Here is a 60,000-nt window from a genome sequence, read left to right as displayed (position 1 = left end):
CTTATTCATTACAGGTTATAACTTATTCATTACAGTACAGAACTTATTCATTACAGTACAGAACTTATTCATTACAGGACAGAACTTATTCATTAGAGGACAGAACTTATTCATTATAGTACAGAACTTATTCATTACAGGACAGAACTTATTCATTATAGTACAGAACTTATTCATTACAGGACAGAACTTATTCATTACAGGACAGAACTTATTCATTACAGTACAGAACTTATTCATTACAGGACAGAACTTATTCATTACAGGACAGAACTTATTCATTATAGTACAGAACTTATTCATTACAGGACAGAACTTATTCATTATAGGACAGAACTTATTCATTACAGGACAGAACTTATTCATTATAGGACAGAACTTAGTCATTACAGGACAGAACTTATTCATTATAGGACAGAACTTATTCATTACAGGACAGAACTTATTCATTATAGGACAGAACTTAGTCATTACAGGACAGAACTTATTCATTACAGGACAGAACTTATTCATTATAGTACAGAACTTATTCATTATAGGACAGAACTTATTCATTACAGGACAGAACTTATTCATTACAGGACAGAACTTATTCATTACAGTACAGAACTTAGTCATTATAGTACAGAACTTATTCATTACAGGTTATAACTTATTCATTACAGTACAGAACTTATTCATTACAGGACAGAACTTATTCATTAGAGGACAGAACTTATTCATTAGAGGACAGAACTTATTCATTATAGTACAGAACTTATTCATTACAGGACAGAACTTATTCATTATAGGACAGAACTTATTCATTATAGTACAGAACTTATTCATTATAGTACAGAACTTATTCATTAGAGGACAGAACTTATTCATTAGAGGACAGAACTTATTCATTATAGTACAGAACTTATTCATTACAGGTTATAACGTATTCATTATAGTACAGAACTTGTTCATTATAGGACAGAACTTATTCATTAGAGGACAGAACTTATTCATTAGAGGACAGAACTTAGTCATTATAGTACAGAACTTATTCATTACAGGTTATAACTTATTCATTATAGGACAGAACTTATTCATTACGGTACAGAACTTATTCATTATAGTACAGAACTTATTCATTACAGTACATAACTTGTTCATTACAGGACAGAACTTATTAATGGGTTCCATGTTTCATCACAATATTGTTTAGAACGTTTGTTTTGGACCGATGCCTGACTGAGCATTCTACTCAATGCATCGTCAATGAGCGCTGATGAAGATTTTCATCAAAAGTCCATTACAGTGGCTTGGAAATACAATGACATTCAACAGGAGGCAAGTAATTAGTAGGAAAACCTTTTGTTATCATTTTGATATCACCAGATTGACTTTAGATGTAGTTAGCATTTAGTGGCCGCTGCCAACATACTGACTCAACTCCAGCCACTTTAATAATGGGAATTGATGGAAATTATGTAAAAATGTATCACTAGCCACTTTAAACAATGCCACTTAATATAATGTTTACATACCCTACATTACTCATCTCATATGTATATGTATATACTGTACTGTATATCATCCACTGCATCTTGCCATCTTTATGTAATACATGTATCACTAGCCACTTTAAACTATGCCACTTTATGTTTACATACCCTACATTACTGATCTCATATGTATAGACTGTACACTATACCATCTACTGCATCTTGCCTATGCTGTTCTGTACCATCACTCATTCATATATCTTTATGTACATATTCTTTATCCCTTTACACTTGTGTGTATAAGGTAGTAGTTGTGGGATTGTTAGGTTAGATTACTTGTTGGTTATTACTGCATTGTCGGAACTAGAAGCACAAGCATTTCGCTACACTCGCATTAACATCTGCTAACCATGTGTATGTGACAAATAAAATTTGATTTTATTTGATTTGAGCTAGCTAGATAAGATTGAGGGGAGGCCACCGGATTTCAGCTAGCTAACGTTAGTATTGCTAGCTATTTTTGGACAGAAACTTTGTTAGCTAATGACAACATTGCCGTCTGTTTAAAGTAAATCTGACAACATGATAATTCTGGGAAAGTTGTTTCCTACTAAATATTTGACTACTTTAGCAATGTCATGGTATTTCCAGGTCACTTTAGTGTAATTTAGACTAAACAGTAGTTAGCCTCCGTCCAGAATGATTGGGCTTCTCACCACTTTAGGGCTCCACTATGGCTCCTCCGATAGAGGACGGCTTGAGAACGTTCTTAACAATGAATCCAGAATTCGAAATAATGTCACGGGTCTGGCTCGGATCTGATTGTCAGGGGTATGTGTCATTTTAACTGACTTGTCTGGAAGGGCCCATAGAGATCCGAACGCGACTGCTGAGAGAGAGAGAGAGAGAGAGAGAGAGAGAGAGAGAGAGAGAGAGAGAGAGAGAGAGAGAGAGAGAGAGAGAGAGAGAGAGAGAGAGAGAGAGAGAGAGAGAGAGAGAGAGAGAGAGAGAGAGAGAGAGAGAGAGAGAGAGAGAGAGAGAGAGAGAGAGAGAGAGAGAGAGAGAGAGAGAGAGAGAGAGAGAGAGAGAGAGAGAGAGAGAGAGAGAGAGAGAGAGAGAGAGATTGTATAATTTATGCCGCTGCTCTTGCTTTTCATGAGAGTGGCGCGTGCAGCTTGTTATTGGCCAATCATAAGTCATCAAAGTTCCATGTGTTAGGAGATATCTAATGAGAAGTTAGGAGATATCTAATCAAAGGAAGATGGTGAAGGATAGGCTACAATGACCAAGAGCCAACAGGCAGGCAGGCTGCTACTTAATATTATGAATGGAGTTGTTATTTGTAAGTGTAGGATGAGAAAGTGCATGCACTGCAGCATAGTTAGCATAGCTAGCTAACGGTAGCTAGCTTAACTAGCTTCTCTTCTCGGTTTGATCCAGTCCAAGACAGGTACTATGTAATCATATTTGATCCAGTGTCACGTTCGTTGAAATGAGCGGACCAAGGCGCAGCGTGCATAGAGTTCCACATGTTTATTTAAATTAAACTTACCAACAAAACAATAAACATCAAACGAAACGTGACGACTGGAGTGCTCCCAGGCACTACACAAAAACAAGATCCCACAAACTAAAGGTGGGCAAAAGGCTGCCTAAGTATGATCCCCAATCAGAGACAACGATAGACAGCTGCCTCTGATTGGGAACCATAACCGGCCAACAAAGAAATAGAAAAACTAGAATGCCCACCCAAATCACATCCGACCTAACCAAATAGAGAAATAAAAAGGCTCTCTAAGGTCAGGGCGTGACACCCAGTCCAAGACAGGTACAATGTAATCATATTTGATCCAGTCCAAGACAGGTACTATGTAATCATATGTGATCCAGTCCAAGACAGGTACTATGTAATCATATTGGATGCAGGTCAAGACAGGTACTATGTAATCATATTTGATCCAGTCCAAGACAGGTACAATGTAATCATATTTGATCCAGTCCAAGACAGGTTCTTTGCAGAATAATATAAAATGGTCTGAGACCAGGCTGGGGAGCAGGGAGGAGTATTTGATGATAAATAACCTAGCTATGGCAGCTATTATAGCAGGAGTCTGCTTGGTTAATTGATGTCTCTCCATCACTCCTCCCTGGTCTCAGACTATTTCATGTTATTCTGTATGTAAATCTGATAGACTTCATTTAGTATGATAGGTTACGTTTGGTATGGTTACATAAGACAGGTGGTTAATGAAGGCAAAAACGAGAGGGCAAGAGTTTCTACTGTTAGACACCACCAGAGTTTCTACTGTTAAACACTACCAGAGTTTCTACTGTTAAGTCAAAGATTTGTCTAATTAATCCAAGATGGACCACAGCCTGTTGTTTCCAATGGAAGCATATTAATCTTAGTGGGCAGAACATCATAGTGAGCAGAGCCAAACACGAGCTTGAGATCAAACGTTTAATCGATAAGAGAAATGAGCAGAATGTCGTCCAAAATCCATCTCGCTCCATCTTCTCCCACTGCTGGGCACTGGCCTTCCTCTCACTACCATATTTGGTAGTGAGTGGAAACGTCAACCCGGATGCTTCACATTTATACATCCTGTGAAATATCTGTCTCATTGTTCAATCTGTGGTTTAGTTAGACACCACCATGGAAAATGTACAACGATTTCCAAACTGTGGCGTGGTAGCATTTCACAGCGTCTGAACACGCAACAGTGAAACATATTTTTTTTATTAAATCGTAAGACCAAGAAACAACAACAAATACATCTAAAACAGAAAAATAGCAAACATTAAAAACTGTAGCCTACATTCAAACAAAGACATGAGGCAAACACAAGGATAGCAGAAAATAACACGGAAAATGTTCGCTTTCAAATACAACTGATCAAATGTGGATGTACATATTCTTTTGTAACATTTAAAATATAAGCATTATTTTAATAAAAAAAAAAAAGATGTGTTCCCTGACCGGGAATCGAACCCGGGCCGCGGCGGTGAGAGCGCCGAATCCTAACCACTAGACCACCAGGGAAAGCTACTTACATGCAGGACAGTTTGACTTTTCACTTGATTACTCAGCGCTGAGTTACAGCTGGAAGTTCAACTTGTCGCTCTTTCTTTGAAAGAAACAATAACCACAGATAAAAGTTATCAGTATCTTTGCAATGACACATCCAAAAGCTGTGTGCACGGTTTCCACCGTTCAGCACTGTACGCTTTCTGTCTGGTAAACAAGCAAACTTTAGTGGAAGTTCAGTGATGCTTGTGAAGACTTTAACGTTAGCTATATGGTTTACAGCTAGCCAGCTAGCTAACGTTAGCTATATGGTTTACAGCTAGCCAGCTAGCTAACGTTAGCTATATGGTTTACAGCTAGCCAGCTAGCTAACGTTAGTTATATGGTTTACAGCTAGCCAGCTAGCTAACGTTAGTTATATGGTTTACAGCTAGCCAGCTAGCTAACGTTAGCTATATGGTTTACAGCTAGCCAGCTAGCTAACGTTAGCTATATGGTTTACAGCTAGCCAGCTAGCTAACGTTAGCTATATGGTTTACAGCTAGCCAGCTAGCTAACGTTAGCTATATGGTTTACAGCTAGCCAGCTAGCTAACGTTAGCTATATGGTTTACAGCTAGCCAGCTAGCTAACGTTAGCTATATGGTTTACAGCTAGCCAGCTAGCTAACGTTAGCTATATGGTTTACAGCTAGGTAACTAGCCTTGTGAAGAATTTAACGTTAGCTATATGGTTTCCAGCTAGCCATGTGAAGACTTTAACGTTAGCTATATGGTTTACAGCTAGGTAACTAGCCTTGTGAAGAATTTAACGTTAGCTATATGGTTTCCAGCTAGCCATGTGAAGACTTTAACGTTAGCTATATGGTTTACAGCTAGGTAACTATCATTGTGAAGACTTTAACGTTAGCTATATGGTTTACAGCTAGGTAGCTAGCCTTGTGAAGACTTTAACGTTAGCTATATGGTTTCCAGCTAGCCATGTGAAGACTTTAACGTTAGCTATATGGTTTACAGCTAGGTAACTATCATTGTGAAGACTTTAACGTTAGCTATATGGTTTACAGCTAGGTAGCTAGCCTTGTGAAGACTTTAACGTTAACTATATGGTGCCCAGCTAGCCATGTGAAGACTTTAACGTTAGCTATATGGTTTACAGCTAGTCAACTAGCTAGCTAGCTCTGGCCTTTAATCAAGCTGTTCCACTCTGATGTTGATGAAAGCCCGACTGTCTAGCAGAACCAGCGGCAGGAGAGACCCGGGCGGGTGGAACCACGGATAAAAGTCACTAAAACAGCAAACTCTGAAGGTGGGTCTTCGATGACGAGTAGGGTTGACAGGAGGAGCCAAGGACAACGTGTTGCATCAACAACCAGGTATGTACAGCAAACATGAACCAAACATTACAGACGCAACAGGCAGCGTAGTCTGTGTTGTATTACGTTCACTACGGTCATACAGAAGCCACATCTATATATATATCTATATATCTACAGTATCTATCTATATATCTAACTAACGTTATCTATCTTTCTATCTATATATATATACAGTATCTATCTACAGGATCTATCTAGTTAAATAAAGGTTAAATAAAAAAAATATATGTCTATCTCAGTCTGACTGTCTAATGAGCCAATGCCAATAGCTAAATGGAGTCGATCAGTTACAACTTTTACCTACCTATTTGTCCATCATCATAAATACTTTAATTCGTCTCTCTGTGACAAAGGCTATATCCTGGATGGAACCCTATTCCCTATATAGTGCACTCAGGGCTGCCAACTTTTGAAGAAAGCTTGGAGTGAGATTTTGTGGTGCTGCCCAAAGAAAATGTTACTGTTTTAAAGCGAATTTCCTGCAGTTCTACTTATTTTGACATGGAAACAAATCACAGGTCATGTGTATTCAGAATGTTTTGAATATTAAATTAACACTCAAAATTCGACAACTTTGTTACTTTGAGATTTTGGTGGGGATGAAATTTAAAGTATGTAAATATTTAAAAAAATAAAATGTGTAGGTGGTTTTACACTTTATTCAGACATTAAATGAAATCAGATTACAAGACAGGTGAATGGGGAAAACAGTAGGAAGGTCAATGGGTTGATTCCTGTTCTCTAGGAACAGTAGGAAGGTCAGTATGTTGATTCCTGTTCTCTAGAAACAGTAGGAAGGTCCGTGGATTGATTCCTGTTCTCTAGGAACAGTGGGAAGGTCAATGTATTGATTCATGTTCTCTAGGAACAGTAGGAAGGTCAATGGGATGATTCATGTTCTCTAGGAACAGTAGGAAGGTCAATGGGATGATTCATGTTCTCTAGAAACAGTAGGAAGGTCAATGGGTTGATTCCTGTTCTCTAGGAACAGTGGGAAGGTCAGTATGTTGATTCCTGTTCTCTAGGAACAGTAGGAAGGTCCGTGGATTGATTCCTGTTCTCTAGGAACAGTAGGAAGGTCAGTATATTGATTCCTGTTCTCTAGGAACAGTAGGAAGGTCCGTGGATTGATTCCTGTTCTCTAGGAACAGTGGGAAGGTCCGTGGATTGATTCCTGTTCTCTAGGAACAGTGGGAAGGTCCGTGGATTGATTCCTGTTCTCTAGGAACAGTGGGAAGGTCTGTGGATTGATTCCTGTTCTCTAGGAACATTGGGAAGGTCTGTGGATTGATTCCTGTTCTCTAGGAACATTGGGAAGGTCCGTGGGTTGATTCCTGTTCTCTAGAAACAGTAGGAAGGTCAATGGGAACGCTCTGCACAGGAAATACTTATATTAATGGTTGATGGCAGTGGGTGACCAAATCATAGATTGCAGTCTCCTTGTCCATAGACTGCTTTCAAGGTAAGGACACAAACATTTAGATTGTAGTACATTTTAGGTGAGCTATCTCTTTAAAATAGGTCTGGAACAAAATCCTGCTTGCTCTCCAGGAAATACCACGACGGACGCGGTGCAATTTAGAAGCAGCCCAAAAACCCCGCAACATGCGACCAAGAGTATGTGAGTGAACCAGAGCTGGAGTGGAGCCAGAAGCGGAGCAGTTTACTGCAGCTCGGAGCTCAGGGCGAAGAAGCATAGTAAGATAATCAGAAGCTGATAAGCTTCTATGTTGTTCACCACAGTCGTCATGTTAGGGATATCTAGGTGAAATGTCCAACGTTTTCCTGAAATTCGGGACATTCTTACTCTGGGAAATTACTATGTGAAATATCAATTTCTCTTTAAACCAGGACATGTTACTTTCAATTTTTTTTGTTTCCTTCGTTACAGGTTATGATAATCTACAGTCTGAAGCTGAGGCAATATCCCTTGACCCAAGGACTGTACCTGAAACGATACAAGATCACCGGTGAAGTGTTCATTAGAGACATCCTTATCAACTAGTGGAACTGAAGAAGAATTCCTCACTAACAGACAGACTGTCAGAACATCATGTCTAATAGTTATCTATGGGACTGATACCAGTGTAGAAGAGCTGGTCATGTCTATTAGTTATCTATGTGGGACTGATACCAGTGTGGAAGAGCTGGTCATGTCTAATAGTTATCTATGGGACTGATACCAGTGTAGAAGAGCTGGTCATGTCTAATAGTTATCTATGGGACTGATACCAGTGTAGAAGAGCTGGTCATGTCTAATAGTTATCTATGGGACTGATACCAGTGTAGAAGAGCTGGTCATGTCTAATAGTTATCTATGGGACTGATACCAGTGTAGAAGAGCTGGTCATGTCTAATAGTTATCTATGGGACTGATACCAGTGTAGAAGAGCTGGTCATGTCTAATAGTTATCTATGGGACTGATACCAGTGTAGAAGAGCTGGTCATGTCTAATAGTTATCTATGGGACTGATACCAGTGTAGAAGAGCTGGTCATGTCTAATAGTTATCTATGGGACTGATACCAGTGTAGAAGAGCTGGTCATGTCTAATAGTTATCTATGGGACTGATACCAGTGTAGAAGAGCTGGTCATGTCTAATAGTTATCTATGGGACTGATACCAGTGTAGAAGAGCTGGTCATGTCTAATAGTTATCTATGGGACTGATACCAGTGTAGAAGAGCTGGTCATGTCTAATAGTTATCTATGGGACTGATACCAGTGTAGAAGAGCTGGTCATGTCTAATAGTTATCTATGGGACTGATACCAGTGTAGAAGAGCTGGTCATGTCTAATAGTTATCTATGGGACTGATACCAGTGTAGAAGAGCTGGTCATGTCTAATAGTTATCTATGGGACTGATACCAGTGTAGAAGAGCTGGTCATGTCTAATAGTTATCTATGTGGGACTGATACCAGTATGAAGAGCTGGTCATGTCTAATAGTTATCTATGGGACTGATACCAGTATGAAGAGCTGGTCATGTCTAATAGTTATCTATGGGACTGATACCAGTGTGGAAGAGCTGGTCATGTCTAATAGTTATCTATGTGGGACTGATACCAGTGTAGAAGAGCTGGTCATGTCTAATAGTTATCTATGGGACTGATACCAGTGTAGAAGAGCTGGTCATGTCTAATAGTTATCTATGGGACTGATACCAGTGTAGAAGAGCTGGTCATGTCTAATAGTTATCTATGGGACTGATACCAGTGTAGAAGAGCTGGTCATGTCTAATAGTTATCTATGTGGGACTGATACCAGTATGAAGAGCTGGTCATGTCTAATAGTTATCTATGGGACTGATACCAGTGTAGAAGAGCTGGTCATGTCTAATAGTTATCTATGGGACTGATACCAGTGTAGAAGAGCTGGTCATGTCTAATAGTTATCTATGGGACTGATACCAGTGTGGAAGAGCTGGTCATGTCTAATAGTTATCTATGGGACTGATACCAGTGTGGAAGAGCTGGTCATGTCTAATAGTTATCTATGGGACTGATACCAGTGTAGAAGAGCTGGTCATGTCTAATAGTTATCTATGGGACTGATACCAGTATGAAGAGCTGGTCATGTCTAATAGTTATCTATGGGACTGATACCAGTGTAGAAGAGCTGGTCATGTCTAATAGTTATCTATGGGACTGATACCAGTGTAGAAGAGCTGGTCATGTCTAATAGTTATCTATGTGACTGATACCAGTGTAGAAGAGCTGGTCATGTCTAATAGTTATCTATGGGACTGATACCAGTGTGAAGAGCTGGTCATGTCTAATAGTTATCTATGGGACTGATACCAGTGTAGAAGAGCTGGTCATGTCTAATAGTTATCAATGGGACTGATACCAGTGTAGAAGAGCTGGTCATGTCTAATAGTTATCTATGGGACTGATACCAGTGTGAAGAGCTGGTCATGTCTAATAGTTATCTATGGGACTGATACCAGTATGAAGAGCTGGTCATGTCTAATAGTTATCTATGGGACTGATACCAGTGTAGAAGAGCTGGTCATGTCTAATAGTTATCTATGGGACTGATACCAGTGTAGAAGAGCTGGTCATGTCTAATAGTTATCTATGGGACTGATACCAGTGTGAAGAGCTGGTCATGTCTAATAGTTATCTATGGGACTGATACCAGTGTAGAAGAGCTGGTCATGTCTAATAGTTATCTATGGGACTGATACCAGTGTAGAAGAGCTGGTCATGTCTAATAGTTATCTATGGGACTGATACCAGTGTAGAAGAGCTGGTCATGTCTAATAGTTATCTATGGGACTGATACCAGTGTAGAAGAGCTGGTCATGTCTAATAGTTATCTATGGGACTGATACCAGTGTAGAAGAGCTGGTCATGTCTAATAGTTATCTATGGGACTGATACCAGTGTAGAAGAGCTGGTCATGTCTAATAGTTATCTATGGGACTGATACCAGTGTAGAAGAGCTGGTCATGTCTAATAGTTATCTATGGGACTGATACCAGTGTAGAAGAGCTGGTCATGTCTAATAGTTATCTATGGGACTGATACCAGTGTAGAAGAGCTGGTCATGTCTAATAGTTATCTATGGGACTGATACCAGTGTGAAGAGCTGGTCATGTCTAATAGTTATCTATGGGACTGATACCAGTGTGAAGAGCTGGTCATGTCTAATAGTTATCTATGGGACTGATACCAGTATGAAGAGCTGGTCATGTCTAATAGTTATCTATGGGACTGATACCAGTGTAGAAGAGCTGGTCATGTCTAATAGTTATCTATGGGACTGATACCAGTATGAAGAGCTGGTCATGTCTAATAGTTATCTATGGGACTGATACCAGTGTAGAAGAGCTGGTCATGTCTAATAGTTATCTATGGGACTGATACCAGTGTAGAAGAGCTGGTCATGTCTAATAGTTATCTATGGGACTGATACCAGTGTGAAGAGCTGGTCATGTCTAATAGTTATCTATGGGACTGATACCAGTGTAGAAGAGCTGGTCATGTCTAATAGTTATCTATGGGACTGATACCAGTATGGAAGAGCTGGTCATGTCTAATAGTTATCTATGGGACTGATACCAGTGTAGAAGAGCTGGTCATGTCTAATAGTTATCTATGGGACTGATACCAGTGTAGAAGAGCTGGTCATGTCTAATAGTTATCTATGGGACTGATACCAGTGTAGAAGAGCTGGTCATGTCTAATAGTTATCTATGGGACTGATACCAGTGTAGAAGAGCTGGTCATGTCTAATAGTTATCTATGGGACTGATACCAGTGTAGAAGAGCTGGTCTTGTCTAATAGTTATCTATGTGACTGATACCAGTGTAGAAGAGCTGGTCATGTCTAATAGTTATCTATGGGACTGATACCAGTGTAGAAGAGCTGGTCATGTCTAATAGTTATCTATGGGACTGATACCAGTGTAGAAGAGCTGGTCATGTCTAATAGTTATCTATGGGACTGATACCAGTGTAGAAGAGCTGGTCTTGTCTAATAGTTATCTATGGGACTGATACCAGTGTAGAAGAGCTGGTCATGTCTAATAGTTATCTATGGGACTGATACCAGTGTGGAAGAGCTGGTCATGTCTAATAGTTATCTATGGGACTGATACCAGTGTAGAAGAGCTGGTCATGTCTAATAGTTATCTATGGGACTGATACCAGTGTAGAAGAGCTGGTCATGTCTAATAGTTATCTATGGGACTGATACCAGTGTAGAAGAGCTGGTCATGTCTAATAGTTATCTATGGGACTGATACCAGTGTAGAAGAGCTGGTCATGTCTAATAGTTATCTATGGGACTGATACCAGTGTAGAAGAGCTGGTCATGTCTAATAGTTATCTATGGGACTGATACCAGTGTTGAAGAGCTGGTCATGTCTAATAGTTATCTATGGGACTGATACCAGTGTAGAAGAGCTGGTCATGTCTAATAGTTATCTATGGGACTGATACCAGTATGGAAGAGCTGGTCATGTCTAATAGTTATCTATGGGACTGATACCAGTGAAGAAGAGCTGGTCATGTCTAATAGTTATCTATGGGACTGATACCAGTGTGGAAGAGCTGGTCATGTCTAATAGTTATCTATGGGACTGATACCAGTGAAGAAGAGCTGGTCATGTCTAATAGTTATCTATGGGACTGATACCAGTATGGAAGAGCTGGTCATGTCTAATAGTTATCTATGGGACTGATACCAGTGTAGAAGAGCTGGTCATGTCTAATAGTTATCTATGGGACTGATACCAGTGTGGAAGAGCTGGTCATGTCTAATAGTTATCTATGGGACTGATACCAGTATGAAGAGCTGGTCATGTCTAATAGTTATCTATGGGACTGATACCAGTGTAGAAGAGCTGGTCATGTCTAATAGTTATCTATGGGACTGATACCAGTGTAGAAGAGCTGGTCATGTCTAATAGTTATCTATGGGACTGATACCAGTGTAGAAGAGCTGGTCATGTCTAATAGTTATCTATGGGACTGATACCAGTATGAAGAGCTGGTCATGTCTAATAGTTATCTATGGGACTGATACCAGTGTAGAAGAGCTGGTCACTTTTAAAGGACTTGGTGAATGATTACCTTGTCAATTGGACAATTGAATATTATTGTCTTGTAGACAATTATTAATTTATTTTTGTGTGAGTTTCCTCCTAATATAGGATGTGGTAGGAATCGTAAGACATCATCATTACACCTGTTAATAGTTATTTTCTATAACTTTGTGTGAAATCAATTTCTTATTGTAACAGCATGTACAATATGCCCTTTTGTGTTTTATAGAAATTCAAGGTGTTTCATTTTAATGATTTTATGCTTACTGCTAATGGTTTTTATAATGTCTATTTTTTCATGTTTTCTATTGTTTTCTAAAAATACATTTAGTAGATTTATTTTTTAATTGGTCTTAGGGGGGGGTGTAAGAATATTTAGAAGATAAATACACAATGCAGAGACAGAGTACAAGAGGTCAAATGATGAGAGTCAATAGAGGACTAACGATCAAGGGAAATTGTGTTTTTTCTGTAATAGGGAATTATTGATCAACGGTTCAGAGATATGGGAGGAATATGTCTTCTGAAATAGGATACTTGTTATTTGGCCATTGGCTAGTTTTATTGCAAGGAATTCTAATTGGTCAACCACAGGCCAGGGCTGGGTTATAAAACTACATGCTGTCCCTTTGTTCTGTGGAGAGAGAATCACTGGAAAGAATCACTGGAGAGAATCACTGGAGAGAATCACTGGAGAGAACCACTGGAGAGAATCACTGAGAGAATCACTGGAGAGAATCACTGGAGAGAACCACTGGAAAGAATCACTGAGAGAGAATCACTGAGGACAGGGGAGAATGACCATCTACCTCTCAGTATAACATCTATGATTTATCCTCTTTGAATAAACCTATTTTCCTACCCCTGATTTGCTTAGGGGTTTGTGCTATTAAAGAGTAAACATCAACTGCTAACAAGTTCATAAACCATGTGCCATGGAATCGGTAGAACATCGAAAATCTCTTCCCAACTAGTTTGCAATCTACAGTCTATATGTCACAGCTGTAAAGCTTTTTGTCCTTAAATGAAACTGGTATAATTTTGTATTTATCACAATTTTCTTTAACCATTTTTGGTCTTCAATTCCGACAGACAAGTTCCTTACTTTCGCACTTTCCTTTTCCATTTTTGCGGTAATTCTCCAATTAGTTGGTTGTAATTGTGGGTAGAGCAGAATTTTCTATATATTTTTGTTAGCTGCATGTGTGACATAACTCCACCAGTCCTATTTAGGATATCATTTACAAAGATTATACCATTCTTTCCATAAATATATATATATTTTTAATCAATTAGTATATTTGAGATTAACCATAATATTTGTTGTAATATTTGTTCTGTATTTTCTGGTGGATTAAAATGAAATTGCGAAACGACTTTCTATGGATTGTTTTAATAATAGCTATTTTTTGAGGGGAGATGAAAAGTTGTAATTTCAATAAAGGGAAAAGAGCCATTATTGAACATGGGGTGAGACATTCTTACTAATCTGCTGGAGAACCAGTTCTGGTTTAAGTATAACCTTTCTATGACTGAAACCTTCAGTACGGGGTTTTATGCTTTAATATTTAATAATTTCTGCCCTCCAAATTCATATTCATTATATGAATAGGCCCGTTTAATTTTGTCTGGCTTGCCATTCCAAATAAAATTGAATATTATTTGCTCATATGATTTAAAAAACAAGCAAATTGTGGTTCCCACTATGTGAAATCAGTTAGCAATAACAAGTAGTCATTCTGTATGGTTATCATGTATCATACATGTCATTTAGATGTTTATACTTTACAAACACACATTTTGTTTCTGTAGTTCTCAAAATCCATATATAGTAGACATAAATCTATAGGTTTACCAAACAGTTAAGTGGTTAACCATTAAGCGCAGTTGAATTAAGTGATGGTCAAATGTATTAAAACAGAATGAGAAGAGAATCATATGAAACGTGTTTGTGAGCATTGCTTTGTGAAAGATAATGACTTTTATATGAAAGGTATTTCTAGATTAAACTGATTAGGTTTTGGTGAAAAAGTTACTGTGTGATTTTGTGTCTTGTACTTTAGTCAATTGAAAAAAGCCTTTTTGATGATCTGTTGAGTTTAGTACTAAAGAGTTGTGGAATGTTACCACATACTTGTGAAAACAGTACCAAAGCGGTAAGAAAACTAAATATACAAGGTGTTTAGGATGTGGTTTGATGATATTTACTGTGTTAAATCATATTTAAATAAAGCTTTCTGAAATGTTACTGTTTCATCTACAAGTGACCAAGTGGTGCCTGGAGAAGTAGATAGTCTCTAATTTTACAAACGACCTGCGAAGGAAAGGAGCCCGGTGTGAAAAGTTCTGTTTTCCTATAGTTTTGTGTGGGTTTTCCTACATCTTTTGGGGGCGGTTTCACTCTCAAATCACACGTTGTTATAAAAAATGACCAAAATTGATTGATTGACCTAAGTCCTTAACAATGCTTAAACCACATCAGGAGACCGTTTTTATAGGTCTGGGAAAAAATCTAAAAAATATATTTTAATTAACTTTTTGTTGAAAACAAATATTTGAATGGGAAGAGACTGTCACGGGTAACCATGGTTACAAGGAGGGTATAATATAATATTGTTTGGTCTGTAACTTACCACCCTCCACATGGAGAAAATCACCTGAGATAATTATAACAAAGTAAGAAAAACTATTAAATGTATCATTCTAACATTGCCTAAAATGATGAATAAGACACTAATGAGATAGACCTCCACTATAACAATGTAGATGTACAGTTTATGGAATATATGACGATAAACGGTTGAGGAAAACCCTCATTTACTTTTCCCAACTTTACACAAATCACCAGCGGTGACCGCTGGGCGATGACCAATCATATCGAGTGGTTCCCGTGACGATGACCAATCATATCGAGTGGTTCCTGTGACGATGACCAATCATATCGAGTGGTTCCCATGACGAATCTGACGCGATGGGACCTACGGCAGCAAAGATGGCTGACAGAAATACCAGGACGGATGCAAATGTAATTAATGATAAAGTCGTAACGATTCATGCTAAAAATGTACAGTTGAGAGGAATGTGTTAGCTAGATAGTGTAGAGACAAACGATTAGGCATTTTTTTGTTGTCATAAAGTTACTTACGAAATTCGCTATTCAGCAAGATAGCTGACTAGCTAACATTAGCCAGCTAGCTGACTAGCTTTATTGGTGTTGTGACATGAGTATGAAATTGTAATTCTGGTTGTTTAATGTTTTAGGGACTCCTGAAACAACCAGCAAACCAGACTGACGTCTTGTGAAACAGTGGATGTAAATAATCAAGCTAGCTAAAGCGTTTACTACAAATTGAATGTACAATTTTGTAAGCTTGCCTTGCTGATATTTGCAATGCAGATGAAGTAACGTAGCTAGCTATTTTCTTGCTTATTGTGCAGTGCAGTGGAAGATAGAAATACCTGTATGCCTATAAATTAGATCTGTGTATGGACCCTAAAACGTGTTTGTATACATATTAATAGTTCAGAACCTCAGCTATGAACCTCAGCTATCATAGCCAGTTGTATCAACTTCAAAACAGTCTAAATGACATTAATGAAGCCTATGGATTGAGTAGAATATATAATAACTTTGTGCCAAGGATGCAAGTCGTATATACATGTAGTTATTGAGATCCCACATTGTAGCCTGTACATTTAGTATATTCACTGATCATGTACTCTACCTTGGCAAATAAAGGTACAGTTCAGGTATGAATGTCTTTGAGATTATTTTTCAGTCACATCAAATTACAGTCTTTGAATGATGCCGTGTCTGCAGGTATTAGAATTATATACTTCAACAGTGTTTACCAATCTTGGTCCTGGGACATCAATGGTTACACATTGTAACTAATAGACCAGAAACAGGATTTAACTAGTTTATTCATATATACAGAAATATATATATATTTTTAAACAGTACACTACACTTCCTATATGTAAATACATTAAAACCAGTTAATCTCAATATCTAATTTCCTTCATATGCATTGATCTGATAAACACAGGATAGTATTTCATCAAATGAGAGACTTAATGTCAACCAGTAGAGAATGTGAAACGCTTTATTGAAATAAGTTCATTATACAAGTGGTATAAATATTGTAATATTATAAATACAAGTTCAATCTGTACTTCAATGCACATCTGGTGTGCATTATAACAACAGAGGAAAGAGGTGGGGAGAAAGGTGTAGAAGACAGAAAGGGAAAGAGGTAAGAACAGAGGCAGATAGCATATGATTAATGAATCACAGTGCTAACCTAATATTCTCTCAGTTCATCACTATTACATCATAGTGTCTCCTAACCAGCCTTGGGCTCTCAGTCGGCCCAAAGGTTATTTTAAGAGCAGGTGAGGTGGCGATGACATCAAACCATACCCGTTTAACTCTGTGTTGTTGTTTGTGTCACACTGCTTTGCTTTATCTTGGCCAGGTCGCAGTTGTATATGAGAGCCGAATAAAAATAAATAACAGAAAACAAGGCTTAAACATGCTAACACTCTGTCATCATAATCATCAAGAGGTGAAATGCAAAACTGACCTGGGATCATTAACTCTGGGACTACTACATCTACTACATCTCTATTTGAATGTAAAGCATCTCTTTAATAATACTTCCTGTATAATATAAACTGACCTTGGATCATTAACTATGGGACTACTACATCTGTATTTCAATGTAAGAATCTCTTTAATAGTACTTCCTGTTGACCCAACCATGGGACCTCTCACCTCTGATCATGCTGTGCCCTCCATGTAGCCAGTTCAGATGCGGGAGGGGTTCACTGACACAGCTGATATAACCTAGAGGATTTAGGGAGAAGGGGGGGGAGAGGGATGAAGTGAAGGAGACTGTTATTGAGAAAATAATGTAGTTAAAGCGACAGTGTTCAACAGGAATCTGTGTGTGGCCTCACCTGGTGTCCACACCACACTAAGTGGCTGCAGAGTATTTCATGCTGAAAAACATGCAAAGACACACGAGGACAAACAATGTAGTTATAGAAATAATATAGTGTTTTACTATTCTCCATGGTTGGCCCTCTTGCCTATTCTTTGAAGGTGTAAGGAGCCACAGTTATACACCTGAGCCTGTTTACTGCACAACACAATCCATCAATACAGTATTGATACATGAGTGTGTAGGTGTGGGTTATAGGGTGTCTAATTGTTCTACATTTTTTTCAATATTAGTGAATTAAAATAGCCTGTTTTGTTTTTGTACAGACATCACACCCTTACGTAAACAGCACCCTCACCTGAGAAGTAGAAATCAAAACGGAGAGAAACTGGGCATTTTATCTAACTAGCCAAGTCAGTTAACAAATTCTTATTCACAATGATGGCCTATCAAAATGCAAAAGGCCTCCTGCGGGGGCAGGATTAAAATAAATTAAATAAAAATAGGACAAAACACACATCACGACAAGAGAGACAACAACACTACATAAAGAGACCTAAGACAACATGGCAGCAACATGACAACACAGCATGGTAGCAACTCAACATGACAACATGGCAGCAACTCAACATGACAACACAGCATGGTAGCAACTCAACATGACAACATGGCAGCAACATGACAACACAGCATGGTAGCAACACAACAGGACAACATGGCAGCAACACATGACAACACAGCATGGTAGCAACTCAACATGACAACATGGTAGTAACAATATGGCAGCAGCACAGGGTAAACATTATTGGACCCAGACAACAGCACGAAGGTCAAGAAGGTAGAGACAACAATACATCACGCACAGCTGACACAACTGTCAGTAAGAGTGTCCATGAGTCTGAATGAAGAGATGGAGATAAAACTGATATAACTGCAGTTAACATAGCTAAGTAAATGGAAGAATACTCTTATTGCAATGTGAATGGCTCTTAAGAGAGCCTTAGGTTGTGCATAGTGTAGTCTATGGTGTTGCCAGGGAACAGCACCCTCAAAAAAGTATGTGGTGAAGAAATCCCGCACACAGATCCCCCTTCTGGTCCTCGTGTCCATCCTCATGAAGGACACAGGTAGCCTTCACATACCTGAATTCCTCCAGGAGGCAGTCCCAGGTGGCCCTGGTCACCCAACCTTGCAGTGCCCTACATGTTAACTGTAGGCAATCGTTTTGAAGGTATCCGTAAGAATTTGGAAGATAATGTCAATATCAAACTTTTACATCACCAGTTCATTGTGGATTACTAACGTATATATCCCTTAAAACAAATCATGATAACATTGGATTGATAGATGTGCATGTGTAGCATGTGACAATAACAGGATCACATCAAGGATAACATTACAAATGAATATATAAATACCACTTGAAGCCTGAGGAGTTGATCATTTGTATCAGCTGTGCAGTGCTAAGGCAACAACGTGCACCCCTTTGAGTCCCCTTCCACAGCCCTCTGTATCTGAGGACAGAAAACCTCAAAAGAAACAGACTTCATTATAGTCCAATTACACCACACTGAATATTATGTTACTATTATCTCCGTCCTCACTTCTAGGGACTGGAACTACACAAGTACCTGCCCTATCCAGAATATCCTACTGTCTCACTTTGACAGTGCTTTCACCCTCCTCCATGGCTGTTAGCTAGCTACCTACAAATGCATTTGGAGTTTTACAGGGATAACTACATCAAGATAGCTAGCTAATATGATGTTAGGTAGCTGGTGACATTTAATTCACTTAGCTAGCCATCTATACAGTATGTAAAGTTGGCCAGATAGGTAACTAGCTAGCTCATTTCAGTTAGCCTGCACTGTAGCTAACGTTAGTTAGCTAATAATACATTTTTTTATTATTATATATATATTTTTTTAGACATGTATTGACTTACTTGAATAGGTTCTCCCAGCCATGTGGACGATTGGAAACAGGGCAGCAAACTGTGTTGTCACTAGAGCGTTTTAGAGCATATTACTATTGTAATGACCTGACTAGATCATAAAGGAACAATTGTCCAGACAGAGGTTTGAGTTTACAGTTTATTAACCCAACTCCACACAGGCTACTCTTTGGCCGTAGCCCACGACAAATAAATGAAAGATACCTGTATAAAACAACCGTGACCTTCTCTTGTGAAAAGAGAGAGACCAATGGCAAAACGTGGCCTTAAACTTGCAACGTAATGACACCGTAATGCATACATTTTAAATTACATTATGGGTGCTGAACATACAAATAAATAAAAAAAATATACCAAAATATTTTCCTTAAAGTATAATTTTTTGAGATTACAAATGATACTGTCCCCATTACAACAACACAAATACTTAAATACATGCAATTTTGTCCTTGAAACATTTAATTGAAATACTGTAGAATTCTATTCATTCATATGAAGGACTGTTCCTACTGTGGAGTGACAATATGGCCGACTGGAGGGTTCAAATCCGCTCAATTGCCAATACATAGCAACAACAACCCAGGGTTTATATACAGCTTTGAGACACCAAATAAGTTAAAAGTGAAAGTAAAAAGTACATATGTTGCTGCCATTTTGAAACAACTGCGCCATGAAGGTAACATTTTTGTTTTAATTTAAGATAGCAAATATCGTGGTTTATCACAGGTTTAGAGACCAACTGTTTTACATGAGCATTTTACATGAACAGGTTTACTTCTATGGACGTGTTTTAAGGACGTCGTAACGTTGGAAACAAAAGTCTGGGCGAGGCCGTGGTCTGCGGACTATATTGAATCAAGATAGTTAGGTAAAGTTGTGTATAGACTATCATATTATTAAAGTTATGACACTGAATATAGCTTGTAACTCACAAAAGCAGTAGGTATTTAAGTAGTCTACATTTCGGTAAACCACTGTAGCCGAGTTTAGTCTACTATCTAATCTGCGGATGGGATGCCAGCGCATGGTTTTAGAAATAAACAGCTATAAACGATATAGATTTCATGTAATGTTAATTATTAACTTCCCTTTAGTATGTGAAATAATGTCATGTTAGGTATTTGGTATCCTTTAGTCATGTATCCTATAGATTCATTGTTTTAGTTTTTTGTCCCACTGAATTACATTTAGGAAGCCACATCCGAACGTCAGCAACATCGTAGGATTCCTGCTATTTTATATTATTTTATTTAAATCGCTGTTTTTCCACAATAGGTCAACAATCTGTCTTTCTGTGAAATATGCTGAGCTACAGTAAACTGCCTTGGACTTTCATTAACGTCATTTCTGAGAAGGAGCGGATGGAAATCTCCGGACGGCTAAGGGGAGAGTGAAGAAAATATGAATGAAGACAGGTAAATTACTCTGTCATTAGTCTTATCTGTTTTTTATTGGTTTATTCATAATCTCAAAAGCAAATGTTGATGATATGTGTCCAATTCAAATGCAACTACGGGCTGTTGTTAATAATACATAATAAATATAAAAAAGCGCGAGGTGTGACACAACTGGGGTGTATTCACTAGGAAGGAAACGGGAAGAGATTTACATGAATTTGTCCAGTGAGAAACTGTCGTTTTCGTTGCAAGACGTTTTTCTACGGTGTGTTCTAATTAATACACCCCTGTCAGGTGACGTTTTAGCACACCTGCTGGTGATTACTAAAACACTGCCCCAATCAGTAGCCAAACGTTGCCTATAGAAATGCCACCAGTGGCATAGAGTCCACGCCATTCCACATGCCTATTGCGTTCCAAAACGTTGCGTCTTGCTGAACGCGCCCCAGTAATGTTTTTTTATACACGGAAGTATAAGTGAAATATATCTACACTCGAGCTAACGAGAGGGACCTACCTGTATTTGACCAATAGAAACTCTCGTTTTCGTTACAAAACGTTGTTCTGTTGCTACTGTGTGCACTTATGAATACACCCCTTTTCAGTGTCGTTGATGCGCAGCGAGCTCAGCCCGTGACTGGATGAGTTCAGACTAGAAAATTGCCTCAACTGTCGGGTCCTTTATTTTTGAAAAGTTAGCTAAGCTAGCCAACACATTTCATACATTTTGTCAACTTATTTTGTTCAGAAAAAAGATTCTGTATGTATACATCTACCTGGTTTAAGGGTTGTAGTAGGGTCAATATACTACCAGAGAGGTTGGTAATAGGTACAGTATATATCTACCTGGTTTATGGGTTGTAGGGTCAATATACTATCAGACAGGTTGGTAGTAGGTATATATCTACCTGGTTTATGGGTTGTAGTAGGGTCGATATACTGCCAGACAGGTTGGTAGTAGGTATATATCTACCTGGTTTATGGGTTGTAGTAGGGTCAATATACTACCAGAGAGGTTGGTAATAGGTACAGTATATATCTACCTGGTTTATGGGTTGTAGTATGGTCAATATACTGCCAGACAGGTTGGTAGTAGGTACAGTATATATCTACCTGGTTTATGGGTTGTAGTAGGGTCAATATACTACCAGACAGGTTGGTAGTAGGTATATATCTACCTGGTTTAAGGGTTGTAGTAGGGTCAATATACTGCCAGACAGGTTGGTAGTAGGTACAGTATATATCTACCTGGTTTATGGGTTGTAGTAGGGTCAATATACTGCCAGACAGGTTGGTAGTAGGTACAGTATATATCTACCTGGTTTATGGGTTGTAGTAGGGTCAATATACTGCCAGACAGGTTGGTAGTAGGTACAGTATATATCTACCTGGTTTATGGGTTGTAGTAGGGCCAATATACTGCCAGACAGGTTGGTAGTAGGTACAGTATATATCTACCTGGTTTATGGGTTGTAGTAGGGTCAATATACTGCCAGACAGGTTGGTAGTAGGTATATATCTACCTGGTTGACAGGTTGGTAATATGTCGAATGGCAATGGAAGAGTTGGTTAGATTATTCATTTAAGTTTATTTGAACAGGGACAATGTACAACAAAAACACAAGTCTCAATTCCACTTGAGAAATTATGGTTTGTAGCCTACCAGATTTAGCTAGCAGCTATTTCCATCTGCAGTCCCCAAGCAGGGGAACAACCAATGCTGGTCCTACAGGGCTGGTCCTACAGGGCTGGTCATACAAGGCTGGTCCTACAGGGCTACATGCGCCGAATACAACAGTGAAATGCTTACTTACAAGCCCTTAACCAACAATGCCGGTTTAAGAAAATACCAACAACAAAAAAAGTAAGAGATAAGAAAAACAAATGATTAAAGAGCAGCAGTAAATAACAATAGCGGGGCAATAAACAAAGGGTACTGGTACAGAGTCAATGTGGAGGCTATATACAGGGTATTACGGTACAGAGTCAATGTGGAGGCTATATACAGGGTGTTACGGTACAGAGTCAATGTGGAGGCTATATACAGGGGGTACCGGTACAGAGTCAGTGTGGAGGCTATATACAGGGGGTACCGGTACAGAGTCAATGTGGAGGCTATATACAGGGGGTACCGGTACAGAGTCAATGTGGAGGCTATATACAGGGGGTACCGGTACAGAGTCAATGTGGAGGCTATATACAGGGGGTACCGGTACAGAGTCAATGTGGAGGCTATATACAGGGGGTACCGGTACAGAGTCAATGTGGAGGCTATATACAGGGGGTACCGGTACAGAGTCAATGTGGAGGCTATATACAGGGGGTACCGGTACAGAGTCAATGTGGAGGCTATATACAGGGGGTACCGGTACAGAGTCAATGTGGAGGCTATATACAGGGGGTACCGGTACAGAGTCAATGTGGAGACTATATACAGGGGGTACCGGTACAGAGTCAATGTGGAGACTATATACAGGGGGTACCTGTACAGAGTCAATGTGGAGGCTATATACAGGGGGTACTGGTACAGAGTCAATGTGGAGACTATATACAGGGGGTACCGGTACAGAGTCAATGTGGAGACTATATACAGGGGGTACCTGTACAGAGTCACTGTGGAGGCTATATACAGGGGGTACCGGTACATTTACTTTTACATTTAAGTCATTTAGCAGACGCTCTTATCCAGAGCGACTTACAAATTGGTGCATTCACCTTATGATATCCAGTGGAACAACCACTTTACAATTGTGCATCTAACTCTTTTAAGGGGGGGGGGGGGGGGGGGTTAGAAGAATTACTTTATCCTATCCTAGGTATTCCTTAAAGAGGTGGGGTTTCAGGTGTCTCCGGAAGGTGGTGATTGACTCCGCTGACCTGGCGTCGTGAGGGAGTTTGTTCCACCATTGGGGTGCCAGAGCAGCGAACAGTTTTGACTGGGCTGAGCGGGAACTGTACTTCCTCAGAGGTAGGGAGGCGAGCAGGCCAGAGGTGGATGAACGCAGTGCCCTTGTTTGGGTGTAGGGCCTGATCAGAGCCTGAAGGTACGGAGGTGCCGTTCCCCTCACAGCTCCGTAGGCAAGCACCATGGTCTTGTAGCGGATGCGAGCTTCAACTGGAAGCCAGTGGAGAGAGCGGAGGAGCGGGGTGACGTGAGAGAACTTGGGAAGGTTGAACACCAGACGGGCTGCGGCGTTCTGGATTAGTTGTAGGGGTTTAATGGCACAGGCAGGGAGCCCAGCCAACAGCGAGTTGCAGTAATCCAGACGGGAGATGACAAGTGCCTGGATTAGGACCTGCGCCGCTTCCTGTGTGAGGCAGGGTCGTACTCTGCGAATGTTGTAGAGCATGAACCTACAGGAACGGGTCACCGCCTTGATGTTAGTTGAGAACGACAGGGTGTTTTCCAGAATCACGCCAAGGTTCTTAGCCCTCTGGGAGGAGGACACAATGGAGTTGTCAACCGTGATGGCGAGATCATGGAACGGGCAGTCCTTCCCCGGGAGGAAGAGCAGCTCCGTCTTGCCGAGGTTCAGCTTGAGATGGTGATCCGTCATCCACACTGATATGTCTGCCAGACATGCAGAGATGCGATTCGCCACCTGGTTATCAGAAGGGGGAAAGGAGAAGATTAATTGTGTGTCGTCTGCATAGCAATGATAGGAGAGACCATGTGAGGATATGACAGAGCCAAGTGACTTGGTGTATAGCGAGAATAGGAGAGGGCCTAGAACAGAGCCCTGGGGGACACCAGTGGTGAGAGCACGTGGTGCGGAGACAGATTCTCGCCACGCCACCTGGTAGGAGCGACCTGTCAGGTAGGACGCAATCCAAGCGTGGGCCGCGCTGGAGATGCCCAACTCGGAGAGGGTGGAGAGGAGGATCTGATGGTTCACAGTATCAAAGGCAGCCGATAGGTCTAGAAGGATGAGAGCAGAGGAGAGAGAGTTAGCTTTAGCAGTGCGTAGCGCCTCCGTGACACAGAGAAGAGCAGTCTCAGTTGAATGACTAGTCTTGAAACCTGACTGATTTGGATCAAGAAGGTCATTCTGAGAGAGATAGCAGGAGAGCTGGCCAAGGACGGCACGTTCAAGAGTTTGAGAGAAAAGAAAGAAGGGATACTGGTCTGTAGTTGTTGACATCGGAGGGATCGAGTGTAGGTTTTTTCAGAAGGGGTGCAACTCTCGCTCTCTTGAAGACGGAAGGGACGTAGCCAGCGGTCAAGGATGAGTTGATGAGCGAGGTGAGGTAAGGGAGAAGGTCTCCGGAAATGGTCTGGAGAAGAGAGGAGGGGATAGGGTCAAGCGGGCAGGTTGTTGGGCGGCCGGCCGTCACAAGACGCGAGATTTCATCTGGAGAGAGAGGGGAGAAAGAGGTCAAAGCACAGGGTAGGGCAGAGTTTAGTAGAACCAGCGGTGTCGTTTGACTTAGCAAACGAGGATCGGATGTCGTCGACCATCTTTTCAAAATGGTTGACGAAGTCACCCGCAGAGAGGGAGGAGGGGGGGGAGGGGGAGGAGGATTCAGGAGGGAGGAGAAGGTGGCAAAGAGCTTCCTAGGGTTAGAGGCAGATGCTTGGAATTTAGAGTGGTAGAAAGTGGCTTTAGCAGCAGAGACAGAAGAGGAGAATGTAGAGAGGAGGGAGTGAAAGGATGCCAGGTCCGCAGGGAGGCGAGTTTTCCTCCATTTCCGCTCGGCTGCCCGGAGCCCTGTCCCGGTACAGAGTCAATGTGGAGACTATATACAGGGGGTACCGGTACAGAGTCAATGTGGAGACTATATACAGGGGGTACCTGTACAGAGTCAATGTGGAGGCTATATACAGGGGGTACTGGTACAGAGTCAATGTGGAGACTATATACAGGGGGTACCTGTACAGAGTCACTGTGGAGCCTATATACAGGGGGTACCGGTACAGAGTCAATGTGGAGACTATATACAGGGGGTACCTGTACAGAGTCACTGTGGAGGCTATATACAGGGGGTACCGGTACAGAGTCAATGTGGAGGCTATATACAGGGGGCACCGGTACATAGTCGGAATAGACCTTTATTACTAGTGATATGGACTGGAATAGGACTATATTACTAGTGATGTGGACTGGAATAGGACTATATTACTCGTGATGTGGACTGGAATAGGACTATATTACTAGTGATATGGACTGGAATAGGACTATATTACTCGTGATGTGGACAGGAATAGGACTATATTACTCGTGATGTGGACTGGAATAGGACTATATTACTAGTGATGTGGACTGGAATAGGACTATATTACTAGTGATATGGACTGGAATAGGACTATATTACTTGTGATGTGGACCGGAATAGGCCTATATTACTCATGATGTGGACCGGAATAGGCCTATATCATCTCAGTAACTGTTATTAGTTGGTCTACAGACCTATCATATCTAACTGTTATTGGTTGGTCTACAGACCTATCATATCTAACTGTTATTGGTTGGTCTACAGACCTATCATATCTAACTGTTATTGGTTGGTCTACAGACCTATCATATCTAACTGTTATTGGTTGGTCTACAGACCTATCATATCTAACTGTTATTGGTTGGTCTACAGACCTATCGTATCTAACTGTTATTGGTTGGTCTACAGACCTATCATATCTAACTGTTATTGGTTGGTCTACAGACCTATGTCCTACTGGTTATACTGTGTAAAGTTATTTACTAGAATGATTTTAATATTTACCTGAACACTCTTCTCTGTGTCTGAAAGGTCTTTGGGAGCAGTGTCTCCTGCTCCAAGCCAACTCTCCTTGAGAAGTGACCACTCCATGGATCGACCAATCACATCTACAAATGGAGATCTCAGGTTTGTACAGTGATATACAGAGCCTTCGGAAAGTATTCAGATCCCTTGACTTTTTCGACATTTTGTTCTGTTACAGCCTTATTCTAAAATGCATTTAAAATAAAGAATCTCAGGAATCTACACATAATACCCCATAATGACAAAGCGAAAACAGGTTTTCAGAAATGTTAGCAAATTTACCTTATTTACGTAAGTATTCAGACCCTTTGCTATGAGACTCAAAATTGAGCATCCTGTTTCCATTGATCATCCGTGAGATGCTTCTACAACTTGATTGGAGTCCACCTTTGATCAATTCAATTGATTGGACATGATTTGGAAAGGCACACACCTGTCTATATAAGGTCCCACTGTCGACAGTGCATGTGGCCTCCATCATTCTGAAATGGCAAAAGTTTGGAACCACCAATACTCTTCCAAGAGCTGGCTGCACGGCCAAACTGAGCAATCGGGAGAAAGGGGCTTTGTCAGGGAGGTGAGCAAGAACCCGATGGTCACTCTGACAAAGCTCTAGAGTTCCTCTGTGGAGATTGGAGAACCTTCCAGAAGGACAACCAACCATCTCTGCAGCACACCAAGGCCTTTATGGTAGTGGCCAGACATAAGCCAATCCTCAGTAAAAGGACATGACAGCCAGCTTGGAGTTTGCCAAAAGTCACCTAAAGAAAAACAAGATTCTCTGGTCTGATGAAACCAAGATTGAACTCTTTGGCCTGAATGCCAAGTGTCACATCTGGAGGAAACCTGGCACCATCCCTACGGTGAAGCATGGTGGTGGCAGCATCATGCTGTGGGGATGTTTTTCAGCGGCAGGGACTGGGAGACTAGTCAGGATCGAGGCAAACCTGAACAGAGAAAATAACAGTGAGATCCTTAATGAAAACCTGCTCCAGAGCGCTCAGGACCTCAGACTGGGGTGAAGGTTCACCTTCCAACAGGACAATGACCCTAAGCACACAGCCAAGACAACGTAGGATTGGCCTTGGGACAAGTCTCTGAATGTCCTTGAGTGGCCCAGCCAGAGCCTGGAGTTGAACCCGATCCAACATCTCTGGAGAGACCTGAAAATAGCTGTGCAGCAACGCTCCTCATCCAACGTGACAGAGCTTGAGAGGATGCCAAGCTTGTAGCGTCATACCCAAGAAGACTCTGTAATGCTGTAATCGCTGCCAAAGGTGCTTCAACTGAGTAAAGGGTCTGAATACTTAAGTAAATGTGATATTTCAGTTTTATTACATTTTTTACAAATGAGCAAAAATGTCTAAACCGTTTTTGATTTGTCATTATGGGGTATTGTGTGTAGATTGATGAGGGGGAAAACTATGTAATCCATTTTAGAATACGGTTGTAACGTAACAAAATGTGGAAAAAGTCAAGGGGTCTGAATACTTTCCGAAGGCACTGTACCTATCACGTAATAAAATATAGATCTCAGGTACGTAGTGACCTCTCCATGGACCCACCTATCACATTTACAGATGGAGATCGCAGGTACGTAGTGACCTCTCCATGGACCCACCTATCACATTTACAGATGGAGATCGCAGGTTTGTGTGTGTTATTCTATCTGTTCAAATGTATTATTGATTGAGTTCAGTAAGTTGTGCTCTAGCGTTATGATAGAAAATACTGTTACTGTACAGTATTATAATTTTGGTTATACTGTACATTTTCCATAACTGACTGACAGAAATATACTTCAGTTATTGATTCAGATGTACATATAATTCTGTCTTTGTTTAAATCCTCCTTTCCACAGTGGTAATCAGGAGAGGGTGGTGTCTCCGTGTCTGTCCATGAAGAGTGATTCGTCCATGGACAGGCCCATTATGTTTGGAAAAGGTGCCAGGTAAGTGAAGAACCTGACATAGAAATAACAGCCAATCACCTGATAGAAGATTAGTGTTCTACAAACAATGATGAATAAGTAATTGTGGTTCAAAATGAAAGAAAGAACAGCATTTATCATTCATAAACAAAATCCTCCTTGATGTTTCCACAGTGTAAAACAGGAGAGGGTGGTGTCTCCGTGTCTGTCCATGAAGAGTGATTGGTCCATGGACAGGCCCATTATGTTTGGAAAAGGTGCCAGGTAAGTGAAGAGCAGAAGCTTTCTCATGTAGACACTGATATGGTGCTGGAGGTAATGAATGTGAGGTTTAAAGGGGCAATCTGTGATTGCTACATCAATTATTTTACTTTTAAGTTAATGATATACATAGCCATTGACGATTGAAGAATATAACTTATAAATATCTCATGAGCTCAGTTCAACTGTTGTACTCCATCAGAACCCAAATTATAAGCTTGTTTTACTCCAATGTTTGTAAACAACTGAATCGTCAACAAACAATGTATAGCTTCATAACAGGGTTAACTTTCATTGTGACGTCATAGATGGCCAGTCCTGGCATCCATAGCCCCATCCATGAATTTGAGTGGTCACCTTTCTCCAACCCCATCCCTAAATTGTTTGCCCAAAAATGTGGCGGGTGTCCCCTTTCTTGTTGTTTCAACTGCAGATTGTCCCTTTAAAAAGTGTTGGAATTCCCCTCATTTTAAAGAGGTGAGATCCTGTTGTCACACTCTGACCTTAGATATCTCTGTTTTCTTTATATTTTGGTTAGGTCAGGGTGTGACGAGGGTGGGTATGCTAGTTTTTGTATGTCTAGGGTTTTGTAGGTCTAGGTAATATGTATGTCTATGGTGGCCTGAATTGGTTCCCAATCAGAGGCAGCTGTTTATCGTTGTCTCTGATTGGGGATCATATTTAGGTTGCCATTTTCCCTTTTGTGTTTGTGGGTTCTTGTTCTATGTTTAGTTGCCTGTCTGCACTATTCATATTAGCTTCACGGTTCATTTTGTTAGTTTGTTCAGTGTTCATTCTTATAATAAAGAAGAATGTAACTATACCACGCTGCACCTTGGTCTCCTCCTTACAACGATCGTGACACCTGTGAGTCTATCAGTCCAGGGCCGTATCCACAAAGCATCTCAGAAAAGGTCCTAGGAATCCTGTTAAAATCTGTTTTAAGACAAGAAAAACTCCCAGCTGAGAGTAGGTTTTTAGAGGATGTTAAGACACAGCTCAGAATAGGTTTTAGGATGATGTTTAAACACTGCGCTCAGAGTAGGTTTTAGGATGTTTAAACACTGCTCAGAGTAGGTTTTAGGATGACGTTAGGACACAGCTCAGAATAGGTTTTAGGATGACGTTAAGACACAGCTCAGAATAGGTTTTAGGATGACGTTAAGACACAGCTCAGAATAGGTTTTAGGAGGATGTTAAGACACAGCTCAGAGTAGGTTTTAGGATGTTAAGACACTGCTCAGAGTAGGTTTTAGGATGTTAAGACACTGCTCAGAGTAGGTTTTAGGATGTTAAGACACTGCTCAGAGTAGGTTTTAGGATGTTAAGACACTGCTCCGAGTAGGTTTTAGGATGTTAAGACACTGCTCAGAGTAGGTTTTAGGATGTTAAGACACTGCTCAGAGTAGGTTTTAGGATGTTAAGACACTGCTCAGACATTCTCAGAGCCAGTAGTTAAATGAACTCCTAAAAGTTTCTCAGCTGATAATCAGGACAGTTTGAGGTACTGCAAAGGAAAGATTGTGATGACGCTCATTGACTTTGGTTATTCCCCATCATTTGCATCAATCACGATGAGGCATCGCCAACTGTGAACTCTACAGCTTCAGACAACCACAGTGAATGTGACTGGACATCAAATGTTGTTTGATTTCATTTTCACCTGACACGATCACTTTGCCTACTCTTAATTATTGTCTAATATGTTTCCATGCGTAACCTTTTTTTTAACCAATTCTGATAGTTGTTAAAAGCGGAATTTTGACAATATTACCGTTATGTCACTCCCGTTTAGCAACTCTCAATTGCTTTGGTACAGTAGGCATCAAGTCACTTGCCGATGTAATATTGCGCACAACGTTTGAAAGGTCTATCATTTTCATCAAACACAATCAAAGTTAACATAAATATGCCTTCATTTGCCTAATGCAGACATATTTTTTAACATTGCGATGTTGCACTCCAAATGGATAACTTGAAGTCACATGATGTAGGTAATTCAATAATCCAAGGAAAAAGGTGTTTATTTATCAGCCTAGTGGTTATGAGTATTTAGGCATATCATATGAAATATGCATCATGTGAAATCATTGTCAAATAGAAATATAGAAATATTTATGTTTCTGTCATTTATAAATATCTAAATATGTAGGTTTCTGTCTGTTTTATAAACATACAAATTTAGGATATTTCTAAATGGACAGAAACACAAAACAGTCAACATGAAAGATGGATAGTTATTAAATTCTGCAAATTCACACACTGACAAAACCCTCCTTGATCTTTCCACAGTGGTAATCAGGAGAGGGTGGGGTCTCCGTGTCTGTCCATGAAGAGTGATTGGTCCATGGACAGGCCCATTATGTTTGGAAAAGGTGCCAGGTAAGTGAAGAGCAGAAGCTTTCTCATGTAGACACTGATATGGTGCTGGAGGTAATGAATGTGAGGTTTAAAGGGGCAATCTGTGATTGCTACATCGATTATTTTACTTTTAAGTTAATGATATACATAGCCATTGACTGTTGAAGAATATAACTTATAAATATCTCATGAGCTCAGTTCAACTGTTGTACTCCATCAGAACCCAAATTATAAGCTTGAAACACGAAACGAACACTTTTACAAAAATATACAAAACAACCGTGAAGCTACAAACGAAAGTGCAGAAACAAGCTACTAACGTTTAGACATAGACAATTACCCACCAAATACCCAATGAATATGGCTGCCTAAATATAGCTCTCAATCAGAGACAAATGAACAACAGCTGCCTCTAATTGAGAACCAATCTAGGCAGCCATAGACATACAAACACCTATACAAGACACTGCCCCATTAAACATACAAAACCCCTAGACAATACAAAAACACATACATTCCCCATGTCACACCCTGACCTAACTAAAATAAGAAAGAAAACAAAGATAACTAAGGCCAGGGCGTGACAAATGTTTGTAAACAACTGAATCGTCAACAAACAATGTATAGCTTCATAACAAGGTTAAAACTTTCATTGTGATGTCATAGATGGCCAGTCCTGGCATCCATAGCCCCATCCATGAATTTGAGAGTGGTCACCTTTCTCCAACCCCATCCCTAAATTGTTTGCCCAAAAATGTGGCGGGTGTCTCCTTTCTTGTTGTTTCAACTGCAGATTGTCCCTTTAAAAAGGTGTTGGAATTCCGTATCCACAAAGCATCTCAGAGGATTCCTAGGAATCCTGTTAAAATCTGGTTTAAGACAAGAAAAACTCCCAGCTGAGAGTAGGTTTTTAGAGGATGTTAAGACACAGCTCAGAATAGGTTTTAGGATGATGTTTAAACACTGCTCAGAGTAGGTTTTAGGATGACGTTAGGACACAGCTCAGAATAGGTTTTAGGATGACGTTAAGACACAGCTCAGAATAGGTTTTAGGATGACGTTAAGACACAGCTCAGAATATGTTTTAGGATGATAAGACACAGCTCAGAGTAAGTTTTAGGATGTTAAGACACTGCTCAGACATTCTCAGAGCCAGGAGTTAAATGAACTCCTAAAAGTTTCTCAGCTGATAATCAGGATAGTTTGAGGTACTGCAAAGGAAAGATTGTGATGATGCTCATTGACTTTGGTTATTCCCCATCATTTGCATCAATCACGATGAGGCATCGCCAACTGTGAACTCTACAGCTTCAGACAACCACAGTGAATGTGACTGGACATCAAATGTTGTTTGATTTCATTTTCACCTGACACGATCACTTTGCCTACTCTTAATTATTGTCTAATATGTTTCCATGCGTAACTTTTTTTTAACCAATTCTGATAGTTGTTAAAAGCGTACTTTTGACAATATTACCGTTATGTCACTCCCGTTTAGCAACTCTCAATTGCTTTGGTACAGTAGGCATCAAGTCACTTGCCGATTTTAATATTGAGTACAACATTTGAAAGGTCTATCATTTTCATCAAACACAATCAAAGTTAACATAAATATGCCTTCATTTGCCTAATGTAGACATATTTTTTAACATTGCGATGTTGCACTCCAAATGGATAACTTGAAGTCACATGATGTAGGTAATTCAATAATCCAAGGAAAAAGGTGTTTATTTATCAGCCTAGTGGTTATGAGTATTTAGGCATATCATATGAAATATGCATCATGTGAAATCATTGTCAAATAGAAATAACAAAATATTTATGTTTCTGTCCATTTAGAAACATAAATATTTTGATATTTCTAAATGGACAGAAACACAAAACAAACATGAAAGATGGATAGTTATTAAATTCTACAAATTCACACACTGACAAAACCCCCCTTGATCTTTCCACAGTGTTAATCAGGAGAGGGTGGGGTCTCCGTGTCTGTCCATGAAGAGTGATTGCTCCATGGACAGGCATATTAAGTTTGGAAAAGATGCCAGGTAAGTGAAGAACCTAACCTAGAAATAACAGCCAATCACCTGATAGAAGATTAGTGTTCTACAAACAATGATGAATAAGTAATTGTGGTTCAAAATGAAAGAAAGAACAGCATTTATCATTCATAAACAAAATCCTCCTTGATGTTTCCACAGTGGTAAACAGGAGAGGGTGTGGTCACCGTGTCTGTCCATGAAGAGTGATTGGTCCATGGACAGGCCCATTATGTTTGGAAAAGGTGCCAGGTAAGTAAAGAACAGAAGCTTTCTCATGTAGACACTGATATGGTGCTGGAGGTAATGAATGTGAGGTTTAAAAGGGCAATCTGTGATTGCTACATCGATTATTTTACTTTTAAGTTAATGATATACATAGCCATTGACTATTGAAGAATATAACTTATAAATATCTCATGAGCTCAGTTCAACTGTCGTACTCCATCAGAACCCAAAATATAAGCTTGTTTTACTCCAATGTTTGTAAACAACTGAATCGTCAACAAACAATGTATAGCTTCATAACATGGTTAACTTTCATTGTGATGTCATAGATGGCCAGTCCTGGCATCCATAGCCCCATCCATGAATTTGAGAGTGGTCACCTTTCTCCAACCCCATCCCTAAATTGTTTGCCCAAAAATGTGGCGGGCGTCCGCTTTCTTGTTGTTTGAACTGCAGATTGTCCCTTTAAAAAGTGTTGGAATTCCCCTCATTTTAAAGAGGTGAGATCCTGTTGTCACACTCTGACCTTAGATATCTCTGTTTTCTTTATATTTTGGTTAGGTCAGGGTGTGACGAGGGTGGGTATGCTAGTTTTTGTATTGTCTAGGGTTTTTGTATGTCTAGGTAATATGTATGTCTATGGTGGCATGAATTGGTTCCCAATCAGAGGCAGCTGTTTATCGTTGTCTCTGATTGGGGATCATATTTAGGTTGCCATTTTCCCTTTTGTGTTTGTGGGTTCTTGTTCTATGTTTAGTTGCCTGTCTGCACTATTCATATTAGCTTCACGGTTCATTTTGTTAGTTTGTTCAGTGTTCATTCTTATAATAAAAAAGAATGTAACCATACCACGCTGCACCTTGGTCTCCTCCTTACAACGATCGTGACACCTGTGAGTCTATCAGTCCAGGGCCGTATCCACAAAGCATCTCAGAAAAGGTCCTAGGAATCCTGTTAAAACCTGTTCTAAGACAAGAAAATCTCCCAGCTGAGAGTAGGTTTTTGGATGACGTTAAGACACTGCTCTGAGTAGGTTTTTGGATGTTAAGACACTGCTCAGAGTTGGTTTTTGGATGACGTTAAGACACTGCTCAGAATATGTTTTAGGATGACGTTTAGACACTGCTCAGAGTAGGTTTTAGGATGTTAACCCGTCTAGCCCCGGGGTTCCGCTAGCGGAACTCCTCCCACATTCCACTGAAAAGGCAGAGTGCGAAATTCAAAAAAATATTTTTTAGAAATATTTAACTTTCACACATTAACAGGTCCAATACAGCAAATGAAAGATAACCATCTTGTGAATCCAGTCAACATGTCCGATTTTTAAAATGTTTTACAGCGAAAACACCACGTATATTTATGTTAGCTCACCACCAAATACAAAAAAGCACAGACATTTCTTTCACAGCACAGGTAGCTTGCACAAAACCAACCAAACTAACCAAGAACCAACCAAACTAACCAAGAAACAACTTCATCAGATGACAGTCTTATAACATGTTACACAATAAATCTATGTTTTGTTCGAAAAATGTGCATATTTGAGGTATAAATCATAGTTTTACATTGCAGCTACCATCACAGCTACCATCACAAATAGCACCGAAGCAGCCAGAGTAATTATAGAGACCAACGTGAAATACCTAAATACTCATCATAAAACATTTATGAAAAATACATGGTGTACAGCAAATGAAAGACAAACATCTTGTGAATCCAGCCAATATTTCAGATTTCTTAAGTGTTTTACAGCGAAAACACAATATAGCATTATATTAGCTTACTACAATAGCCAACCACACAACAGCATTGATTCAAGGCAACAGTAGCGATAGTGACAAAACCAGCAAAAGATATTAATTATTTCACTAACCTTCATAAACTTCATCAGATGACAGTCCTATAACATCATATTACACAATACATATATGGTTTGTTTGAAAATGTGCATATTTAGAGCTGAAATCTGTGGTTATACATTGAAAACATAGCAACTATTTTCCAGAATCTCCGGATATATTTCTGACACTCACCTATTCTGACCAAATAACTAATCATAAACGTTACTAAAAAATACATGTTGTACAGGAAATGATAGATACACTAGTTCTTAATGTTAGAATTCTCAAAAATAACTTTAGTACGACATACAGCTTACGTTATAGCGAGAGAGCGCCCAAAATCTGGGCGGAAACTAATAGTAAACATTTTCGACAGAAATACGAAATAACATCATAAATGGGTTCTACTTTTGGTGAGCTTCCATCAGAATCTTGTACAAGGGGTTCTTTGTCCAGAATAATTGTTGTTTGGATTTAGAATGTCCTCTTCGTCTGTTGATTTAGCAACCAAAACTTGCCAAGTGGCGCGAAGCTGTCCATCGTCACCAAACGCAGAGAACGGAACACGCCAAAACTCCCGAAAAAATTTCAATAATCTGATAAAACTATATTGAAAAAACATACTTTACGATGATATTATCACATTTATCAAATAAAATCAAAGCCGGAGATATTAGCCGTCTATAAGGAAAGCTTTTCAGAAGCCAAAGCTGATGTCCTTCCCGCGTCTTCCTGAACAAAGGAAATTGGGGTCATGTCATTCCAAGACCTCTCTTTTGACCATAGATATAGCTAGACTCCCCATTTCACCTCTCACTGCCTATTGACATCTAGTGGAAGGTGTATGAAGTGCATGTATAGTCATAAATTTCAAGCAAATTGATAGGGAGGCCCTGGAACAGAGCCTCGATTTCAGATTTTTCACTTTCTGACAGGAAGTTTGCTGCAAAATGAGTTCTGTTTTACTCACAGATATAATTCAAACGGTTTTTGAAACTTGAGAGTGTTTTCTATCCAATAGTAATAATAATATGCATATTGTACGAGCAAGAATAGAGTACGAGGCCGTTTAAATTGGGCACGATTTTTGCCCAAAGTGAAAATAGCGCCCTCTATCCTCAACAGGTTTTAAGACATTACTCAGAGTAAGTTTTAGGATGTTAAGACAGTGCTCAGAGTAGGTTTTAGGATGTTAAGACACTGCTCAGAGTAGGTTTTAGGATGTTAAGACACTGCTCAGAGTAGGTTTTAGGATGTTAAGACACTGCTCAGAGTAGGTTTTAGGATGACGTTAAGACACTGCTCAGAGTAGGTTTTAGGATGTTAAGACACTGCTCAGAGTAAGTTTTAGGATGACGTTAAGACACTGCTCTGAGTAGGTTTTTGGATGACGTTAAGACACTGCTCAGAATATTTTTTGGGATGACGTTAAGACACTGCTCAGAATATGTTTTAGGATGACGTTTAGACACTGCTCAGAATAAATTTTAGGATGTTAAGACACTGCTCAGACATTCTCAGAGCCAGGTGTAAAATGAACTCCTAAAAGTTTCTCAGCTGATAATCAGGATAGTTTGAGGTACTGCAAAGGAAAGATTGTGATGATGCTCATTGACTTTGGTTATTCCCCATCATTTGCATCAATCACGATGAGGCATCACCAACTGTGAACTCTACAGCTTCAGACAACCACAGTGAATGTGACTGGACATCAAATGTTGTTTGATTTCATTTTCACCTGACACGATCACTTTGCCTACTCTTAATTATTGTCTAATATGTTTCCATGCGTAACTTTTTTTTAACCAATTCTGATAGTTGTTAAAAGCGGAATTTTGACAATATTACCGTTATGTCACTCCCGTTTAGCAACTCTCAATTGCTTTGGTACAGTAGGCATCAAGTCACTTGCCGATTTTAATATTGAGTACAACATTTGAAAGGTCTATCATTTTCATCAAACACAATCAAAGTTAACATAAATATGCCTTCATTTGCCTAATGCAGACATATTTTTTAACATTGCGATGTTGCACTCCAAATGGATAACTTGAAATAACATGGTGTAGGTAATTCAATAATCCAAGGAAAAAGGTGTTTATTTATCAGCCTAGTGGTTATGAGTATTTAGGCATATCATATGAAATATGCATCATGTGAAATCATTGTCAAATAGAAATAACAAAATATTTATGTTTCTGTCCATTTAGAAACATAAAAATTTTGATATTTCTAAATGGACAGAAACACAAAACAGTCAAAATGAAAGATGGATAGTTATTAAATTCTGTAAATTCACACACTGACAACACCCCCCTTGATCTTTCCACAGTGGTAATCAGGAGAGGGTGGGGTCTCCGTGTCTGTCCATGAAGAGTGATTGGTCCATGGACAGGCCCATTATGTTTGGAAAAGATGCCAGGTAAGTGAAAAACAGTTTCCACATTCCTGTAAATCTAGTAGGTTAGATCCTGTATAATAGTCTTTAAAACAGTTTCCACATTCCTGTACATCTTGTAGGTTAGCTCCTGTATAATAGTCTTTTAAACAGCTTCCCCATTCCTGTACATCTTGTAGGTTAGCCCCTGTATAATAGTCTTTAAAACAGCTTCCCCATTCCTGTAAATCTTGTAGGTTAGCCCCTGTATAATAGTCTTTAAAACAGCTTCCCCATTCCTGTAAATCTTGTAGGTTAGCCCCTGTATAATAGTCTTTAAAACAGCTTCCCCATTCCTGTACATCGTGTAGGTTAGCTCCTGTATTATAGTCTTTAAAACAGCTTCCACATTCCTGTAAATCTAGTAGGTTAGCTCCTGTATAATAGTCTTTAAAACAGCTTCCCCATTCCTGTAAATCTAGTAGGTTAGCTCCTGTATAATAGTGAGTCCATAAAACAGCTTCCCCATTCCTGTACATCTTGTAGGTTAGCTCCTGTATTATAGTCTTTAAAACAGTTTCCACATTCCTGTACATCGTGTAGGTTAGCTCCTGTATTATAGTCTTTAAATCAGTTTCCACATTCCTGTACATCTTGTAGGTTAGCTCCTGTATAATAGTCTTTAAAACAGCTTCCACATTCCTGTACATCTTGTAGGTTAGCTCCTGTATTATAGTCTTTAAATCAGCTTCCACATTCCTGTACATCTTGTAGGTTAGCTCCTGTATTATAGTCTTTAAAACAGCTTCCACATTCCTGTACATCTTGTAGGTTAGCTCCTGTATTATAGTCTTTAAAACAGCTTCCACATTCCTGTACATCTTGTAGGTTAGCTCCTGTATTATAGTCTTTAAAACAGCTTCCACATTCCTGTACATCTTGTAGGTTAGCTCCTGTATTATAGTCTTTAAAACAGCTTCCACATTCCTGTACATCTTGTAGGTTAGCTCCTGTATTATAGTCTTTAAAACAGCTTCCACATTCCTGTACATCTTGTAGGTTAGCTCCTGTATTATAGTCTTTAAAACAGCTTCCACATTCCTGTACATCTTGTAGGTTAGCTCCTGTATTATAGTCTTTAAAACAGCTTCCACATTCCTGTACATCTTGTAGGTTAGCTCCTGTATTATAGTCTTTAAAACAGCTTCCACATTCCTGTACATCTTGTAGGTTAGCTCCTGTATTATAGTCCTTAAAACAGCTTCCACATTCCTGTACATCTTGTAGGTTAGCCCCTGTATAATAGTCTTTAAAACAGCTTCCACATTCCTGTACATCTTGTAGGTTAGCTCCTGTATTATAGTCCTTAAAACAGCTTCCACATTCCTGTACATCTTGTAGGTTAGCTCCTGTATTATAGTCTTTAAAACAGCTTCCACATTCCTGTACATCTTGTAGGTTAGCTCCTGTATTATAGTCCTTAAAACAGCTTCCACATTCCTGTACATCTTGTAGGTTAGCTCCTGTATTATAGTCTTTAAAACAGCTTCCACATTCCTGTACATCTTGTAGGTTAGCTCCTGTATTATAGTCTTTAAAACAGCTTCCACATTCCTGTACATCTTGTAGGTTAGCTCCTGTATTATAGTCTTTAAAACAGCTTCCACATTCCTGTACATCTTGTAGGTTAGCTCCTGTATTATAGTCTTTAAAACAGCTTCCACATTCCTGTACATCTTGTAGGTTAGCCCCTGTATAATAGTCTTTAAAACAGCTTCCACATTCCTGTAAATCGTGTAGGTTAGCCCCTGTATATTCAGTCCTTAAAACTGCTTTTACATTCCTGTAAATCTTGTAGGTTAGCCCCTGTATTATAGTCTTTAAAACAGCTTCTACATTCCTGTAAATCTTGTAGGTTAGCCCCTGTATTATAGTCTTTAAAACAGCTTCCACATTCCTGTACATCTTGTAGGTTAGCCCCTGTATAATAGTCTTTAAAACAGCTTCCACATTCCTGTACATCTTGTAGGTTAGCTCCTGTATTATAGTCTTTAAAACAGCTTCCACATTCCTGTACATCGTGTAGGTTAGCTCCTGTATAATATTCTTTAAAACAGCAACCACATTTCTCTACCACTTTGTGTACAGTGAGCTGACAGCCAGTCTACTGACAGAGGACCACTTCAGATGTTCAGTGTGTACAGAGGTTCTCAAAGAGCCAGTCTCCATCCCCTGTGGACACAGTTACTGCAGACAGTGCATTGAGACCCACTGGAACCAGCCTGACCAGACAGGAGACTACGACTGCCCCCAGTGCAGAAAGAGATTCAGAACACGTCCGGACCTCTTCACTAACTCAGCCTTGGAGAAGGTGATTGAGAAACTCCACCAGGCAGGGTTCAAGGTCCCTGCTCTCCCCAAGCACTGCTACGCTGGACCTGGAGATGTGGCCTGTGATCTCTGCACTGAGAAACAGTTCAAAGCTGTAAAGTCCTGTCTGACCTGCACTGCCTCCTACTGTGAGAGTCATGTCAGACATCACTACACCGTAGCAGCTCTGCAGAGACACACCCTGGTGGAGGTGACTGGAAACCTGGAGCAGAAACTGTGCCAGCTCCACCACAGAGCTCTGGAGGTCTTCTGTAAGACAGACCAGGTTTCTGTTTGTGTTCTGTGTGCCTTGCAGGACCACAGAAACCATGATGTCATAAAGAATGAGAGAGACACTGAAGAGGTGGGTGTGTCTGTAGTCTGGACTAATGTGTGTAGATAGTGAAGAGGTGGGTGTGTCTATAGTTTCTTCTTGCCACCAGGACATTGGACAGTATATTAAACATTGTAAGGCAATAGGTTAAAAAGTGGCATGTTTCAGTTTTATTTAGCATTTTATTTTATTCAATTTTTACGAGCTCAAGTTAAATGTACCTTTCTGCCTGTCTTTCAGAAAGTCTTAGTTTAATATAACACTAATGTGTTGGCTGTAATTGTCTATCAAGGAAAACACCAAAAATCAGAAGGAACAGATTGCCTCCAGGCTGGAAGCTAGACTCCAGAGAGAGATCACGATTCTACAACATAATACAGAGGAGCTTAGTGCTGACAACTCTGAGCAGGTACCATTTAGTGTCAATACTTTACCTTCTAGACAGACAGTACTGGTAGTTACCTTAACAATACTTTACCTTCTAGACAGACAGTACTGGTAGCTACCAACTTCTTATGGCTGCAGGGCGGTGCCGGTACACTTATGACAACAGCCACTTCAAGTGCAGGGCGCGAAATTCAAAATACATTTTTTTTAAATATTTATCTTTCACACATTAACAAGTCCAATACAGCAAATGAAAGGTACACATCTTGTGAATCCAGCCAACATGTCCGATTTTTAAAATGTTTTACAGCGAAAACAGCACGTATATTTATGTTAGCTCACCACCAAATACAAAAAAGCACAGCCATTTTTCACAGCACAGGTAGCATGCACAAAGCCAACCTAACTAACCAAGAACCAACCAAACTAACCAACAAACAACTTCATCAGATGACAGTCTTATAACATGTTATTCAATAAATCTATGTTTTGTTCGAAAAATGTGTTTACATTGCAGCTACAATCAGAAATTGCACCGAAAGCAGCCATAATAATTACAGACACCAACGTCAAATACCTAAATACTCATCATAAAACATTTCTGAAAAATACATAGTGTACAGCAAATGAAAGACAGGCATCTTGTGATTCCAGACAATATTTCCGATTTATTAAGTGTTTTACAGCGAAAACACAATATAGCGTTATATTAGCTTACCACAATAGCCAGAAAGACATGCCATTTCCCAGTAGCAAAAGGTTAGCGATCGTAACAAACAAGCAAAAGATATATAATTTTTGACTAACCTTGATATTCTTCAACAGATGACAGTCCTATAACATCAGGTTATACATACACTTATGTTTTGTTCGAAAATGTGCATATTTAGAGCTGAAATCAGTGGTTATACATTCTGCTAACGTAGCTATTTTGTCCCACAACGTCCGGATTTTTTTCTGACACTTTTTCTGACACACATATTCTGACCAAATGACTATTCATAAACATAACTAAAAAATACATGTTGTATAGGAAATGATAGATCCATTAGTTCTTAATGAAATCGCAGTGTTAGAATTCTAAAAAATAACTTCATTACGACATCCACTTCGGTATAGCTAGAGTACCCAAACGTTGGGCGCCGACGACTAGTTCACATGCATGACAGATATATGAAATAGCATCATAAAATGTTTCTTACCTTTGCTGATCTTTCATCAGAATGTTGGACAAGGTGTCCTTTGTCAAGAACAATCATTGTTTGGATTTAGAACGTTCATTTCCCCTCTCGATTTAGCAAGCGCACTAGCCAAGTGGCACGAATCGCTCCATCGTCAACAAAGTCAGAGAACGGAACACGGCAAAAACTCCCGAAAAATGTTCTATAATCTGATTAAACTATATTGAAAAAACATACTTTACGATGATATGGTCACATGTATCAAATAAAATCAAAGCCGGAGATAGTAGTCGCCTATAACGACAGCTAAACAGAAGGCAAATCCATGTCTCTCTTCGCGCAGTCCTGAAAACAGGAAATGGAGAACACGTCATTCCATGAGCTGTAATTCGAGTCCAGATCAAGTTACACAGTCCATTTCTTATCTCACTCCTTGTCGACATCTAGTGGAAGACGTATGAAGTGCATCTAAACTAATAAATAACAAGTGATTTAATAGGCAGCCCCTGGAACAGAGCCTCAATTTCAGACTTTCCACTTCCTGTCAGGAAGTTTGCTGCAGAATGAGTTCTGTTTCACTCACAGATATAATTCAAACGGTTTTAGAAACTAGAGAGTGTTTTCTATCCAATAGTAATAATAATATGCATATTGTACGAGCAAGAATTGAGTACGAGACCGTTTGAAATGGGCACCTTTTATCTGGCTACTCAATACTGCCCCTGCAGCCCAAACAGGTTAACAATACTTTACCTTCTAGACAGTACTGGTAGCTACCTTAACAATACTTTACCTTCTGGAATACAGTACTGGTAGCTACCTTAACAATACTTTACCTTCTGGAATACAGTACTGGTAGTTACCTTAACAATACTTTACCTTCTAGACAGACAGTACTGGACAGACAGTATTGTAGCTACCTTAACAATACTTTACCTTCTAGACATACAGTACTGGTAGCTACCTTAACAAAACTTTACCTTCTAGACAGACAGTACTTGTAGCTACCTTAACAATACTTAACCTTAACAATACTTTACCTTCTAGACAGACAGTACTGGTAGCTACCTTAACAATACTTTACCTTCTAGACAGACAGTACTGGTAGCTACCTTAACAATACTTTACCTTCTAGACAGACAGTACTGGTAGCTACCTTAACAATACTTTACCTTCTAGACAGACAGTACTGGTAGCTACCTTAACAATACTTTACCTTCTAGACAGACAGTACTGGTAGCTACCTTAACAGAATAAACTAATAACTCTTATAGATTTGTATATTTATTTATATCAGCATCTCAACATAAATATTTTTTTGCCTGTTGTAACAGGTAGCACCGCTACTTTGATACACTTTCCTCTTAACTTTCCTGTGAACTCTCAACTATCTCCACCTGTTCTTACCAGTTTAACAACTCTTTTCTGTATTTTATTGAACTGTTATCTCCCACTATCCTTTGTTGAGTAACTTCAAGTGATGACATGTTCCTTAGAACGTCAAGAACACTCCCATTGAGCTGAACAATCCTGCCAAGCATTTCTGTAGAGGCATGACTGAAGGTGAGTTATATTCCTGCTGAATGACTACCTGTAATAATCTGTACCACAACATGTTATGATGTGTTTTCTGTGATTGTCAGACTGGACAGCAGACAGTGTTGTGGTGGCTGCCCTCGGTCGTCCTTTAGATCTTGGGATGTTGTATGACTGCCGCAGTGACTCATTTTGTTCAGGTACCCGTGTGCGTTTTCCAGTTTTAAAGACTTCAAAGTGTTATGGATGTAGTTATTGTTTTGCTCAGGTATGTGTGAAGAGTGCATAGTTTAAAGACAGCTGTTTTATCTAATGTTTAAAAGCATGGCCTGCGTCAGCGCTGGGCTAGCAAAGGTATCCATTTTGTTGAGTGCTGGACTTTATAGTTTGTCTTGTGAATAGTTCATATTGTGAAATATGTATTATGATATATTGTGAAGTTCTGCAGTGAATGTAATATTGTTTTATCTCCTTAGATGTCAGTCTTTGGGATAACAGTACAATAGCCTTCATGCGTCAGTCTCTACCTCGGCCTCTAACAGAGGTGAAGTGTATTGAAGGAGACTCCTTACAGGACAGATTCAGGGCTCTGGATGTGACCACTCCTCTCAGAGCCAGTGTCCTGTCTGGACTGGTGGAGGTTGGTGGTGCTGCTGGATACCTGAAACATCCTGTTCAGTCCACACTGCAGGACCGGGTCACTCTACATTACAGAACCACTACCAGACTGGACATGCTCAGTCACAGCGTGCTTCAGGAGGAGACAGACAGAACACAACAAAAGGCAACTCATGTGGTCATGGCTGTTCTCTATGGAGCTCAAGCATTCTTTATCTTTGATTACAAACACATCAGCGGACAACACAGTGGTGCAGGAGAGGCAGATATGCACAGTGTTGTGAAGAAGATGATGCCCACCTTCAGTGCAGGTCAGATCTTTTCCAGCTTGAGTGACACTGAGAAACTGAACAGTTTGTTGTATCGGTGTAATCTCTACAGTGATGTAGACTATGTCAATGGCTCCATGACGTATGACAGAGCTCTGCAAGTCTATGAAACTCTCCCGAAGCACCTTGGACAGCAAGGAGAGAAAGCAGTGCCTCTGTACGCTTGGCTCTATCCTGTGAAGAATCTGGGACTTTCAGTTGAAACCACGCGCCTATTTTTCACCAAGGCAGAGGGAGTGCTGGACCATCTGAGGCAGGCCACCATGAGATGCCAGGAGATGAGGACAGACTTCACCAATGGTTGTGTGATGAAATGGTTTCCTGATCTGACGTATAAACTGTCTAGATTATCAGAGCTTCTGCAGAAGTACCAGTCAGAGTTTAAGAGAAAGCTGTCCATGGCAGTAAAGACCATGAGAGAGAGTGAAGGGGTGGATGAAAACCGACTGAGAGACATTCTCCAGAACCATGACCAGTCTCCGTTCTGTCCTCAGTCTATACAGCTGTGGCTAAACAACAAGGCAGCAGAGGTGAAGGCTCTGAATGACTGTAAAACAAGAAACATCCCCATAATGATATCTCAGGAAGAGCTGGACGGTGTCCTCAGATCCTCAAAGGACAGGCTGCTGTGTTTCACTCTGACCTCCCTGGAGGATGAAGATCCATTCCTCTCCACCATGAAGCAGCACAAACACTCTCTCCAAGAGAACACTGTGAACCAAACTGATCTCACTGGACAGCAGGAGACACACTCTGTTCCAATGGACACCGTGAACCAATCTGATCTCACTGGACAACAGGAGACACACTCTGTACAAGAGAACATCATGAACCAATCTGATCTCACTGGACAGCAGGAGACAAAGCGACCATTCAAACCTCCAGATTTAACTCAGAAAATACAGTCTGACCTTTGCTTGTTCACCAAATCCTATGAAGACAGCGGAGATGGAGAGAGCATCAAGTTCATAGCAGCAGTTATACCAGATATCAGTGTTCCTGGATCCTCCATTCGTCTGTATCAACAAGGCAGTCTCATCACCACCAACTTCCAGCTGGGATTAGAACCTGATCCATTCCAGGTAGCAGAGACAAAACAGAGCTGTGTCCTCCTGAAGTTTCCACAGTCAACCATCAGAAGACCTGAGAGGTACAGAGTAGAGTACAGAGTCATGACTACTGGTGTTAGCAAGGTTAGCAAACGGCCATGGAATGTAGTAGACACCCTGGCTCCTGCAGAAACCTGTCTGGTGCCACGTTTGAAACCGTTCGCACTGTACCAGATCAGGTACTCTGTTATAGAACACTCTGGTATGAGTGACTTCAGCAAGGTCATCGAGGTCATGACCCTGAGATCCCCACCTGAACAGCTGTTCGTGAATCGTCTAGACAAGGAAACCGTCAAAGTGACTTGGCTCCAGCCTGAGTGTGATGATGGTGCCTCTGTACTCCACTACAAAGTAGACTATAAAGAGTCAGGACTGGAGGGCTGGTCTACCATGGTAACAGAGGGACCTGAATGTCAATGCATCATAACTCTGAACCTCAGTACCTGCTACAGAGTCAGAGTGTCAGCTGTCTATGGAGAAGGAGACACCAGTGAACCCAGCAGAGAGACAGATGTCCCAGTCTATGGTGAGCTACATCAAGTCAATCTAACTTGATATTCATGTGAATAACATTTTAATTCATAACTTTTGAACAAAAGTCTAGCTATGATAAATATTTGGTCCAATTCTCACTACAAAGTTTGGAAACCTCTGCCACATAGTCCAAACCCATTGTTAGTTTTTGTTGTAGAAGACATTTTGCGGTAGCCTATAGGGTAAGAGCGTTGGACCAGTGAGCATTAGACCAGTAACCGAAAGGTTGCTGGTTCGAATCCCCGAGCTGATTAGGTGAAAAATATATCAATGTGCCCTTGAGCAAGGCACTTAGCCCTTATTGCTATGACTATATGTATCTTCATACTGCTTTATTATGTAAGCATTAAAACAGGACAAACTGTGAAATACCTCAGCGGTGGGAACTGTGATAATGCGCTTCTAAATATAACATCATTACTGTTGTTTCATAGAGACATGTCTATCATTATATAACATCATTACTGTTGTTACATAGGGACATGTCTATCATTAATATAACATCACATCATTACTGTTGTTACATAGGGACATGTCTATCATTAATATAACATCATTACTGTTGTTACATAGGGACATGTCTATCAATATATAACATCATTACTGTTGTTACATAGAGACATGTCTATCATTATATAACATCATTACTGTTGTTACATAGGGACATGTCTATCAATATATAACATCATTACTGTTGTTACATAGAGACATGTCTATCATTAATATAACATCACATCATTACTGTTGTTACATAGGGACATGTCTATCATTATATAACATCATTACTGTTGTTACATAGGGACATGTCTATCAATATATAACATCATTACTGTTGTTACATAGAGACATGTCTATCATTATATAACATCATTACTGTTGTTACATAGGGACATGTCTATCATTAATATAACATCATTACTGTTGTTACATAGGGACATGTCTATCATTAATATAACATCATTACTGTTGTTACATAGGGACATGTCTATCAATATATAACATCATTACTGTTGTTACATAGGGACATGTCTATCATTAATATAACATCATTACTGTTGTTACATAGGGACATGTCTATCATTATATAACATCATTACTGTTGTTACATAGGGACATGTCTATCAATATATAACATCATTACTGTTGTTACATAGGGACATGTCTATCATTATATAACATCATTACTGTTGTTACATAGAGACATGTCTATCATTAATATAACATCATTACTGTTGTTACATAGAGACATGTCTATCATTAATATAACATCACATCATTACTGTTGTTACATAGGGACATGTCTATCATTAATATAACATCATTACTGTTGTTACATAGGGACATGTCTATCATTATATAACATCATTACTGTTGTTACATAGGGACATGTCTATCAATATATAACATCATTACTGTTGTTACATAGAGACATGTCTATCATTAATATAACATCATTACTGTTGTTACATAGAGACATGTCTATCATTAATATAACATCATTACTGTTGTTACATAGGGACATGTCTATCATTAATATAACATCATTACTGTTGTTACATAGAGACATGTCTATCATTAATATAACATCACATCATTACTGTTGTTACATAGAGACATGTCTATCATTAATATAACATCATTACTGTTGTTACATAGAGACATGTCTATCATTAATATAACATCACATCATTACTGTTGTTACATAGAGACATGTCTATCATTAATATAACGTCATTACTGTTGTTACATAGAGACATGTCTATCATTAATATAACATCACATCATTACTGTTGTTACATAGAGACATGTCTATCATTAATATAACATTACTGTTGTTACATAGAGACATGTCTATCATTAATATAACATTACTGTTGTTACATAGGGACATGTCTATCATTAATATAACATTACTGTTGTTACATAGGGACATGTCTATCATTAATATAACATCATTACTGTTGTTACATAGAGACATGTCTATCATTAATATAACATCATTACTGTTGTTACATAGGGACATGTCTATCATTAATATAACATCATTACTGTTGTTACATAGAGACATGTCTATCATTAATATAACATTACTGTTGTTACATAGAGACATGTCTATCATTAATATAACATTACTGTTGTTACATAGGGACATGTCTATCATTAATATAACATCACATCATTACTGTTGTTACATAGAGACATGTCTATCATTAATATAACATTACTGTTGTTACATAGGGACATGTCTATCATTAATATAACATCACATCATTACTGTTGTTACATAGAGACATGTCTATCATTAATATAACATCACATCATTACTGTTGTTACATAGAGACATGTCTATCATTAATATAACATTACTGTTGTTACATAGAGACATGTCTATCATTAATATAACATCATTACTGTTGTTACATAGTGACATGTCTATCATTAATATAACATCATTACTGTTGTTACATAGTGACATGTCTATCATTATATAACATCACATCATTACTGTTGTTACATAGAGACATGTCTATCATTATATAACATCATTACTGTTGTTACATAGAGACATGTCTATCATTAATATAACATCATTACTGTTGTTACATAGGGACATATCTATCATTGAAACTTGCTACATACTGTAGTGATTTTAATCTACAATTTACTTTGCAGTGTGGTCTATAGACCTCAGAAAGAGAAAGGCCTCCCTCCTCCTAGAAGTGCTGAAACTCCAACCAGAGAAGAAACCAGTAGAGCTGAAGGTCTGGTCAGATGAAGAGAGTGAAGTGAGGAGTTTCCTTCAGTGTCTGCCCTACATATCACAGCTGAGGTGAGTTGGATCAGTTCAGTTCAGAGATTGTAGTTGTCTGTCCCTGTATGTCCCTTTAGAGAGGAAGTTTGTAGCTTCCTGCAGTAACTTAATGTAAACTGAGCAAAAAAAGAAACGTCCTCACTGTCAACTGCGTTTATTTTCAGCAAACTTAACATGTGTAAATATTTGTACGAACATAACAAGATTCAACTACTAAGATATAAAATTAGTCACAGACATGTGACTAACAGAAATGGAATAATGTGTCCCTGAACAAAAGGGGGTCAAAATCAAAAGTAACAGTCAGTATCTGGTGTGGCCACCATCTGGCCCTAGCCCTCACCCCCCTATACAACAGGTCCCAGACGTGCTCAATGGGATTTTGAGATCCGGGCTCTTCGCTGGCCATGGCAGAACACTGACATTCCGGTCTTGCAGGAAATCACGCACAGAACGAGCAGTATGGCTGGTGGCATTGTCATGCTGGATGGTCATATCATGATGAGCCTGCAGGAAGGATACCACATGAGGGAGGAGGATGTCTCCCTGTAACGCACAGCTTTGAGATTGCCAGCAATGACATCAAGCTCAGTCCGATGATGCTGTGACACACCACCCCAGACCATGACGGACCCTCCACCTCCAAATCGATCCAGCTCCAGAGTACAGGCCTCGGTGTAACGCTCATTCCTTCGACGATAAACGCGAATCCGACCATCACCCCTGGTGAGACAAAACCGGGACTCGTTAGTGAAGAGCACTTTTTCCCAGTCCTCTCTGGTACAGCGATGGTGGGTTTGTGCCCATAGGCGACGTTGTTGCCGGTGATGTCTGGTGAGGACCAGGCCTACAAGCCCTCAGTCCAGCCTCTCTCAGGCCTATTGCAGACAGTCTGAGCACTGATGGAGGGATTGTGCATTCCTGGTGTAACTCAGGCAGTTGTTGTTGCCATCCTGTACCTGTCCCGCAGGTGTGATGTTCGGATGTACCGATCCTGTGCAGGTGTTGTTACACGTGGTCTGCCACTGCGAGGACGATCAGCTGTCCATCCTGTCTCCCTGTAGCGCTGTCTTATGCGTCTCACAGTATGGACATTGCAATTTATTGCCCTGGCCAAATCTGCAGTCCTCATGCGTCCTTGCAGCATGCCTAAGGCACGTTCACGCAGATGAGCAGGGACCCTGGGCATCTTTGTTTTGGTGTTTTTCAGAGTCAGTAGAAAGGCCTCTTTAGTGTCCTAAGTTTTCATAACTTTGACCTTAATTGCCTACCGTCTGTAAGCTGTTAGTGTCTTAACGACCGTTCCACAGGTGCATGTTCATTAATTGTTTATGGTTCATTGAACAAGCATGGAAAACAGTGTTTAAATCCTTTACAATGAAGATCTGTGAAGTTATTTGAATTTTTACAAATTATCTTTGAAAGACAGGGTTCTGAAAAAGGGACGTTTCTTTTTTTGCTGAGTTTACTAAACATACACATACTGTTAAAAAATATGCAATCTTACTTTGTGGTCAGGATTTTAAGGAACAATTTAAGTGGATGATGAGTTTAGAAAGATAGTCATTGTATTTTACCCACCATAATGTGACCAGCAGAAATGCATATCACATCTCTCACATATTCATCTATTTGTTGTTAAACTGTTCTTGCAGTTTTACTCCACCACATGATCAGAGAAGATCCCCTGAAGAGAGGACAAAGAGAGAGAAGACATTCCTGCTGAATCTGTGTCTTCAAGCAGCTCTCCATGAGAGAGGAACCATACAAACAACTGTAGAGAAAGTGTTGTCACTGTCTTTAGTATATCACTATACGAAATGTGATTTCCTGCTGGATCTGTACTCACTTGTGAAGGACTATGAGACTCAAACAGGCAGGAGTGTCCTTCCAGCATTACAGCCAGTTTACCAGTCAGCCAGTCCTGCAGTCTGGTCCATAGACCTCTCAGAGAGAAAGGCCTCCCTCCTCCTAGAAGTGCTGAAACTCCAACCAGAGAAGAAACCAGTAGAGCTGTGGGGCTGGTCAGATGAAGAGAGTGAAGTGAGTAGTTTCCTTCAGTGTCTGTCCTACATCTCACAGCTGAGGTGAGTCTGAACATGTGTGGTGGTTAGTGATTATGTGATGCTAGTGGTTATTATCTTGTAGAAACATTTGACATATAAAACTTCAAGTGTTGGTAAATCTTGTAGCGGTATTGTTAGAGAGGGGTAAAGGTAAAGATTTTGTTGGGGCGCCAGGCAGGTATTAACCCTGCCGAAAGAAACAGAGTAGGATAGAGAGAGACCCACTACCAGACACACACACATCAGTAGAAGATACTGTCTAGAGTGTAGCCTGTTAGCCAGATAGCCAGTGGAGAGAAAAGATAAGACACACCATATAAAACACCCATCACAGCACAGGGGTAACCCCACCAATAATACCTCATACAATAATGATGGCAGAGCAATTTAACGGCAACTTCATAGAAACAATTTACAAGAAAGAACCCAGTCATCAACATGAGAGGATTTGCAGTAATCTGTATTACCTCCCAGTGGAGGAGTGCAGAGGGTATGAATGGTGGGGGGGTCATAGACAAACAAAGGCCTTAAAATGTCCAAAATCTTCTGAGCCACATGTCATTAGTACCACATCAATACAGTTCAAATAACAAGACACAATAAACTGGCAAGAAACCTCCCTTTAACTAAAATGTCAACCCAAATACGTCTGGCAGGACAATAATAGTCCACCGATGCTGAACCTCAAAGGGAAGAGCATTGAAACCAATAATAAAGTCTGCTGCATTGTAAAGCACTGGAGAGAGAGAGGGAAGAGAGAGAGAGGGGGGGATGAGAGAGAAGAGAGGGAGAGAGAGGGAAGAGAAATGAGAAATGGAAGAAAGAGAGAGCGAGGGAAGAGAGACAGAGAGAGATAGAGGGGGTGGAGAGGGAAGAGAGAGAGAGATAGGGAAGAGAAAGAGTTAGAGGGAAGGGAGAGGGAAGAAAAAGATTGAAGGGAAGATAGAGCGGAGGGGAGAGAGAGTGACAATAAACCAGAGTTGTTTAGCATCACCACTATCAAACTGCCTCCCAGAGAGTCTCCTTTCTGACTGCTGATGCAAAGTGGCAGCACACGGTGAAGGCTCCGTATAAAACTACACATGTTGGTAAATCTGGTAACATTTATCAGACGATTTCCTGACATAACAAATGTTGCATTACTAAATGTCACACATAGATAATGTGAATGTCTCTAAAATTAAATACTTTAACATATAACCAAAGCACATTATGTAAATGTATAACTACTTCATATATCTTTAACTATGACTGGTTTCATGTGTTCATCCATGTCTGAATCAGCTGTTACTGTCCTTGTTGCAGTTTCTGTCCAGACTGGTCTGATCCGTCGAAGCTGATCAAGTTCCTGATGGATCTCCTGTCTCAAGCAGCAGAGTGGGAGGAGCAGACAGGAGAGAAGACACTGAAGCTGGTATCATCAGTGTGGACTTACAGCACCTTTCATTTGCCCAATGGAGACTATTCTAAACAGAGTGATTTCTTGCTGGATCTGTACTCAAATGTGAAGGACTATGAGACTCAAACAGGCAGGAGTGTCCTTCCAGCATTACAGCCAGTTTACCAGTCAGCCAGTCCTGCAGTCTGGTCCATAGACCTCAGAAAGAGAAAGGCCTCCCTCCTCCTAGAAGTGCTGAAACTCCAACCAGAGAAGAAACCAGTAGAGCTGAAGGGCTGGTCAGATGAAGAGAGTGAAGTGAGGAGTTTCCTTCAGTGTCTGGCCCACATCTCACAGCTGAGGTGAGTGAGTTTATCCAACAAGAGTCCATATGTCATTGAACTGGTGTAGATAGTATTTATGTTTTACACTGTCTTTATCTTTTTAATACATGCACATATGAAGATGCTGTAGAAACTCTAATTCAGTAGGAATTGAAATTGAACAAAATTCCAATTCATAGTTATATTGTTTTAAAATATTTAGTCATATGGTGCTATTAGTTTTCAGTTCCCCAACCCTGTTACTCATATCAGTCCTCATCACTCACCTGTATATCATCTGTGTTTTAAACTGTTTGTTCAGATTTCCTCCACTGAAGGATAATATAGAGAGGAGAAAGAGAGAGAAGACATTCCTACTGAATCTGTGTCTTCAAGCAGCTCTCCATGAGAGAGGAACCATACAAACAACTGTAGAGAAAGTGTTGTCACTGTCTAAAGTATATCACTATCAGAAATGTGATTTCCTGCTGGATCTGTACTCACATGTGAAGGACTATGAGACTCAAACAGGCAGGAGTGTCCTTCCAGCATTACAGCCAGTTTACCAGTCAGCCAGTCCTGCAGTCTGGTCCATAGACCTCTCAGAGAGAAAGGCCTCCCTCCTCCTAGAAGTGCTGAAACTCCAACCAGAGAAGAAACCAGTAGAGCTGAAGGGCTGGTCAGATGAAGAGAGTGAAGTGAGGAGTTTCCTTCAGTGTCTGTCCTACATCTCACAGCTGAGGTGAGTTGGATCAGTGCAGTTCAAATATTGTAGTTGTTTGTCCCTGTATTTCCCTTTAGAGAGGAAGTTTGTAGCTTTCTACAGTAATTGTCTTTTTAAGACATTGTCATATGAATCTTCAAATGTTATTGAATCTGGTAACATTTATACTCAGATTCCCTGAAATAACAAATGTTGCCCAGAATTGTGAATCCATATACACATACAGTGGGGCAAAAAAGTATTTAGTCAGCCACCAATTGTGCAAGTTCTCCCACTTAAAAAGATGAGAGAGGCCTGTAATTTTCATCATAGGTACACTTCAACTATGACAGACAAAATGAGAAAAAAAATCCAGAAAATCACATTGTAGGATTTTTAATTAATTTATTTGCAAATTATGGTGGAAAATAAGTATTTACGGCGAAAGCACACCATGCGATTTCTGAGGACAGCGCCCCGCGTACAAAAGCATTGCATACATTTTCGAACCAAGCAGAGGCGTCACGAAAGTCAGAAGCAGCGATAAAATAAATCAATTACCTTTGAAGAACTTCATCTTTTTGCAATCCAAAGGGTCCCAGTAACACAATGAATGGTCGTTTTGTTCGATAAAGTGAAGAGTTATGTAACCAAGGTATATTAGTGTTTTATTTGTCATTCTTCTTTAACTTTAATATTAATATATTAATAACATTAGAGTAGGTTCTTGAAAAATATAATAAATTTTTCCCCCAGGTTGTAACACAATAAAAAGTCTGAGGGGATTGAATACTAATGCAGGGACACTGTATGTACAAAAAGTCCTATAATTTCTGGACAATTCACCTGATATGGATGAAAATACCCTCGGATTAAAGCTGACCTTTAACCTCATAGTCATTGTATCATTTCAAAGTGCTGGAGTACAGAGCCAAAACATCAAACAATGTGTCACTGTCTCCTAAATGTCTGATTTGATGTCCTCCATCATTTGCTGTTTCAGCTGTGATGATGACAGGTTCTTCCAGACTGTGTGTGAATCCATCCCTGTGAGGTCCAGAGAAGAGGACCAGCAGTTGGCCTCTCTCCTCCAGGCCTTGGGCTCCACCCTGTCACTGGGAGGAGAGTTACCCAGGAAAACCTGCAGGTCTGTGGTGAGTGTCCTGGGTCTCTGTGCCTCCAGAGTGGACCTCACTCTCAACCCCAGCAAGATCTCTCTCAAAGGAGCCTTACTTCTTTTGAGACATGAGTCAAAGCTCCACAAGCTCAGGTATGTTCAGTAAGACAGCTTTTACAGGTCTATTGAATAGTTGGTTTTCCTACTGAGTATTTATTTGACAAGGTTTCTCTGTTTTAAGTGACTTGAGTTTTGTCTTTTCATTCCAGGCTGAGTGTGGGTATGGCAGTGAAACTGTCCAGACTGGTTAGGAGGACAGGGAGAGGTGCTACTCCACTGACTGTCCCAGAACTCTCCCTGGTCCTAAAGAGCAGCCAGCCACCAGAGAGAGTGTTATCCAGAGCTCTGAGTAGTGTGGCGACCCTGCTGAGACTCTGGAGGGTTCAGTGTCTGGACCTGACTAACTTCCAGATCCAGGGTCACTCTCTCATCACACTGCTGTGTCACCAGGGACCTCTCTCTCTCAGGTCAGATTGAAGCTGATGTATTTTGAAGTAGAAATAGTAACTTAATTCATGTGTTTTTCTTCATATTTCTGACTGCCTGCATGTTCCAACCTCCTAGACTGAACTCAGACACTCTGCAGCAGCTGACAGTCGTTGTGTATGAAGCTCAGGACAAGGACTTGACTCAGTGGTTCCTGGAGAAGGTTGGTGGAGACCTGACCTCCTGCAGGCTGGACTGGGAAGTGCTTCTCTCTCTGCTGCAGCATTCAACCCACAACATCACTGTGGACCTCAGGAAGAACAGGCTTCTAGAGAAGAACATCTCAGATCTTCTCCCCTTTCTGGGAAGGGTTACTCTCAAGAGGTGGGAGAACTTCTTTCTCTGTTCAGACTTTCTAGAAATAATAAAATAACTATTTGTATCCAGTGACATGTTGTTCTGAGTTATCCTCTGTAATATCATTAGGTTTTTATTCAAGAGGTGGGAGATCTTTATTCAATATTTATAGACGTTAATTATTCATGTCCTATCCAGCCAGTTGTTGCTATGTGAGTTATCCTCTGTATTATCATTAGGGTTTTATTCAATATTTATAGACTTTAATTATTCATGTCCTATCCAGCCAGTTGTTACTATGTGAGTTATCCTCTGTATTATCATTAGGGTTTTATTCAATAGGTGGGAGATCTTTATTCAATATTTATAGACGTTAATTATTCATGTCCTATCCAGACAGTTGTTACTATGTGAGTTATCCTCTGTATTATCATTAGGGTTTTATTCAAGAGGTGGGAGATCGTTATTCAATACTTATAGACTTTAATTATTCATGTCCTATCCAGCCAGTTGTTACTATGTGAGTTATCCTCTGTAATATCATTAGGGTTTTATTCAAGAGGTGGGAGATCTTTATTCAATATTTATAGACTTTAATTATTCATGTACTATCCAGCCAGTTGTTACTATGTGAGTTTTCCTCTGTAATATCATTAGGGTTTTATTCAAGAGGTGGGAGATCTTTATTCAATATTTATAGACTTTAATTATTCATGTCCTATCCAGACAGTTGTTACTATGTGAGTTATCCTTTATAAAACCTTGACATAACCACAACAATCCATTCTCCATGTTTGTTCAGGTCCAGTTCCAGCTTTGTAAAGTCCTCCATCAGACACATCTATGACAGTAGAGACAGTGACTGTGTGTCCAGTTTGTTGAGGTCTTCAGACCATTGGATCAACCTGAACAGCAGAGAGCTGGACAGAGTGGACTGTACTGCTCTGTGTTTTACCCTGCAGCACAGCCACCAAGTCAAAGTCAACCTGCTGTGGACCTCTGTACCACCGGGGGAGATAGAGAGCATCCTGCCTCTTCTGGACAGAGTCTCCCAACTCAGGTTTAGTTGGCACTCTTTGACCCTGCTAGAATGGATAGAACTATGAGGCTTTCCACTTCCTGACAGATTTAACCTCTAACCCTAACCTTAGGTTAACGTACTAACCTTAACCTCAGCTAGGGGTGGAATTGAAGGGGAACGCCTGGGAGTTGACCTGATAAACAGAGTTGTAGTGTGTTTATCAGTGTTTTAATGTGTGATGGTGTGTAAATAAGTCTCTCTCTATCTATCTCTCTCTCTCTTTCTCTCTCTCTCTCTCTCTCTCTCTCTCTCTCTCTCTCTGTCTCTCTCTGTTTCTCTCTCTCTCTCTGTCTCGCTGTCTCTCTCTGTCTCTCTGTTTCTCTCTCTCTCTCTGTCTCTGTCGCTCACTCTCTGTCTCTCGCTCTCTGTCTCTGTCTCTCTGTCTCTCTCTCTGTAGTGTTGACAGGATGTTACTGTTGAGTTTCCTCCAGTGCTGTGCTATCTCTCAGATCCAGCAGGGGGCACCATCATCACCACCAACAGCAGTATGGCTGCTCAGGTCTCTGCACTACAGGCTGGACTTGTCCTGCTCCTCTTCTGTGGACCTGTCAGCTCAGGACCAGGAGAAGGCTCTGTGTCTGACCACTGACCACTGCAGGGCCATCAACTCTGTTCTGAAGCAGAACCAACACAGCACCCAGCTGGTCCAGAACCAGGTCCAGCTCATCCTAAGAGACTGTGAGGTGGAGGACAGAGCACTGAGGGAGCTGCTTCCCATCCTGCATATTGTCAAGCTGAGGTTAGACACACAAAGACAAAACATTTGACCAACTAGTTTATCAGTAGGAGTTAAACCTACTCTGTGTCATAATGTTGTCTCTGCTTCTTGTCCTCTCAGCCCCAGCAAAGCTCTGCTACTTCAGCTGCTGGACCTTGTGTCTGAGGGGATTGAAGAGGGGCTGCTGAGGCACACAGAGTTCCTGTGCAGAGCCCTGGATGGGGAGCTGGACCTCAGTGAGACCAGGCTGGACCAGAAGGCCTGTGGATCTCTGGCCCTGGTTCTGGAACACTCAGAGGGTCTATCAGAACTGGACCTCAGCCACTGTCAACTCACAGACCACCACGTACAGCCCCTGATCACACACCTGCATAAAGTACAAGTCCTGGAGTGAGTGGCTTTCAGTGTGTGTGTGTGTGTGTGTGTGTGTGTGTGTGTGTGTGTGTGTGTGTGTGTGTGTGTGTGTGTGTGTGTGTGTGTGTGTGTGTGTGTGTGTGTGTGTGTGTGTGTGTGTGTGTGTGTGTGTGTGTCTGTCCATGTGACTACATGACAAATATCTGATCTCTCTCTCTCTCTCGTAGCCTGAGTCACAATGACATCACTGATGCTCTGACTGACAGAATACTCCAACTGGTCTCTACCAACACTTCAATACACACCATACGGTAAGTGTGTGTGTGATGGTGAGCAGAGCATGTGTGTGTGTGTGAGATCATATGGCTGAGTCTGTTGCTAGGGGCAACTGTTGGAGCATGGAGATGTGTTGTCTAATGATGTAATAATGATGAATAATAATCATGTTCTATAGACTCTTCAACAACAGAATCCAGGACAGAAGACCCTTCCTGACAGACAAGAGGTTTAACATCTGGTGAAACAACATCAGGTCTTAGTCCAGGAAGAGAAGGCTGAATCCAGGACAGAAGACCCTTCCTGACAGACAAGAGGTTTAACATCTGGTGTAACAACATCAGGTCTTAGTCCAGGAAGAGAAGGCTGAATCCAGGACAGAAGACCCTTCCTGACAGACAAGAGGTTTGACATCTGGTGTAACGACATCAGGTCTTAGTCCAGGAAGAGAAGGCTGAATCCAGGACAGAAGACCCTTCCTGACAGACAAGAGGTTTAACATCTGGTGAAACAACATCAGGTCTTAGTTCAGAACCGGTTGTTACAGCTGGAACAGTCCGATCATGTTTAATCTGCTGTGTTATCAACAGAACCGGTTGTTACAGCTGGAACAGTCCGATCATGTTTAATCTGCTGTGTTATCAACAGAACCGGTTGTTACAGCTGGAACAGTCCGATCATGTTTAATCTGCTGTGTTATCAACAGAACCGGTTGTTACAGCTGGAACAGTCCGATCATGTTTAATCTGCTGTGTATCAACAGAACCGGTTGTTACAGCTGGAACAGTCCGATCATGTTTAATCTGCTGTGTTATCAACAGAACCGGTTGTTACAGCTGGAACAGTCCGATCATGTTTAATCTGCTGTGTATCAACAGAACCGGTTGTTACAGCTGGAACAGTCCAATCATGTTTAATCTGCTGTGTTATCAACAGAACCGGTTGTTACAGCTGGAACAGTCCAATCATGTTTAATCTGCTGTGTTATCAACAGAACCGGTTGTTACAGCTGGAACAGTCCAATCATGTTTAATCTGCTGTGTATCAACAGAACCGGTTGTTACAGCTGGAACAGTCCAATCATGTTTAATCTGCAGTCAACAGACTCATTAAAGAGATTCTCTGCTACTTTTTGTGTACGTTTTAGCCAGTAGTGCTGATAGTAACACTCACAAGCCAAAAGTGATCCCCGAAAATGTTCTACTACATCACATACAGTGGGGAGAACAAGTATTTGAAACACTGACGATTTTGCAGGTTTTCCTACTTACAAAGCATGTAGAGGTCTGTAATTTTTATCATAGGTACACTTCAACTGTGAGAGACGGAATCTAAAACAATAATCCAGAAAATCACATTGTATGATTTTTAAGTAATTAATTAGCATTTTATTGCATGACATAAGTATTTGATACATCAGAAAAGCAGAAGTTAATATTTGGTACAGAAACCTTTGTTTGCAGTTACAGAGATCATACGTTTCCTGTAGTTCTTGACCATGTTTGCACACACTGCAGCAGGGATTTTGGCCCACTCCTCCAAACAGACCTTCTCCAGATCCTTCAGGTTTCGGGGCTGTCGCTGGGCAATACGGACTTTCAGCTCCCTCCAAAGACTTTCTATTGGGTTCAGGTCTGGAGGCCAGTCTTGGTCTATTTCTAAAATAAAACAAAACAAACACGTTTTAAGTCTTTCTTCTCTGATATCAAAACAGAAAAACCTCCCAAATGTTTACTTTTTTTGACTGTGTAAATCATTTATGAATATTTAGTGTTTGTATTTTTAATAAATGAACCATGAGACACATGATGGATGTTTGTTACTGTGTTTTCTCTGTAGAGACACATGATGGATGTTACTGTGTTTTCTCTGTAGAGACATGATGGATGTTACTGTGTTTTCTCTGTAGAGACACATGATGGATGTTACTGTGTTTTCTCTGTAGAGACACATGATGGATGTTACTGTGTTTTCTCTGTAGAGACATGATGGATGTTACTGTGTTTTCTCTGTAGAGACACATGATGGATGTTTGTTACTGTGTTTTCTCTGTAGAGACATGATGGATGTTACTGTGTTTTCTCTGTAGAGACACATGATGGATGTTACTGTGTTTTCTCTGTAGAGACACATGATGGATGTTACTGTGTTTTCTCTGTAGAGACATGATGGATGTTACTGTGTTTTCTCTGTAGAGACACATGATGGATGTTACTGTGTTTTCTCTGTAGAGACACATGATGGATGTTACTGTGTTTTCTCTGTAGAGACACATGATGGATGTTTGTTAATGTGTTTTCTCTGTAGAGACACATGATGGATGTTTGTTACTGTGTTTTCTCTGTAGAGACACATGATGGATGTTTGTTAATGTGTTTTCTCTGTAGAGACACATGATGGATGTTTGTTACTGTGTTTTCTCTG

The 60,000-nt window shown here is 40.1% G+C and overlaps 3 protein-coding genes, 1 long non-coding RNA gene and 1 other non-coding gene across 7 annotated transcripts; 4 read left to right on the top strand and 1 right to left on the bottom strand.

Annotated features, from left to right (window-relative positions):
* Positions 1–4,446: 4,446 nt before the first annotated feature.
* Positions 4,447–4,518, bottom strand: trnae-cuc. Its single transcript has one exon. It is a non-coding gene; the product is annotated as a tRNA-Glu (tRNA).
* Positions 4,519–5,634: 1,116 nt separating this feature from the next.
* LOC120042163 lies at positions 5,635–7,986 on the top strand. Its single transcript, XR_005476043.1, has 3 exons — positions 5,635–5,877; positions 7,432–7,578; positions 7,772–7,986. It is a non-coding gene; the product is annotated as an uncharacterized LOC120042163 (long non-coding RNA).
* Positions 7,987–26,149: 18,163 nt separating this feature from the next.
* LOC120042162 (E3 ubiquitin-protein ligase TRIM47-like) lies at positions 26,150–40,280 on the top strand. The gene is made up of 7 exons (XM_038987024.1): positions 26,150–26,572; positions 28,051–28,421; positions 28,575–28,664; positions 30,954–31,043; positions 33,224–33,313; positions 37,463–37,552; positions 39,656–40,280. Exons 2-7 carry the CDS (start codon positions 28,369–28,371, stop codon positions 40,278–40,280), a joined length of 1,038 nt encoding a protein of 345 aa, XP_038842952.1. The 5' UTR covers positions 26,150–26,572; positions 28,051–28,368.
* A 3,009-nt stretch (positions 40,281–43,289) lies between these two features.
* Positions 43,290–45,926, top strand: LOC120042165 (stonustoxin subunit beta-like). The gene is made up of 3 exons (XM_038987029.1): positions 43,290–43,342; positions 43,423–43,515; positions 43,792–45,926. Exons 1-3 carry the CDS (start codon positions 43,333–43,335, stop codon positions 45,924–45,926), a joined length of 2,238 nt encoding a protein of 745 aa, XP_038842957.1. The 5' UTR covers positions 43,290–43,332.
* Positions 45,927–51,969: 6,043 nt separating this feature from the next.
* On the top strand, positions 51,970–58,886 carry LOC120042164. Of its 3 annotated transcripts, none has more exons than XM_038987026.1 (10): positions 51,970–52,523; positions 52,807–53,226; positions 54,191–54,457; positions 54,574–54,831; positions 54,929–55,174; positions 55,956–56,207; positions 56,626–56,967; positions 57,067–57,336; positions 57,528–57,611; positions 57,755–58,886. In XM_038987026.1, exons 1-10 carry the CDS (start codon positions 52,135–52,137, stop codon positions 57,819–57,821), a joined length of 2,595 nt encoding a protein of 864 aa, XP_038842954.1. In that variant the 5' UTR covers positions 51,970–52,134; the 3' UTR covers positions 57,822–58,886. The 3 variants fall into 3 exon arrangements, with proteins under 3 accessions (XP_038842954.1, XP_038842953.1, XP_038842956.1); XM_038987025.1 differs by having other exon boundaries at positions 51,976–52,523; positions 55,950–56,207; XM_038987028.1 differs by having other exon boundaries at positions 51,979–52,258; positions 52,962–53,226; positions 55,950–56,207.
* The last annotated feature ends 1,114 nt before the right edge of the window (positions 58,887–60,000 follow it).

This window comes from Salvelinus namaycush, unplaced genomic scaffold (assembly GCF_016432855.1).
Source record: "Salvelinus namaycush isolate Seneca unplaced genomic scaffold, SaNama_1.0 Scaffold626, whole genome shotgun sequence".
In the NCBI taxonomy this organism is placed as follows: domain Eukaryota; kingdom Metazoa; phylum Chordata; class Actinopteri; order Salmoniformes; family Salmonidae; genus Salvelinus; species Salvelinus namaycush.
Note: the sequence above shows the minus strand (reverse complement) of the source record. Positions and strands in the feature narration are given on the sequence as shown.

Excerpts from the sequence above, each read along its gene's own strand:
- LOC120042162 (XM_038987024.1), top strand. The coding sequence starts at position 28,369 with ATGAAGAGTGATTCGTCCATGGACAGGCCCATTATGTTTGGAAAAGGT. Across the intron at positions 28,665-30,953 it reads ATGTTTGGAAAAGGTGCCAG|TGGTAATCAGGAGAGGGTGG; the intron begins GTAAGTGAAGAG and ends ATCTTTCCACAG. Across the intron at positions 33,314-37,462 it reads ATGTTTGGAAAAGGTGCCAG|TGGTAATCAGGAGAGGGTGG; the intron begins GTAAGTAAAGAA and ends ATCTTTCCACAG.
- LOC120042165 (XM_038987029.1), top strand. Across the intron at positions 43,516-43,791 it reads CAGTGACTCATTTTGTTCAG|ATGTCAGTCTTTGGGATAAC; the intron begins GTACCCGTGTGC and ends TTATCTCCTTAG.
- LOC120042164 (XM_038987025.1), top strand. The coding sequence starts at position 52,135 with ATGGATCTCCTGTCTCAAGCAGCAGAGTGGGAGGAGCAGACAGGAGAG. Across the intron at positions 56,208-56,625 it reads GACAGAGTCTCCCAACTCAG|TGTTGACAGGATGTTACTGT; the intron begins GTTTAGTTGGCA and ends CTCTCTCTGTAG. Across the intron at positions 57,337-57,527 it reads CATAAAGTACAAGTCCTGGA|CCTGAGTCACAATGACATCA; the intron begins GTGAGTGGCTTT and ends TCTCTCTCGTAG.